Source organism: Phalangium opilio, unplaced genomic scaffold, assembly GCF_054372755.1.
Source record: "Phalangium opilio isolate 3A_F unplaced genomic scaffold, DU_Popi_V2 ptg000505l_1, whole genome shotgun sequence".
Taxonomy (NCBI): domain Eukaryota; kingdom Metazoa; phylum Arthropoda; class Arachnida; order Opiliones; family Phalangiidae; genus Phalangium; species Phalangium opilio.
In genome coordinates, this window is record NW_028324239.1 from 903,572 (window position 1) to 975,660 (window position 72,089).

The 72,089-nt window shown below is 45.3% G+C and overlaps 1 protein-coding gene, 1 long non-coding RNA gene and 2 other non-coding genes across 4 annotated transcripts; 2 read left to right on the plus strand and 2 right to left on the minus strand.

The window, feature by feature from the left end:
• Positions 1 to 590: 590 nt before the first annotated feature.
• On the minus strand, positions 591 to 663 carry TRNAN-GUU (transfer RNA asparagine (anticodon GUU)). Its single transcript has one exon. It is a non-coding gene; the product is annotated as a tRNA-Asn (tRNA).
• Positions 664 to 17,946: 17,283 nt separating this feature from the next.
• Positions 17,947 to 18,019, minus strand: TRNAY-GUA (transfer RNA tyrosine (anticodon GUA)). The gene has a single exon. It is a non-coding gene; the product is annotated as a tRNA-Tyr (tRNA).
• Positions 18,020 to 31,785: 13,766 nt separating this feature from the next.
• LOC149590187 (uncharacterized) lies at positions 31,786 to 38,402 on the plus strand. The gene is made up of 5 exons (XM_089861791.1): positions 31,786 to 31,805; positions 31,869 to 34,109; positions 37,134 to 37,422; positions 37,922 to 38,194; positions 38,392 to 38,402. Exons 2-5 carry the CDS (start codon positions 32,040 to 32,042, stop codon positions 38,400 to 38,402), a joined length of 2,643 nt encoding a protein of 880 aa, XP_089717917.1. The 5' UTR covers positions 31,786 to 31,805; positions 31,869 to 32,039.
• A 716-nt stretch (positions 38,403 to 39,118) lies between these two features.
• Positions 39,119 to 40,256, plus strand: LOC149590188 (uncharacterized). Its single transcript, XR_016379554.1, has 3 exons — positions 39,119 to 39,268; positions 39,333 to 39,482; positions 39,560 to 40,256. It is a non-coding gene; the product is annotated as an uncharacterized LOC149590188 (long non-coding RNA).
• The last annotated feature ends 31,833 nt before the right edge of the window (positions 40,257 to 72,089 follow it).

Below are 72,089 nucleotides of genomic sequence, written 5' to 3' on the forward strand. Positions count from 1 at the left end.
ACCTCTCCCGGGTGGGCTCGAACCACCAACCTATTGGTTAACAGCCGAACGCGCTAACCATTGAGCCACGGAAGCTCAGAAATTGAATGGTTGTCAGGTATTGTGGAAACGTTATGACTTTTCACGTTAAATTTAAGATCCCACAACACCACTCCCGGGTGGGCTCGAACCACCAACGTATTGGTTAACAGCCGAACGCGTTAACCATTGAGCCACGGAATCTCAGAAATTAAATGGTTGTCACGTATTGTGGAAAAGTTTTGAATTTTTACGCTACATCTGAGACTCCACAACACCTCTCCCGGGTGGGCTCGAACCACCAACCTTTCGGTTAACAGCTGAACGCGCTAACCATTGCGCCACGGAAGCCCAAAAATTAAATGTTCGTCAGGTATTGTGGAAAAACTCTGACTTTTTACGTTACATTTGAGATCCCATAACACCGCTCCCGGGTGGGCTCGAACCACCAACCTATTGGATAACAGCCGAACGCGCTAACCATTGAGCCACGGAAGCTCAGAAATTGAATGGTTGTCAGGTATTGTGGAAAAACTCTGACTTTTTACGTTACATTTGAGATCCCATAACACCGCTCCCGGGTGGGCTCGAACCACCAACCTTTCGGTTAACAGCCGAACGCGCTAACCATTGCGCCACGGAAGCCCAAAAAATAAATGTTCGTCAGGTATTGTGGAAAAACTTAGCCTTTTTACGTTACATTCGAGACTTCACAACACCGCTCCCGTGTGGACTCGAACCACCAACCTTTCAGTTAACAGCCGAACGCGCTAACCATTGCGCCACGGAAGCCCAAAAAATAAATGTTCGTCAGGTATTGTGGAAAAACTTAGCCTTTTTACGTTACATTCGAGACTTCACAACACCGCTCCCGGGTGGGCTCGAACCACCAACCTTTCGGTCAACAGCAGAACGCTCTAACCATTGCGCCACGGAAGCCCAAAAATTAAATGTTCGTCAGGTATTGTGGAGAAAACTTTGGCTTTTTACGTTACATCTGATACCTCACAACAACGCTCCTGGGTGTGCTCGAACTACCAACATTTCGGTTAACAGCCGAACGCGCTAACCATTGCGCAACGGAAGCCAAAAAATTAAATGGTCGTAGGTATTGTGGAAAAATTATGACTTTTTACGCTACATCTGAGACCCCAAAACACCGCTCCCGGGTGTGCTGGAACCACCAACCTTTTGATTGATAGCTAAACGCGCTAGCCATTGCGCAACGGAAGCCCATAAATTAAATGGTCGTCAGGTATTGTGGAAAAACTCTGACTTTTTTCCTTACATTTGAGATCCCATATCACCGCTCCCGGGTGTGCTCGAACCACCAACCTATTGGTTAAAAGCCGAACGCTCTAACCAATGAGCCACGGAAGCTCAGAAATTAAATGGTTGTCAGGTATTGTGGAAAAGTTATGACTTTTCACGCTACATCTGAGACTCCATAACACCTCTCCCGGGTGGGCTCGAACCACCAACCTTTTGGTTAACATCCGAACGCACTAACCATTGCGCTACGGAAGCCCAAAAAATAAATGGTCGTCAGGTATTGTGGAAAAACTCTGACTTTTTACGTTACATTTGAGATCCCATAACACCGCTCCCGTGTGGGCTCGAACCACCAACCTATTGGTTAACAGCCGAACGCTCTAACCATTGAGCCACGGAAGCTCAGAAATTAAATGGTCTTCAGCTATTGTGGAAAAACTCTGACTTTTTACCTTACATTTGAGATCCCATAACACCGCTCCCGGGTGGGCTCGAACCACCAACCTTTCGGTTAACAGCCGAACGCGCTAACCATTGCGCTACGGAAGCCCAAGAAATAAAAGGTCGTCAGGTATTGTGGAAAAACTTTGGCTTTTTAATTTACATTTGAGACTTCACAACACCGCTCCCGGGTGGGCTCGAACCACCAACCTTTCGGTTAACAGCCGAACGAGCTAACCATTGCGCTACGGAAGCCCAAAAAATAAATGGTTGTCAGGTATTGAGGAAAAATTATGACTTTTCACGCTACATCTGAGACCCCACAACACTTCTCCTGGGTGGGCTCCAACCACCAACCTTTTGGTTAACATCCGAACGCGCTAACCATGGAGCCAAAGAAGCTCAGAAATGAAATGGTCTTCAGCTATTGTGGAAAAATTCTGACTTTTACCTTACATTTGAGATCCCATAACACCGCTCCCGGGTGGGCTCGAACCACCAACATTTTGGTTAACAGCCAAACGCGCTAACCATTGCGCCACGGAAGCCCAAAAATTAAATGGTCGTCAGGTATTGTGGAAAAACTTTGGCTTTTTACGTTACATTTGAGATCCCACAACACCGCTCCCGGATGGGCTCGAACAACCAACCTATTGGTTAACAGCCGAACGCTCTAACCATTGAGCCACGGAAGCTCAGAAATTAAATGGTTGTCAGGTATTGTGGAAAAGTTATGACTTTTCACGCTACATCTGAGACTCCACAACACCTCTCCCGGGTGGGCTCGAACCACCAACCTTTTTTTGGAAAAGTTTTGACTTTTCACGCTACATCTGAGACCCCACAACACCTCTCCTGGGTGGGCTCGAACCACCAACCTTTCGGTTAACAGCTGAACGCGCTAACCATAGCGCCACGGAAGCCCAAAAATAAAATGTTCGTCAGGTATTGTGGAAAAACTTTGGCTTTTTACGTTACATTTGAGATCCCACTACACCGCTCCCGGTTGGGCTCGAACCACCAACCTATTGGTTAACAGCCGAACGCTCTAACCATTGAGCCACGGAAGCTCAGAAATTAAATGGTTGTCAGGTATTGTGGGAAAACTTTGGCTTTTTACGTTACATTTGAGATCTCACAACACCACTCCCGGGTGGGCTCGAACCACCAACCTATTGGTTAACAGCCGAACGCGATAACCATTGAGCCATGGGAGCTCAGAAATTAAATGGTTGTCACGTATTGTGGAAAAACTTTGGCTTTTTACGTTACATTTGAGACTTCACAACACCGCTCCCGGGTGGGCTCGAACCACCAACCTTTGGGTTAACAGCCGAACGCGCTAACCATTGCGCTACGGAAGCCCAAAAAATAAATGGTCGTCAGGTATTGTGGAAAAACTTTGGCTTTTTAAGTTACATTTGAGACTCCACAACACCTCTCCCGGGTGGGCTCGAACCACCAACCTTTCGGTTAACATCCGAACGCGCTAACCATGGAGCCAAAGAAGCTCAGAAATGAAATGGTCTTCAGCTATTGTGGAAAAACTCTGACTTTTACCTTACATTTGAGATCCCATAACACCGCTCCCGGGTGGGCTCGAACCACCAACATTTTGGTTAACAGCCAAACGCGCTAACCATTGCGCCACGGAAGCCCAAAAATTAAATGGTCGTCAGGTATTGTGGAAAAAGTTTGGCTTTTTACGTTACATTTGAGATCCCACAACACCGCTCCCGGATGGGCTCGAACAACCAACCTATTGGTTAACAGCCGAACGCTCTAACCATTGAGCCACGGAAGCTCAGAAATTAAATGGTTGTCAGGTATTGTGGAAAAGTTATGACTTTTCACGCTACATCTGAGACTCCACAACACCTCTCCCGGGTGGGCTCGAACCACCAACCTTTTTGTGGAAAAGTTTTGACTTTTCACGCTACATCTGAGACCCCACAACACCTCTCCCGGGTGGGCTCGAACCACCAACCTTTCGGTTAACAGCTGAACGCGCTAACCATAGCGCCACGGAAGCCCAAAAATAAAATGTTCGTCAGGTATTGTGGAAAAACTTTGGCTTTTTACGTTACATTTGAGATCCCACTACACCGCTCCCGGTTGGGCTCGAACCACCAACCTATTGGTTAACAGCCGAACGCTCTAACCATTGCGCCACGGAAGCTCAGAAATTAAATGGTTGTCAGGTATTGTGGGAAAACTTTGGCTTTTTACGTTACATTTGAGATCTCACAACACCACTCCCGGGTGGGCTCGAACCACCAACCTATTGGTTAACAGCCGAACGCGATAACCATTGAGCCATGGGAGCTCAGAAATTAAATGGTTGTCACGTATTGTGGAAAAACTTTGGCTTTTTACGTTACATTTGAGACTTCACAACACCGCTCCCGGGTGGGCTCGAACCACCAACCTTTGGGTTAACAGCCGAACGCGCTAACCATTGCGCTACGGAAGCCCAAAAAATAAATGGTCGTCAGGTATTGTGGAAAAACTTTGGCTTTTTAAGTTACATTTGAGACTCCACAACACCTCTCCCGGGTGGGCTCGAACCACCAACCTTTCGGTTAACATCCGAACGCGCTAACCATGGAGCCAAAGAAGCTCAGAAATGAAATGGTCTTCAGCTATTGTGGAAAAACTCTGACTTTTACCTTACATTTGAGATCCCATAACACCGCTCCCGGGTGGGCTCGAACCACCAACATTTTGGTTAACAGCCAAACGCGCTAACCATTGCGCCACGGAAGCCCAAAAATTAAATGGTCGTCAGGTATTGTGGAAAAACTTTGGCTTTTTACGTTACATTTGAGATCCCACAACACCGCTCCCGGATGGGCTCGAACAACCAACCTATTGGTTAACAGCCGAACGCTCTAACCATTGAGCCACGGAAGCTCAGAAATTAAATGGTTGTCAGGTATTGTGGAAAAGTTATGACTTTTCACGCTACATCTGAGACTCCACAACACCTCTCCCGGGTGGGCTCGAACCACCAACCTTTTTGTGGAAAAGTTTTGACTTTTCACGCTACATCTGAGACCCCACAACACCTCTCCCGGGTGGGCTCGAACCACCAACCTTTCGGTTAACAGCTGAACGCGCTAACCATAGCGCCACGGAAGCCCAAAAATAAAATGTTCGTCAGGTATTGTGGAAAAACTTTGGCTTTTTACGTTACATTTGAGATCCCACTACACCGCTCCCGGTTGGGCTCGAACCACCAACCTATTGGTTAACAGCCGAACGCTCTAACCATTGCGCCACGGAAGCTCAGAAATTAAATGGTTGTCAGGTATTGTGGGAAAACTTTGGCTTTTTACGTTACATTTGAGATCTCACAACACCACTCCCGGGTGGGCTCGAACCACCAACCTATTGGTTAACAGCCGAACGCGATAACCATTGAGCCATGGGAGCTCAGAAATTAAATGGTTGTCACGTATTGTGGAAAAACTTTGGCTTTTTACGTTACATTTGAGACTTCACAACACCGCTCCCGGGTGGGCTCGAACCACCAACCTTTGGGTTAACAGCCGAACGCGCTAACCATTGCGCTACGGAAGCCCAAAAAATAAATGGTCGTCAGGTATTGTGGAAAAACTTTGGCTTTTTAAGTTACATTTGAGACTCCACAACACCTCTCCCGGGTGGGCTCGAACCACCAACCTTTCGGTTAACATCCGAACGCGCTAACCATGGAGCCAAAGAAGCTCAGAAATGAAATGGTCTTCAGCTATTGTGGAAAAACTCTGACTTTTACCTTACATTTGAGATCCCATAACACCGCTCCCGGGTGGGCTCGAACCACCAACATTTTGGTTAACAGCCAAACGCGCTAACCATTGCGCCACGGAAGCCCAAAAATTAAATGGTCGTCAGGTATTGTGGAAAAACTTTGGCTTTTTACGTTACATTTGAGATCCCACAACACCGCTCCCGGATGGGCTCGAACAACCAACCTATTGGTTAACAGCCGAACGCTCTAACCATTGAGCCACGGAAGCTCAGAAATTAAATGGTTGTCAGGTATTGTGGAAAAGTTATGACTTTTCACGCTACATCTGAGACTCCACAACACCTCTCCCGGGTGGGCTCGAACCACCAACCTTTTTGTGGAAAAGTTTTGACTTTTCACGCTACATCTGAGACCCCACAACACCTCTCCCGGGTGGGCTCGACCACCAACCTTTCGGTTAACAGCTGAACGCGCTAACCATAGCGCCACGGAAGCCCAAAAATAAAATGTTCGTCAGGTATTGTGGAAAAACTTTGGCTTTTTACGTTACATTTGAGATCCCACTACACCGCCTTCGGTTGGACTCGAACCACCAACCTATTGGTTAACAGCCGAACGCTCTAACCATTGAGCCACGGAAGCTCAGAAATTAAATGGTTGTCAGGTATTGTGGGAAAACTTTGGCTTTTTACGTTACATTTGAGATCTCACAACACCACTCCCGGGTGGGCTCGAACCACCAACCTATTGGTTAACAGCCGAACGCGATAACCATTGAGCCATGGGAGCTCAGAAATTAAATGGTTGTCACGTATTGTGGAAAAACTTTGGCTTTTTACGTTACATTTGAGACTTCACAACACCGCTCCCGGGTGGGCTCGAACCACCAACCTTTGGGTTAACAGCCGAACGCGCAAACCATTGCGCTACGGAAGCCCAAAAAATAAATGGTCGTCAGGTATTGTGGAAAAACTTTGGCTTTTTAAGTTACATTTGAGACTCCACAACACCTCTCCCGGGTAGGCTCGAACCACCAACCTTTCGGTTAACATCCGAACGCGCTAACCATGGAGCCAAAGAAGCTCAGAAATGAAATAGTCTTCAGCTATTGTGGAAAAACTCTGACTTTTTACGTTTCATTTGAGATCCCATAACACCGCTCCCGTGTGGGCTCGAACCACCAACCTATTGGTTAACAGCCGAACGCGATAACCATTGAGCCACGGGAGCTCAGAAATTAAATGGTTGTCACGTATTGTGGAAAAGTTTTGACTTTTTACGCTACATCGGAGACTCCACAACACCTCTTCCGGGTGGGCTCGAACCACCAACCTTTCGGTTAACAGCCGAACGCGCTAACCATTGAGCCACGGAATCTCAGAAATTAAATGGTTGTCAGGTATTGTGGAAAAACTTTGGCTTTTTACGTTACATTTGAGATCCCACAACACCGCTCCCGGGTGGGCTCGAACCACCAACCTATTGGTTAACAGCCGAACGCGATAACCATTGAGCCACGGGAGCTCAGAAATTAAATGGTTGTCACGTATTGTGGAAAATGTTTCGCTTTTTACGTTACATTTGAGACTTCACAACACCGCTCCCGGGTGGGCTCGAACCACCAACCTTTCGGTTAACAGCCGAACGCGCTAACCATTGCGTTACGGAAGCCCAAAAAATAAATGGTCGTCAGGTATTGTGGAAAAGCTTTGGCTTTTTACGTTACATTTGAGATCCCATAACACCGCTCCCGGGTGGGCTTGAACCACCAACCTTTCGGTTAACAGCCGAACGTGCTAACCATTGAGCCACGGAATCTCAGAAATTAAATGGTTGTCAGGTATTGTGGAAAAACTTTGGCTTTTTACGTTACATTTGAGATCCCACAACACCGCTCCCGTGTGGGCTCGAACCACCAACCTATTGGTTAACAGCCGAACGCGATAACCATTGAGCCACGGAAGCTCAGAAATTAAATGGTTGTCAGGTATTGTGGAAAAGTTATGACTTTTCACGCTACATCTGAGACTCCACAACACCTCTCCCGGGTGGGCTCGAACCACCAACCTTTTGGTTAACAGCCGAACGCGCTTACCATTGCGCCACGGAAGCCCAAACATTAAATGTTCGTCAGGTGTTGTGGAAAAACTCTGACTTTTTACGTTACATTTGAGATCCCATAACACCTCTCCCGGCTGAGCTCGAACCACCAACCTTTCGGTTAACAGCCGAACGCACTAACCATTGCGCCACGGAAGCCCAAAAAAAAAATGTTCGTCAGGTATTGTGGAAAAAAATTGCCTTTTTACGTTACATTTGAGACTTCACAACACCGCTCCCGGGTGGGCTCGAACCACCAACCTATTGGTTAACAGCCGAACGCGCTAACCATTGAGCCACGGAAGCTCAGAAATTGAAAGGTTGTCAGGTATTGTGGAAAAGTTATGACTTTTCACGCTACATCTGAGACCCCACAAAACCTCTCCCGGGTGGGCTCGAACCACCAACCTTTTGGTTAACAGCCGAACGCGCTTACCATTGCGCCACGGAAGCCCAAACATTAAATGTTCGTCAGGTATTGTGGAAAAACTCTGACTTTTTACGTTACATTTGAGATCCCACAACACCGCTCCCGTGTGGGCTCGAACCACCAACCTATTGGTTAACAGCCGAACGCGATAACCATTGAGCCACGGAAGCTCAGAAATTAAATGGTTGTCAGGTATTGTGGAAAAGTTATGACTTTTCACGCTACATCTGAGACTCCACAACACCTCTCCCGGGTGGGCTCGAACCACCAACCTTTTGGTTAACAGCCGAACGCGCTTACCATTGCGCCACGGAAGCCCAAACATTAAATGTTCGTCAGGTGTTGTGGAAAAACTCTGACTTTTTACGTTACATTTGAGATCCCATAACACCGCTCCCGGCTGGGCTCGAACCACCAACCTTTCGGTTAACAGCCGAACGCGCTAACCATTGCGCCACGGAAGCCCAAAAAAAATGTTCGTCAGGTATTGTGGAAAAACTTTGCCTTTTTACGTTACATTTGAGACTTCACAACACCGCTCCCGGGTGGGCTCGAACCACCAACCTATTGGTTAACAGCCGAACGCGCTAACCATTGAGCCACGGAAGCTCAGAAATTGAAAGGTTGTCAGGTATTGTGGAAAAGTTATGACTTTTCACGCTACATCTGAGACCCCACAAAACCTCTCCCGGGTGGGCTCCAACCACCAACCTTTCGGTTAACAGCCGAACGCGCTAACCATTGCGCCACGGAAGCCCAAAAATTAATTGTTCGTCAGGTATTGTGGAAAAACTTTGCCTTTTCACGTTACATTTGAGACTTCACAACACCGCTCCTTGGTGGGCTCGAACCACCAACCTATTAGTTAACAGCCGAACGCGCTAACCATTGAGCCACGGAAGCTCAGAAATTGAATGGTTGTCAGGTATTGTGGAAAAGTTATGACTTTTCACGCTACATCTGAGACCCCACAACACCTCTCCTGGGTGGGCTCGAACCAACAACCTTTCGGTTAACAGCTGAACGCGCTAAAAGATGCGCCACGGAAGCCCAAAAATTAAATGTTCGTCAGGTATTGTGGAAAAACTATGACTTTTTACGTTACATTTGAGATCCCAAAACACCTCTCCCGGGTGGGATCGAACCACCAACCTTTCGGTTAACAGCTGAACGCGCTAAAAAATGCGCCACGGAAGCCCAAAAATTAAATGTTCGTCAGGTATTGTGGAAAAACTCTGACTTTTTACGTTAAATTTAAGAACCCATAACACCGCTTCCGGGTGGGCTCGAACCACCAACCTTTCGGATAAAAGCTGAACGCGCTAACCATTGCGCAACGGAAGCCCAAAAATTAAGTGTTCGTCAGGTATTGTGGAAAAACTCTGACTTTTTACGTTACATTTGAGACCCCACAACACCTCTCCCGGGTGGGCTCGAACCACCAACCTTTCGGTTAACAGCCGAACGCGCTAACCATTGTGCCACGGAAGCCCAAAAATTAAATGTTCGTCAGGTATTGTGGAAAAACTCTGACTTTTTACGTTACATTTGAGATCCCATAACACCGCTCCCGGCTGGGCTCGAACCACCAACCTTTCGGTTAACAGCCGAACGCGCTAACCATTGCGCCACGGAAGCCCAAAAAAAATGTTCGTCAGGTATTGTGGAAAAACTTTGCCTTTTTACGTTACATTTGAGACTTCACAACACCGCTCCCGGGTGGGCTCGAACCACCAACCTATTGGTTAACAGCCGAACGCGCTAACCATTGAGCCACGGAAGCTCAGAAATTGAAAGGTTGTCAGGTATTGTGGAAAAGTTATGACTTTTCACGCTACATCTGAGACCCCACAAAACCTCTCCCGGGTGGGCTCCAACCACCAACCTTTCGGTTAACAGCCGAACGCGCTAACCATTGCGCCACGGAAGCCCAAAAATTAATTGTTCGTCAGGTATTGTGGAAAAACTTTGCCTTTTCACGTTACATTTGAGACTTCACAACACCGCTCCTTGGTGGGCTCGAACCACCAACCTATTAGTTAACAGCCGAACGCGCTAACCATTGAGCCACGGAAGCTCAGAAATTGAATGGTTGTCAGGTATTGTGGAAAAGTTATGACTTTTCACGCTACATCTGAGACCCCACAACACCTCTCCTGGGTGGGCTCGAACCAACAACCTTTCGGTTAACAGCTGAACGCGCTAAAAAATGCGCCACGGAAGCCCAAAAATTAAATGTTCGTCAGGTATTGTGGAAAAACTCTGACTTTTTACGTTAAATTTAAGAACCCATAACACCGCTTCCGGGTGGGCTCGAACCACCAAACTTTCGGATAAAAGCTGAACGCGCTAACCATTGCGCAACGGAAGCCCAAAAATTAAATGTTCGTCAGGTATTGTGGAAAAACTTTGCCTTTTTACGTTACATTTGAGACCCCACAACACCTCTCCCGGGTGGGCTCGAACCACCAACCTTTCGGTTAACAGCCGAACGCGCTAACCATTGTGCCACGGAAGCCCAAAAATTAAATGTTCGTCAGGTATTGTGGAAAAACTCTGACTTTTTACGTTACATTTGAGATCCCATAACACCGCTCCTGGCTGGGCTCGAACCACCAACCTTTCGGTTAACAGCCGAACGCGCTAACCATTGCGCCACGGAAGCCCAAAAAAAATGTTCGTCAGGTATTGTGGAAAAACTTTGCCTTTTTACGTTACATTTGAGACTTCACAACACCGCTCCCGGGTGGGCTCGAACCACCAACCTATTGGTTAACAGCCGAACGCGCTAACCATTGAGCCACGGAAGCTCAGAAATTGAAAGGTTGTCAGGTATTGTGGAAAAGTTATGACTTTTCACGCTACATCTGAGACCCCACAACACCTCTCCCGGGTGGGCTCCAACCACCAACCTTTCGGTTAACAGCCGAACGCGCTAACCATTGCGCCACGGAAGCCCAAAAATTAAATGTTCGTCAGGTATTGTGGAAAAACTTTGCCTTTTTACGTTACATTTGAGACTTCACAACACCGCTCCCGGGTGGGCTCGAACCACCAACCTATTGGTTAACAGCCGAACGCGCTAACCATTGAGCCACGGAAGCTCAGAAATTGAATGGTTGTCAGGTATTGTGGAAAAGTTATGACTTTTCACGCTACATCTGAGACCCCACAACACCTCTCCCGGGTGGGCTCCAACCACCAACCTTTCGGTTAACAGCCGAACGCGCTAACCATTGCGCCACGGAAGCCCAAAAATTAAATGTTCGTCAGGTATTGTGGAAAAACTTTGCCTTTTTACGTTACATTTGAGACTTCACAACACCGCTCCCGGGTGGGCTCGAACCACCAACCTATTGGTTAACAGCCGAACGCGCTAACCATTGAGCCACGGAAGCTCAGAAATTGAATGGTTGTCAGGTATTGTGGAAAAGTTATGACTTTTCACGCTACATCTGAGACCCCACAACACCTCTCCCGGGTGGGCTCCAACCACCAACCTTTCGGTTAACAGCCGAACGCGCTAACCATTGCGCCACGGAAGCCCAAAAATTAAATGTTCGTCAGGTATTGTGGAAAAACTTTGCCTTTTTACGTTACATTTGAGACTTCACAACACCGCTCCCGGGTGGGCTCGAACCACCAACCTATTGGTTAACAGCCGAACGCGCTAACCATTGAGCCACGGAAGCTCAGAAATTGAATGGTTGTCAGGTATTGTGGAAAATTTATGACTTTTCACGCTACATCTGAGACCCCACAACACCTCTCCTGGGTGGGCTCGAACCAACAACCTTTCGGTTAACAGCTGAACGCGCTAAAAAATGCGCCACGGAAGCCCAAAAATTAAATGTTCGTCAGGTATTGTGGAAAAACTATGACTTTTTACGTTACATTTGAGATCCCAAAACACCTCTCCTGGGTGGGATCGAACCACCAACCTTTCGGTTAACAGCTGAACGCGCTAAAAAATGCGCCACGGAAGCCCAAAAATTAAATGTTCGTCAGGTATTGTGGAAAAACTCTGACTTTTTACGTTAAATTTAAGAACCCATAACACCGCTTCCGGGTGGGCTCGAACCACCAACCTTTCGGTTAAAAGCTGAACGCGCTAACCATTGCGCAACGGAAGCCCAAAAATTAAGTGTTCGTCAGGTATTGTGGAAAAACTCTGAATTTTTACGTTAAATTTAAGAACCCATAACACCGCTTCCGGGTGGGCTCGAACCACCAACCTTTCGGTTAAAAGCTGAACGCGCTAACCATTGCGCAACGAAAGCCCAAAAATTAAGTGTTCGTCAGGTATTGTGGAAAAACTATGACTTTTTACGTTACATTTGAGACCCCACAACACTTCTCCCGGGTGGGATCGAACCACCAACCTTTCGGTTAACAGCTGAACGCGCTAAAAAATGCGCCACGGAAGCCCAAAAATTAAATGTTCGTCAGGTATTGTGGAAAAACTATGACTTTTTACGTTACATTTGAGATCCCAAAACACCTCTCCAGGGTGGGATCGAACCACCAACCTTTCGGTTAACAGCTGAACGCGCTAAAAAATGCGCCACGGAAGCCCAAAAATTAAATGTTCGTCAGGTATTGTGGAAAAACTCTGACTTTTTACGTTAAATTTAAAAACCCATAACACCGCTTCCGGGTGGGCTCGAACCACCAACCTTTCGGTTAAAAGCTGAACGCGCTAACCATTGCGCAACGGAAGCCCAAAAATTAAGTGTTCGTCAGGTATTGTGGAAAAACTCTGACTTTTTACGTTACATTTGAGACCCCACAACACCTCTCCCGGGTGGGCTCGAACCACCAACCTTTCGGTTAACAGCCGAACGCGCTAACCATTGTGCCACGGAAGCCCAAAAATTAAATGTTCGTCAGGTATTGTGGAAAAACTCTGACTTTTTACGTTACATTTGAGATCCCATAACACCGCTCCCGGCTGGGCTCGAACCACCAACCTTTCGGTTAACAGTCGAACGCGCTAACCATTGCGCCACGGAAGCCCAAAAATTAAATGTTCGTCAGGTATTGTGGAAAAACTCTGACTTTTTACGTTACATTTGAGATCCCATAACACCGCTCCCGGCTGGGCTCGAACCACCAACCTTTCGGTTAACAGCCGAACGCGCTAACCATTGCGCCACGGAAGCCCAAAAAAAATGTTCGTCAGGTATTGTGGAAAAACTTTGCCTTTTTACGTTACATTTGAGATCCCATAACACCGCTCCCGGCTGGGCTCGAACCACCAACCTTTCGGTTAACAGCCGAACGCGCTAACCATTGCGCCACGGAAGCCCAAAAAAAATGTTCGTCAGGTATTGTGGAAAAACTTTGCCTTTTTACGTTACATTTGAGACTTCACAACACCGCTCCCGGGTGGGCTCGAACCACCAAACTATTGGTTAACAGCCGAACGCGCTAACCATTGAGCCACGGAAGCTCAGAAATTGAAAGGTTGTCAGGTATTGTGGAAAAGTTATGACTTTTCACGCTACATCTGAGACCCCACAACACCTCTCCCGGGTGGGCTCCAACCACCAACCTTTCGGTTAACAGCCGAACGCGCTAACCATTGCGCCACGGAAGCCCAAAAATTAAATGTTCGTCAGGTATTGTGGAAAAACTTTGCCTTTTTACGTTACATTTGAGACTTCACAACACCGCTCCCGGGTGGGCTCGAACCACCAACCTATTGGTTAACAGCCGAACGCGCTAACCATTGAGCCACGGAAGCTCAGAAATTGAATGGTTGTCAGGTATTGTGGAAGAGTTATGACTTTTCACGCTACATCTGAGACCCCACAACACCTCTCCCGGGTGGGCTCCAACCACCAACCTTTCGGTTAACAGCCGAACGCGCTAACCATTGCGCCACGGAAGCCCAAAAATTAAATGTTCGTCAGGTATTGTGGAAAAACTTTGCCTTTTTACGTTACATTTGAGACTTCACAACACCGCTCCCGGGTGGGCTCGAACCACCAACCTATTGGTTAACAGCCGAACGCGCTAACCATTGAGCCACGGAAGCTCAGAAATTGAATGGTTGTCAGGTATTGTGGAAAAGTTATGACTTTTCACGCTACATCTGAGACCCCACAACACCTCTCCTGGGTGGGCTCGAACCAACAACCTTTCGGTTAACAGCTGAACGCGCTAAAAAATGCGCCACGGAAGCCCAAAAATTAAATGTTCGTCAGGTATTGTGGAAAAACTATGACTTTTTACGTTACATTTGAGATCCCAAAACACCTCTCCCGGGTGGGATCGAACCACCAACCTTTCGGTTAACAGCTGAACGCGCTAAAAAATGCGCCACGGAAGCCCAAAAATTAAATGTTCGTCAGGTATTGTGGAAAAACTTTGCCTTTTTACGTTACATTTGAGACTTCACAACACCGCTCCCGGGTGGGCTCGAACCACCAACCTATTGGTTAACAGCCGAACGCGCTAACCATTGAGCCACGGAAGCTCAGAAATTGAATGGTTGTCAGGTATTGTGGAAAAGTTATGACTTTTCACGCTACATCTGAGACCCCACAACACCTCTCCTGGGTGGGCTCGAACCACCAACCTTTCGGTTAACAGCTGAACGCGCTAAAAAATGCGCCACGGAAGCCCAAAAATTAAATGTTCGTCAGGTATTGTGGAAAAACTATGACTTTTTACGTTACATTTGAGATCCCAAAACACCTCTCCCGGGTGGGATCGAACCACCAACCTTTCGGTTAACAGCTGAACGCGCTAAAAAATGCGCCACGGAAGCCCAAAAATTAAATGTTCGTCAGGTATTGTGGAAAAACTCTGACTTTTTACGTTAAATTTAAGAACCCATAACACCGCTTCCGGGTGGGCTCGAAACACCAACCTTTCGGTTAAAAGCTGAACGCGCTAACCATTGCGCAACGGAAGCCCAAAAATTAAGTGTTCGTCAGGTATTGTGGAAAAACTCTGACTTTTCACGTTAAATTTAAGAACCCATAACACCGCTTCCGGGTGGGCTCGAACCACCAACCTTTCGGTTAAAAGCTGAACGCGCTAACCATTGCGCAACGGAAGCCCAAAAATTAAGTGTTCGTCAGGTATTGTGGAAAAACTATGACTTTTTACGTTACATTTGAGACCCCACAACACCTCTCCCGGGCGGGATCGAACCACCAACCTTTCGGTTAACAGCTGAACGCGCTAAAAAATGCGCCACGGAAGCCCGAAAATTAAATGTTCGTCAGGTATTGTGGAAAAACTATGACTTTTTACGTTACATTTGAGATCCCAAAACACCTCTCCCGGCTGGGATCGAACCACCAACCTTTCGGTTAACAGCTGAACGCGCTAAAAAATGCGCCACGGAAGCCCAAAAATTAAATGTTCGTCAGGTATTGTGGAAAAACTCTGACTTTTTACGTTAAATTTAAAAACCCATAACACCGCTTCCGGGTGGGCTCGAACCACCAACCTTTCGGTTAAAAGCTGAGCGCGCTAACCATTGCGCAACGGAAGCCCAAAAATTAAGTGTTCGTCAGGTATTGTGGAAAAACTCTGACTTTTTACGTTACATTTGAGACCCCACAACACCTCTCCCGGGTGGGCTCGAACCACCAACCTTTCGGTTAACAGCCGAACGCGCTAACCATTGTGCCACGGAAGCCCAAAAATTAAATGTTCGTCAGGTATTGTGGAAAAACTCTGACTTTTTACGTTACATTTGAGATCCCATAACACCGCTCCCGGCTGGGCTCGAACCACCAACCTTTCGGTTAACAGCCGAACGCGCTAACCATTGCGCCACGGAAGCCCAAAAAAAATGTTCGTCAGGTATTGTGGAAAAACTTTGCCTTTTTACATTACATTTGAGACTTCACAACACCGCTCCCGGGTGGGCTCGAACCACCAACCTATTGGTTAACAGCCGAACGCGCTAACCATTGAGCCACGGAAGCTCAGAAATTGAAAGGTTGTCAGGTATTGTGGAAAAGTTATGACTTTTCACGCTACATCTGAGACCCCACAACACCTCTCCCGGGTGGGCTCCAACCACCAACCTTTCGGTTAACAGCCGAACGCGCTAACCATTGCGCCACGGAAGCCCAAAAGTTAAATGTTCGTCAGGTATTGTGGAAAAACTTTGCCTTTTTACGTTACATTTGAGACTTCACAACACCGCTCCCGGGTGGGCTCGAACCACCAACCTATTGGTTAACAGCCGAACGCGCTAACCATTGAGCCACGGAAGCTCAGAAATTGAATGGTTGTCAGGTATTGTGGAAAAGTTATGACTTTTCACGCTACATCTGAGACCCCACAACACCTCTCCCGGGTGGGCTCCAACCACCAACCTTTCGGTTAACAGCCGAACGCGCTAACCATTGCGCCACGGAAGCCCAAAAATTAAATGTTCGTCAGGTATTGTGGAAAAACTTTGCCTTTTTACGTTACATTTGAGACTTCACAACACCGCTCCCGGGTGGGCTCGAACCACCAACCTATTGGTTAACAGCCGAACGCGCTAACCATTGAGCCACGGAAGCTCAGAAATTGAATGTTTGTCAGGTATTGTGGAAAAGTTATGACTTTTCACGCTACATCTGAGACCCCACAACACCTCTCCTGGGTGGGCTCGAACCAACAACCTTTCGGTTAACAGCTGAACGCGCTAAAAAATGCGCCACGGAAGCCCAAAAATTAAATGTTCGTCAGGTATTGTGGAAAAACTATGACTTTTTACGTTACATTTGAGATCCCAAAACACCTCTCCCGGGTGGGATCGAACCACCAACCTTTCGGTTAACAGCTGAACGCGCTAAAAAATGCGCCACGGAAGCCCAAAAATTAAATGTTCGTCAGGTATTGTGGAAAAACTCTGACTTTTTACGTTAAATTTAAGAACCCATAACACCGCTTCCGGGTGGGCTCGAACCACCAACCTTTCGGTTAAAAGCTGAACGCGCTAACCATTGCGCAACGGAAGCCCAAAAATTAAGTGTTCGTCAGGTATTGTGGAAAAACTCTGACTTTTTACGTTACATTTGAGACCCCACAACACCTCTCCCGGGTGGGCTCGAACCACCAACCTTTCGGTTAACAGCCGAACGCGCTAACCATTGTGCCACGGAAGCCCAAAAATTAAATGTTCGTCAGGTATTGTGGAAAAACTCTGACTTTTTACGTTACATTTGAGATCCCATAACACCGCTCCCGGCTGGGCTCGAACCACCAACCTTTCGGTTAACAGCCGAACGCGCTAACCATTGCGCCACGGAAGCCCAAAAAAAAATGTTCGTCAGGTATTGTGGAAAAACTTTGCCTTTTTACGTTACATTTGAGACTTCACAACACCGCTCCCGGGTGGGCTCGAACCACCAACCTATTGGTTAACAGCCGAACGCGCTAACCATTGAGCCACGGAAGCTCAGAAATTGAAAGGTTGTCAGGTATTGTGGAAAAGTTATGACTTTTCACGCTACATCTGAGACCCCACAACACCTCTCCCGGGTGGGCTCCAACCACCAACCTTTCGGTTAACAGCCGAACGCGCTAACCATTGCGCCACGGAAGCCCAAAAATTAAATGTTCGTCAGGTATTGTGGAAAAACTTTGCCTTTTTACGTTACATTTGAGACTTCACAACACCGCTCCCGGGTGGGCTCGAACCACCAACCTATTGGTTAACAGCCGAACGCGCTAACCATTGTGCCACGGAAGCCCAAAAATTAAATGTTCGTCAGGTATTGTGGAAAAACTCTGACTTTTTACGTTACATTTGAGATCCCATAACACCGCTCCCGGCTGGGCTCGAACCACCAACCTTTCGGTTAACAGCCGAACGCGCTAACCATTGCGCCACGGAAGCCCAAAAAAAATGTTCGTCAGGTATTGTGGAAAAACTTTGCATTTTTACGTTACATTTGAGACTTCACAACACCGCTCCCGGGTGGGCTCGAACCACCAACCTATTGGTTTACAGCCGAACGCGCTAACCATTGAGCCACGGAAGCTCAGAAATTGAAAGGTTGTCAGGTATTGTGGAAAAGTTATGACTTTTCACGCTACATCTGAGACCCCACAACACCTCTCCCGGGTGGGCTCCAACCACCAACCTTTCGGTTAACAGCCGAACGCGCTAACCATTGCGCCACGGAAGCCCAAAAGTTAAATGTTCGTCAGGTATTGTGGAAAAACTTTGCCTTTTTACGTTACATTTGAGACTTCACAACACCGCTCCCGGGTGGGATCGAACCACCAACCTATTGGATAACAGCCGAACGCGCTAACCATTGAGCCACGGAAGCTCAGAAATTGAATGGTTGTCAGGTATTGTGGAAAAGTTATGACTTTTCACGCTACATCTGCGACCCCACAACACCTCTCCCGGGTGGGCTCCAACCACCAACCTTTCGGTTAACAGCCGAACGCGCTAACCATTGCGCCACGGAAGCCCAAAAATTAAATGTTCGTCAGGTATTGTGGAAAAACTTTGCCTTTTTACGTTACATTTGAGACTTCACAACACCGCTCCCGGGTGGGCTCGAACCACCAACCTATTGGTTAACAGCCGAACGCGCTAACCATTGAGCCACGGAAGCTCAGAAATTGAATGTTTGTCAGGTATTGTGGAAAAGTTATGACTTTTCACGCTACATCTGAGACCCCACAACACCTCTCCTGGGTGGGCTCGAACCAACAACCTTTCGGTTAACAGCTGAACGCGCTAAAAAATGCGCCACGGAAGCCCAAAAATTAAATGTTCGTCAGGTATTGTGGAAAAACTATGACTTTTTACGTTACATTTGAGATCCCAAAACACCTCTCCCGGGTGGGATCGAACCACCAACCTTTCGGTTAACAGCTGAACGCGCTAAAAAATGCGCCACGGAAGCCCAAAAATTAAATGTTCGTCAGGTATTGTGGAAAAACTCTGAATTTTTACGTTAAATTTAAGAACCCATAACACCGCTTCCGGGTGGGCTCGAACCACCAACCTTTCGGTTAAAAGCTGAACGCGCTAACCATTGCGCAACGGAAGCCCAAAAATTAAGTGTTCGTCAGGTATTGTGGAAAAACTCTGACTTTTTACGTTACATTTGAGACCCCACAACACCTCTCCCGGGTGGGCTCGAACCACCAACCTTTCGGTTAACAGCCGAACGCGCTAACCATTGTGCCACGGAAGCCCAAAAATTAAATGTTCGTCAGGTATTGTGGAAAAACTCTGACTTTTTACGTTACATTTGAGATCCCATAACACCGCTCCCGGCTGGGCTCGAACCACCAACCTTTCGGTTAACAGCCGAACGCGCTAACCATTGCGCCACGGAAGCCCAAAAAAAAATGTTCGTCAGGTATTGTGGAAAAACTTTGCCTTTTTACGTTACATTTGAGACTTCACAACACCGCTCCCGGGTGGGCTCGAACCACCAACCTATTGGTTAACAGCCGAACGCGCTAACCATTGAGCCACGGAAGCTCAGAAATTGAAAGGTTGTCAGGTATTGTGGAAAAGTTATGACTTTTCACGCTACATCTGAGACCCCACAACACCTCTCCCGGGTGGGCTCCAACAACCAACCTTTCGGTTAACAGCCGAACGCGCTAACCATTGCGCCACGGAAGCCCAAAAATTAAATGTTCGTCAGGTATTGTGGAAAAACTTTGCCTTTTTACGTTACATTTGAGACTTCACAACACCGCTCCCGGGTGGGCTCGAACCACCAACCTATTGGTTAACAGCCGAACGCGCTAACCATTGTGCCACGGAAGCCCAAAAATTAAATGTTCGTCAGGTATTGTGGAAAAACTCTGACTTTTTACGTTACATTTGAGATCCCATAACACCGCTCCCGGCTGGGCTCGAACCACCAACCTTTCGGTTAACAGCCGAACGCGCTAACCATTGCGCCACGGAAGCCCAAAAAAAATGTTCGTCAGGTATTGTGGAAAAACTTTGCATTTTTACGTTACATTTGAGACTTCACAACACCGCTCCCGGGTGGGCTCGAACCACCAACCTATTGGCTAACAGCCGAACGCGCTAACCATTGAGCCACGGAAGCTCAGAAATTGAAAGGTTGTCAGGTATTGTGGAAAAGTTATGACTTTTCACGCTACATCTGAGACCCCACAACACCTCTCCCGGGTGGGCTCCAACCACCAACCTTTCGGTTAACAGCCGAACGCGCTAACCATTGCGCCACGGAAGCCCAAAAGTTAAATGTTCGTCAGGTATTGTGGAAAAACTTTGCCTTTTTACGTTACATTTGAGACTTCACAACACCGCTCCCGGGTGGGATCGAACCACCAACCTATTGGATAACAGCCGAACGCGCTAACCATTGAGCCACGGAAGCTCAGAAATTGAATGGTTGTCAGGTATTGTGGAAAAGTTATGACTTTTCACGCTACATCTGAGACCCCACAACACCTCTCCCGGGTGGGCTCCAACCACCAACCTTTCGGTTAACAGCCGAACGCGCTAACCATTGCGCCACGGAAGCCCAAAAATTAAATGTTCGTCAGGTATTGTGGAAAAACTTTGCCTTTTTACGTTACATTTGAGACTTCACAACACCGCTCCCGGGTGGGCTCGAACCACCAACCTATTGGTTAACAGCCGAACGCGCTAACCATTGAGCCACGGAAGCTCAGAAATTGAATGTTTGTCAGGTATTGTGGAAAAGTTATGACTTTTCACGCTACATCTGAGACCCCACAACACCTCTCCTGGGTGGGCTCGAACCAACAACCTTTCGGTTAACAGCTGAACGCGCTAAAAAATGCGCCACGGAAGCCCAAAAATTAAATGTTCGTCAGGTATTGTGGAAAAACTATGACTTTTTACGTTACATTTGAGATCCCAAAACACCTCTCCCGGGTGGGATCGAACCACCAACCTTTCGGTTAACAGCTGAACGCGCTAAAAAATGCGCCACGGAAGCCCAAAAATTAAATGTTCGTCAGGTATTGTGGAAAAACTCTGACTTTTTACGTTAAATTTAAGAACCCATAACACCGCTTCCGGGTGGGCTCGAACCACCAACCTTTCGGTTAAAAGCTGAACGCGCTAACCATTGCGCAACGGAAGCCCAAAAATTAAGTGTTCGTCAGGTATTGTGGAAAAACTCTGACTTTTTACGTTACATTTGAGACCCCACAACACCTCTCCCGGATGGGCTCGAACCACCAACCTTTCGGTTAACAGCCGAACGCGCTAACCATTGTGCCACGGAAGCCCAAAAATTAAATGTTCGTCAGGTATTGTGGAAAAACTCTGACTTTTTACGTTACATTTGAGATCCCATAACACCGCTCCCGGCTTTGCTCGAACCACCAACCTTTCGGTTAACAGCCGAACGCGCTAACCATTGCGCCACGGAAGCCCAAAAAAAGTGTTCGTCAGGTATTGTGGAAAAACTTTGCCTTTTTACGTTACATTTGAGACTTCACAACACCGCTCCCGGGTGGGCTCGAACCACCATCCTATTGGTTAACAGCCGAACGCGCTAACCATTGAGCCACGGAAGCTCAGAAATTGAATAGTTGTCAGGTATTGTGGAAAAGTTATGACTTTTCACGCTACATCTGAGACCCCACAACACCTCTCCCGGGTGGGCTCCAACCACCAACCTTTCGGTTAACAGCCGAACGCGCTTACCATTGCGCCACGGAAGCCCAAAAATTAAATGTTCGTCAGGTATTGTGGAAAAACTTTGCCTTTTTACGTTACATTTGAGACTTCACAACACCGCTCCCGGGTGGGCTCGAACCACCATCCTATTGGTTAACAGCCGAACGCGCTAACCATTGAGCCACGGAAGCTCAGAAATTGAATAGTTGTCAGGTATTGTGGAAAAGTTATGACTTTTCACGCTACATCTGAGACCCCACAACACCTCTCCTGGGTGGGCTCGAACCAACAACCTTTCGGTTAACAGCCGAACGCGCTAACCATTGCGCTACGGAAGCCCAAAAAATAAATGGTTGTCAGGTATTGAGGAAAAATTATGACTTTTCACGCTACATCTGAGACCCCACAACACTTCTCCTGGGTGGGCTCCAACCACCAACCTTTTGGTTAACATCCGAACGCGCTAACTATGGAGCCAAAGAAGCTCAGAAATGAAATGGTCTTCAGCTATTATGGAAAAACTCTGACTTTTACCAGGAGCAGATGACAAAGGAGTCTCGGACGCTAGCTTCCATAATGTAGAGGGCAATGGGATCCGCGAACGTCACGGTTATTAACCAAAATCATTACGCCAGTGCCACCTCTCGTAGGAAATTTGAGCTTTATTTTCCAACCAATAGCGTGGCTGCAAAGTCTCGAAAGGAGATCTGGGAAATCGCGTCTGGATCCTCTCTTTAAAGTTACGTATCGTCTGCTTATAATTAGCCTAGGATTAACGGGTATTAGAGTTAAAATATGGATTTCAACGGCTTTTTAATCTTTTTTTTAGACTAAAATTGATAATGAAAAGCCCAGCGAGTAACGTATGTACATTATTAAAAACCTAAAATGTGTTTCAGTTATTTTTTTCTAAATTTCTTCTTGAATTAAATGATAGCTACAAGAGGTTGGGAAAAGTAATCACTCACGATCTTTTAAAGCCCAAAAAGTAAGAGACAGTGATTTCGTTTCCAACCTCTTGTAGCAGTCAATTAATTCAAAAGAAATACGGAATATTTTGGCCCTAAAACACATATATAACATTGTGTTTCGGCATCTTTTAAAACCTTGCTTTTATCTTTTGAAAACCCGACCCCAATCATTCCAGTGGGCACAAATTGTTAATTAAGCCTTACCTGGGTTTCTCTGCTAGTTTGGACTTAATTTGACTATTTAGTAGGTTTAAAGTCACAAAATGTAGTCTTATCTTTTATCTTAATACCAACGGTTACAGCTGTTTGAATAAAGTAATTATATTGTGTATATTTATGTCGCGATCGGATAAGACGAACCTGAGTAGCCACCTTTAGTCCGTTATTACAAAAACATTCCCAGCAGACTTTGGTGCCAGATATAATCCACCAAAAGCATCGTCTGCTATAATGTCTGATAGCGCCTCTATGGCAAACGATACCGCTACAGCTGTGACGTACGCGGGTGCCATTGCCCTCTATATTGTGTTAGCTAGCGTCCGAGACTCCTTTGTCATCTGCTCCTGCTTTTACCTTACATTTGAGATCCCATAACACCGCTCCCGGGTGGGCTCGAACCACCAACATTTTGGTTAACAGCCGAACGCGCTAACCATTGCGCCACGGAAGCCCAAAAATTAAATGGTCGTCAGGTATTGTGGAAAAACTTTGGCTTTTTACGTTACATTTGAGATCCCACAACACCGCTCCCGGATGGGCTCGAACAACAAACCTATTGGTTAACAGCCGAACGCTCTAACCATTGAGCCACGGGAGCGGTGTTATGGGATCTCAAATGTAACGTAAAAATCAGAGTTTTTCCACAATACCTGACGACTATTTATTTTTTGGGCTTCCGTAGCGCAATGGTTAGCGCGTTCGGCTGTTAACCAATAGGTTGGTGGTTCGAGCCCACCCGGGAGAGGTGTTGTGGGGTCTCAGATGTAGCGCAAAAAGTCAAAACTTTTCCACAATACGTGACAACCATTTAATTTCTGAGCTTACGTGGCTCAATGGTTAGCGCGTTTGGCTGTTAACCAATAGGTTGGTGCTTCGAGCCTACCCGGGAGCGGTGTTGTGGGATCTCAAATGTAACGTAAAAAGCCAAAGTTTTTCCACAATACCTGACAACCATTTAATTTCTGAGATTCCGTGGCTCAGTGGTTAGCGCGTTCGGCTGTTAACCGAAAGGTTGGTGGTTCGAGCCCACCCGGGAGCGGTGTTGTGCAGTCTCAAATGTAACGTAAAAAGCCAAAATTTTTCCACAATACCTGACGACCATTTATTTTTTGGTCTTCCGTAGCGCAATGGTTAGCGCGTTCGGCTGTTAACCGAAAGGTTGGTGGTTCGAGCCCACCCGGAAGAGGTGTTGTGGAGTCTCAGATGTAGCGTAAAAATTCAAAACTTTTCCACAATACGTGACAACCATTTAATTTCTGAGATTCCGTGGCTCAATGGTTAACGCGTTCGGCTGTTAACCAATACGTTGGTGGTTCGAGCCCACCCGGGAGTGGTGTTGTGGGATCTCAAATGTAACGTAAAAATCAGAGTTTTTCCACAATACCTGACGACCATTTATTTTTTGGGCTTCCGTAGCGCAATGGTTAGCGCGTTCGGCTGTTAACCAATAGGTTGGTGGTTCGAGCCCACCCGGGAGAGGTGTTGTGGGGTCTCAGATGTAGCGCAAAAAGTCAAAACTTTTCCACAATACGTGACAACCATTTAATTTCTGAGCTTACGTGGCTCAATGGTTAGCGCGTTTGGCTGTTAACCAATAGGTTGGTGCTTCGAGCCTACCCGGGAGCGGTGTTGTGGGATCTCAAATGTAACGTAAAAAGCCAAAGTTTTTCCACAATACCTGACAACCATTTAATTTCTGAGATTCCGTGGCTCAGTGGTTAGCGCGTTCGGCTGTTAACCGAAAGGTTGGTGGTTCGAGCCCACCCGGGAGCGGTGTTGTGCAGTCTCAAATGTAACGTAAAAAGCCAAAGTTTTTCCACAATACCTGACGACCATTTAATTTTTGGGCTTCCGTGGCGCAATGGTTAGCGCGTTCGGCTGTTAACCAATAGGTTGGTGGTTCGAGCCCACCCGGGAGTGGTGTTGTGGGATCTCAAATTTAACGTGAAAAGTCATAACTTTTCCACAATACTTGACGACCATTTAATTTCTGAGCTTCCGTGGCTCAATGGTTAGAGCGTTCGGCTGTTAACCAATAGATTGGTGGTTTGAGCCCACACGGGAGCGGTGTTGTGGGATCTCAAATGTAACGTAAAATGTCAGAGTTTTTCCACAATACCTGACGACCATTTATTTTTTGGGCTTCCGTAGCGCAATGGTTAGCGCGTTCTGCTGTTAACCGAAAGGTTGGTTGTTCGAGCCCACCCGGGAGAGGTGTTGTGGAGTCTCAGATGTAGCGTGAAAAGTTAAAACTTTTCCACAATACGTGACAACCATTTAATTTCTGAGCTTACGTGGCTCAATGGTTAGCGCGTTCGGCTGTTAACCAATAGGTTGGTGGTTCGAGCCCACCCGGGAGTGGTGTTGTGGGATCTCAAATGTAACGTGAAAAGTCATAACTTTCCCACAATACTTGACGACCATTTAATTTCTGAGCTTCCGTGGCTCAATGGTTAGAGCGTTCGGCTGTTTACCAATAGGTTGGTGGTTCGAGCCCACACGGGAGCGGTGTTATGGGATCTCAAATGTAATGTAAAAATCAGAGTTTTTCCACAATACCTGACGACCATTTATTTTTTGGGCTTCCGTAGCGCAATGGTTAGCGCGTTCTGCTGTTAACCAATAGGTTGGTGGTTCGAGCCCACACGGGAGCGGTGTTATGGGATCTCAAATGTAACGTAAAAAGTCAGAGTTTTTCCACAATACCTGACGACCATTTATTTTTTGGGCTTCCGTAGCGCAATGGTTAGCGCGTTCCGCTGTTAACCAATAGGTTGGTGGTTCGAGCCCACACGGGAGCGGTGTTATGGGATCTCAAATGTAACGTAAAAAGTCAGAGTTTTTCCACAATACCTGACGACCATTTATTTTTTGGGCTTCCGTAGCGCAATGGTTAGCGCGTTCGGCTGTTAACCTATAGGTTGGTGGTTCGAGCCCACCCGGGAGAGGTGTTGTGGGGTCTCAGATGTAGCGTAAAAAGTCAAAACTTTTCCACAATACGTGACAACCATTTAATTTCTGAGCTTACGTGGCTCAATGGTTAGCGCGTTCGGCTGTTAACCAATAGGTTGGTGGTTCGAGCCCACCCGGGAGTGGTGTTGTGGGATCTCAAATGTAAGGTAAAAAGTCATAACTTTTCCACAATACTTGACGACCATTTAATTTCTGAGCTTCCGTGGCTCAATGGTTAGAGCGTTCGGCTGTTAACCAATAGGTTGGTGGTTCGAGCCCACACGGGAGCGGTGTTATGGGATCTCAAATGTAACGTAAAAAGTCAGGGTTTTTCCACAATACCTGACGACCATTTACTTTTTGGGCTTCCTTAGCTTAATGGTTAGCGCGTTCGGCTGTTAATCGAAAGGTTGGTGGTTCGAGCCCACCCGGGAGAGGTGTTGTGGAGTCTCAGATGTAGCGTAAAAATTCAAAACTTTTCCACAATACGTGACAACTATTTAATTTCTGAGCTCCCGTGGCTCAATGGTTATCGCGTTCGGCTGTTAACCAATAGGTTGGTGGTTCGAGCCCACCCGGGAGCTATGTTGTGAAGTCTCAAATGTAACGTAAAAAGCCAAAGTTTTTCCACAGCCGAACGCGCTAACCATTGCGCTACGGAAGCCCAAAAAATAAATGGTCGTCAGGTATTGTGGAAAAACTCTGACTTTTTACGTTTCATTTGAGATCCCATAACACCGCTCCCGTGTGGGCTCGAACCACCAACCTATTGGTTAACAGCCGAACGCTCTAACCATTGAGCCACTGAAGCTCAGAAAGTAAATGGTTGTCAGGTATTGTGGAAAAGTTATGACTTTTCACGCTACATCTGAGACCCCACAACACCTCTCCTGGGTGGGCTCCAACCACCAACCTTTTGGTTAACATCCGAATGCGCTAACCATGGAGCCAAAGAAGCTCAGAAATGAAATGGTCTTCAGCTATTGTGGAAAAACTCTGATTTTTACCTTACATTTGAGATCCCATAACACCGCTCCCGGGCGGGCTCGAACCACCAACATTTTGGTTAACAGCCGAACGCGCTAACCATTGCGCCACGGAAGCCCAAAAATTAAATGGTCGTCAGGTATTGTGGAAAAACTTTGGCTTTTTACGTTACATTTGAGATCCCACAACACCGCTCCCGGGTGGGCTCGAACCACCAACCTATTGGTTAACAGCCGAACGCTCTAACCATTGAGCCACGGAAGCTCAGAAATTAAATGGTTGTCAGGTATTGTGGAAAAGTTATGACTTTTCACGCTACATCTGAGACCCCACAACACCTCTCCTGGGTGGGCCGAACCACCAACCTTTTGGTTAACATCCGAATGCGTTTACCACGGAGCCAAAGAAGCTCAGAAATGAAATGGTCTTCAGCTATTGTGGAAAAACTCTGACTTTTTACCTTACATTTGAGATCCCATAACACCGCTCCCGGGCGGGCTCGAACCACCAACATTTTGGTTAACAGCCGAACGCGCTAACCATTGCGCCACGGAAGCCCAAAAATTAAATGGTCGTCAGGTATTGTGGAAAAACTTTGGCTTTTTACGTTACATTAGAGATCCCACAACACCGCTCCCGGGTGGGCTCGAACCACCAACCTATTGGTTAACAGCCGAACGCTCTAACCATTGAGCCACGGAAGCTCAGAAACTGAATGGTTGTCAGGTATTGTGGAAAAGTTATGACTTTTCACGCTACATCTGAGACTCCACAACACCTCTCCCGGGTGGGCCGAACCACCAACCTTTTGGTTAACATCCGAACGCGCTAACCATGGAGCCAAAGAAGCTCAGAAATGAAATGGTCTTCAGCTATTGTGGAAAAACTCTGACTTTTTACCTCTCCGAGTGACGTATGTCACGGAGAGGTATTACACCGGCCGTGTCTGTGTGTCTGTGTGTCTGTGTGTCTGTCAGACCCCACGTGAACGCGTTCGCAGTTTGCGTATTGGAGCAAACAAATACCCGATTTCCGGAACGCGTTCACGGTTCACGGAAATTTGGCCATTCATCTACCAACACAAGTCTTTACTAACTGGCTTCTAAGGACCACAATCTGCTAGTCTTTGTCCATCCCACATGGACACTAGTCTGTACTTGCTAGCTTCTAAGCACCACCATCTTCTGTTCTTCGTCAATTTCACCTTGACACCAGCTTCTATGCACCACCATCTTCTGTTCTTCGTCAATTCCACATTGACACCAGGTTCTATGCACCACCATCTTCTGTTCTTCGTCAATTCCACATTGACACCAGCTTCAATGCACCACCATCTTTAGGTCTTTTGTCCATTCCACATGGACGCCAGTCAGTACATTCTGGCTTCTTTTCCTCCGTCATCGTTTGGTTCCAAGATATACGCGGCGATCGGCTAGGGTTACGAGAAACGTCTAGCCTCCCAATGGCAGGGCTTCCACCATCGGTTCACGCAAATGCGTTTTTATCTATTATTTGGTTTTAAGGTATACGCGGCGATCGGCTAGGGTTACGAGAAACGTCTTGCCTCCCAATGGCAGGGCTTCCACCAAAGGTTCACGCGAATGCGTTTTTATCTATTATTATAATGGAAACGAAACGTATATATACCCCAAAATTTGAAAAAAGCGGGCAAGAGGGGTACCCTTCACTTTAAACGTCAATATTAGCAAAGTTTCGAAAGATAATAGGAACAACTTTATTTTAAACGATTTAACTATTTTTAAAGTTATTTACTGGCGATTAAAATAATTAAAAATAATTATATTTATTTAAATATTAAAGATAAACCCAAGTACCGAAGTCGTTAAATCATTGCCTCCTATATCTATCAAGGCCCGTGCATTGCGTTATATTTCGTACATTGTCTCTTATATCTTTTTAGGCCCGTGCATTGCGTTATATTTCCTACATTGCCTCCTGTATCCATAATAATTTATTTTCTTTGTTATATGAAATGCAAATATGGATAATATTTTCGGCAATTCGATTTGAATGGCTCTTTCTGATGTATCATTCTCTCAGCACTGTTCATAATGGACAGGAACGTAGAGATTCGAGACACTTGGAATTACAATAGTGTTTCAAATCCTCTGTAATGAGGGCTTAACGACTTGGAGTGACTGGAAAGATAGATACACATCCTATTTTTTAGTTGTACCATGCGTACCACAATGTTGCCAGGCGTTTATTGAAGGATGCTTGGGTACTTGGTACAGACTGTTACGTCTACCAAGTTTCCTAGCATCCAAGAATATATAGGATTCATAGAAGCCAGTGTTATGGGCATGTCATGGGTCAAGTCGTTAAATATATCGACGCAGTTAAATAGCTGATGGCATTATTTTATCCACTTTCTCATTGCGTTTCGAGTGGAAGTTCAACTTTGGCACGGACGACAGATGGCGCTCTTAACCTTCTACCCCCAAAAATCGCTGTTGTCTGCTCGTTTTCCCCTTCCGCGTTTTTTCGTTATAAACTTATGATTTAACGAACTGTTAAGATAAAATTTCATATTTCCTAAGACAGATAAGCTTCTACTCCTTTCATCTTACTCCCAGTTAGATTTAACCTTGTTAAAACATAATCAGATGAATTTGAGTTATAATGTCGTAAAATCCTGTGCATACAGTTACCTAGGAGTGATAGAGACATTTATACCGATGTCTAGAGATGTTAAGCTTAAGCGAAATTGTTTTACGTTTGAATAAAAATACCGCTTCCAGTAGTGGGTTTATAGTACTCCTTGTTTGTGTAAGATTAGTGTAGCTGTAGAGCGTTGTTGCTGTTTAGTTTATACGCCCCCTAGGCCTATTTGTGAAAGACCTTTTTTACGCACTTTTTACCTCTCCGAGTGACGTATGTCACGGAGAGGTTCTAATTTCGACGTGTCTGTGTGTGTGTGTGTGTGTGTGTGTGTGGGTGGGGGTGTGTGTGTGTGTCTGTCTGTTGTTACACCCACGTGACCGCGTTCGCAGTTTGCAAATCGGAGCAAACGTGTTCTCAATTTCCGGAAATTTCGAAAATTGTATTACACTTACAGGCTATTACTCCATTGCCTGTCTAACACCACCAGCCTCTGGTCTTTGTCCATCCCACATGGACACCAGTCTGTACACACTGGCTTCTAATCACAATCATCTGCTGCTCTTTGTCCATCCCACATGGACACCAGTCTGTACACACTGGCTTCTAATCCCCACCCTCTTGTGGTCTTTGTCCATCCCACATGGACACCAGTCTGTCCACACTGGCTTCTAATCACCACCATCATCTGCTCTTTGTCCATCCCACATGGACACCAGTCTGTACACCTGGCTTCTAACACCACCATCTTCTGGTCTTTGTTTTTGTCCATCCCACATGGACACCAGTCTGTACACACTGGTTTCTACACACCATCATCTTCTGGTCATTGTTTTTGTCCATCCCACATGGACACCAGTCTGCACACCTGGCTTCTACTCCATCATCATCGTTAAGGTTAAGACATAAGCGGCGATCGGCCAGGGTTACGAGAAACGTCCGGCCTCCCTAAGGTGGGGCTTCCACCAAAGGTTCACGCAATTGCGCTGTTCTTATCCATGGCTGCGATTCGAAACCCTTATATACTACCTATTTTAGTAAGGCGAAGCAACCGGCGTATGCTTCATTTCAAACGCCAATATTAGTCAAGTCTCTCAAGAATGTTTAATTGTTCTTTTTTAAAACGATGTAACGTTCAATAAGGCGAATAACTAACGAAGAAAATATTAAATATTAATTATATTTATTTTAATATTTAAGATAATCTTGTTTCTCAATTCAAAATTAATACGGAAAGAGTTAAAAGCAGTCTATGTTTTTGTCTGTATGTGTCCGTCCGTTGTTACAGTAGTGCACTGCGTTTGAAGTTCGTTTTGTTTTGATGTGTAAAGAAATCCAACACAACCATAATATTCCCTTTATCCTTAATATAAACTGAATATGTGGAAATATTTTTCGAAATTATGATGCATTTAGTACTTTTGTAGCTTTAAAGCTCTATTTCATTTTGATATTCCAAAGATTTTTTCAATATTATTATTTAAAATGGATGTTTATATATTACTTAAGCTATACTACATCTGTTTATAGCATAATCCTTTCTAAAATCATAGTGAATACAAGCACAACGCTGCTATGTTGGTCAAATGAACTCTTATTTGTCAATAGGCCTAGTGAACCAAAAAGTAAAAGTTTGGGTTTGGTTTTCGTTTCTGTATGCAGAGACATTAACGGTTCAGAGTGAGCCGAAAGTTAAATACACTTTTAAATAATTAGGCTTAGATTTATAATCATGGTGGAAATCTGGGTCGCGTTCAGCAGAGCCTCGCGTTGCTGAACGCGGCCCAGGGATTTTGTTTTTGAATTTTGACGTCACGGTGCTTAGCGCTGAGCTAGCGCGGTCTTCAAAGAAAATAGTCTGCTTTTTTGATAACTTGACGTAAAACGCGTAGTTCTCAGCTTGGCGAAAAAACCATGGAGGTATTAATACAAATAGCTCTATGGGACTATAGCTATTTAATTGGCGTGAAACCAGTTGATCACGCGAGAATTTTAAGAGATATGTTAGTTTCTAATTTTAATTATAAAAGTTGTTATCTATCTCTATAAATATGTTATCCTACAATTTTTGTTAAGCCTTGGTACCTTGCACGCTTTATTGCGCTAGCGTCATTTATAAAACGCCGATGACCCGTTTTTCCCCCATCGAATGATTTTAATGTGTACAAGTATATCATTATTGGATGTAAAATGTCGTCTGATTTACAGTAAATTTGCTATGCTTTGTATACTGCTTTAATATTTCATAAATTTTAACTTAAGAAACATTTCCATATCTGGGTAAATAAGTTTGTAAGTAGTCGTCTGGACTCGGAGAGGTAATATTTTGGTTTTCCCAACTTGTATCATTCTTTATTTGAAAAAAGTGTTGGCAATGTATATTTTTTAAATATGACGGAATTGCTGTTGGTATGATAGCGCCCAATTTGCGAAAAAAACCTTTTTTTAAACAGTTGATTCATTCTTTGATAGAATTTCGAAGGCAGAAGTTAAGTGTTAGATTTGCTCGATTAATTTTGTTCGGCAAATAATATAATTAAGCCTTACGTATTACTGAAGGAGATTGATTTTGCCAACCTGTGTGAGTATTTAAGGAGATTGATTTTGCCAACGTTTGTGAGTATTTAACTGATTAATAAGTAAATGGAGGAAGATAATAATTTAAGTAAAGAGGAAATCAGAAAACGAAAGGCAAGGGAAAGAATGAGGGCAAAAAGGTCAGATCCTGAATATAGGAAACGAGAAAATGAAAGGAGAAGAGTGTTAGCAGCTGAAAAAAAGGCTGTTTCGGGAACAGGTTCTAGCACACCCAATGTTGGTCCTACCGCGAGGCCAGTTGGCCATGATTCTGCGAAAGATGACGCATTAAATAAAAGCTCTATTGAAAGTACCGTAAGCGTAGGCATATCTATTAATGAGGAACCCAATAATGTACAAAATGATAATGCTAATATTAGTGAAATAATCGAAGGCTATGAACAAGTACCTTGTACGTCCCATGGTAATGTCTATCCCTTAGAAAGATTAAGAATCTTGAGACAAAATGAAGAATGCAGTAAGAGGGAGTCGCTAGGTAAGGGGAAAAAGCGAGAGAATGAGTCAAATTGTGAAATTGAAAATCAGGGTGGAATATTTACCAAGAAATTAAAAAGGGTTGATGAATGGTATAAAGCAAGCGAACGTGTAAGAAATCAGATAAGTAAGGCTACTGAACGCCAAGATCCAAATTATAGGGAAAGAGAACGTGTCAGAAACCAATTGTATAAGTCGGCTAAACGCCAAGATACCGAGTTTAGAGATGTTGAACGTGCTAGAAACCAGGCGGGTATGGCTGCTAAACGCCAAGATCCCGAGTATAGAGATGTTGAACGTGATAGAAACCAAGCTTGTAAGGCTGCTAAACGCCAAGATCCCGAGTTTAGAGATGTTGAACGTGCTAGAAACCAGACAGGTATGGCGGCTAAACGCCAAGATCCCGAGTATAGAGATGTTGAACGTGCTAGAAACCAGACGGGTAAGGCGGCTAAACGCCAAGATCCCGAGTTTAGAGATGTTGAACGTGCTAGAAACCAGACAGGTATGGCGGCTAAACGCCAAGATCCCGAGTATAGAGATGTTGAACGTGCTAGACAAAGATCTTCGGCCGCAGATAGGCGAGCAAACCCCTCGCTTATAGAGCAGACCTATTTTGATAGCATAAAAGATGGCCCAACGTGGCCGTGTGAAGGATGTTCAAATCTTTTTTTTAAGTCATCTGGCACCATTGTAAAGTCCATAGATTTTTTGTCAGTCCCTGGTATTGAACAAAGAGAGTTGAATGATGAAATATTTTTGTGTAGTACTTGTAATAAAAGCGTTAAGAGAAAGCAAATTCCAAAATTTTCAAGGGAAAATGGATTTGTGTTTCCTGAAATACCTGCGCAATTAAGTAACATAAGTAATTTAGAGGAAAGAATGATATCACCACGAATACCATTCATGCAAATACGAAGGTTAGGGTGTGACCAACAACGTGGTATTAAAGGAAATGTGGTTAACGTCCCTATAAATGTAGAGTCCACCGCCTCGGTTTTACCCAGGTTACCTCGAGACACGGATACTATTCAAATTGAGTTTATGAGAAGAATGCAGTATAACACACCCTATTTGTACGAAACTGTGAGACCCAAAGTCATTTTAGAGGCCCTTAACGTTCTGGTAAAAACGCCTTTGTATGTTAAACATGGAATTACCGTTAAGAGTGACATATTAGACCCCATTCCTGAAGAACTTGAATTTATTGTTGACGAAAATGACCGTCAGGTAAATCAAGTTGATGTATCAGGAGATAATCCAGTAGCGCCAATAAACGCAGAGAATGATAGCGATGATATGTGGAATGAACCCAACGAAAGTAGTTCGTTAACAGTTGGGAATCAAGACACATTATTAGTTTCTTTAAGTAATTTCTTGCCAAGTAATACCATGCATGTTAAGTTTGCTCCCGGTGAAGGTCAAACCCCAATGTCTTTACTCTTTGACGAGGATGCGGAAGAATTGTCATTCCCGAGCATTTACGTAGGTCAAAAAATGAATCTTAAGGTTAAGGGAAGTTTTGGTGATATTTTTAAATGGGAGCTTCGTAATATTGATAGGCGCTGTGCTAAAAATCCTTCGAAATTGTTTTGCTCTTTTGTCAAATTAGAAACCTTGAAAGTTAGTCAATCTATACAGGTTTGCATGAGGAAAACTAAAAGAACAGATGGGTCCAATTATACTGCTGGACGTTTAGCTTCTGCAGGTTCTCTTGATGCTTTAATTAAGCAGGATGATGGTTTTAGGGTTTTAGAAAGACTACAGAGCTCGCCTTCTTATTGGCAACACAGACAAAAGGAATTGATGGGTATGATTAGACAGCTTGGTACGGCTACCTTTTTCATAACGTTTTCGGCTGCCGAAAGTAAATGGCCTGAGCTACTGAATATTTTGAGACTAACCTCTGGGCAGGAGAGTTTACCTAACGATGATATTAATAATTTAAGTTTTTCGCAAAGGGCAAAACTGATTCAGGATGATCCTGTTACTTGCGCTAGATATTTTGACCACCGTTTTCGGGCTTTGCTTAAGGCTTTACAGAAATTAGGTCCTCTTGGCGTTATAGAAGACTATTATTTTAGAGTTGAAATACAGCAAAGAGGTTCGCCCCACCAACATGGTTTGATTTGGATAAAAGATGCTCCAAAACTTAAAAATGATCTCTCAAATGTTAAGGAAGTAGAGGAATTTATTGATAATGTTATTTCTTGTGCTGCTGAGCACAATGACGAACATTTAGATTTGTTAACACGATTACAAATTCACAAACACACAACGACTTGTAGAAAGAAGGTCGATAATAATTCCGTTTGTCGTTTTGGAATCCCGTTTCCACCTATGCCCTGAACCATAATTTACGACCCTAGTTTAAGAGAGCCTGGTAGCGTACAGGAAGAACTCAGATCTAAGGAAAGGTCAAAGAAATTGTATGAGATGTTGCAATCGAAAGAAAAAGAGTTTTGGGTAGATAGTTTTGAGGAGTTGCTAGCTAAGTTGCGTATAATTGAAGACGAGTATATTTCTGCCGTTACTTATGACCTCAAAAGGAAAACAGTTTTGTTGAAAAGACACCCCAAAGATACTAGAGTTAATCCTTACAATCCGTGCGCTTTGCGTCTTTGGCAGGCGAATATGGACATTCAATTCGTTCTTGATGCTTACGCACTGGTTATGTATATTGTATCATATATAGGAAAGTCTCAAAGAGGGATGTCTTTGCTTCTGCGCGAAGCTTCTAAACAGGCAAAAAATGATAAATGTTCAGTAAAACAGAAGTTGAAACTAATTGCTAATCAGTTCTTGAATGCCCACGAGGTAAGCGCTCAGGAAGCGGCTTACTGTGGTTTACAAATTCCTGTGTCCAGGTGCAGTCGCGCCTGTGTTTTTATAAACACCAATGCCCCTGAAAATCGTGTACACATTCTTAAGAGTCAATCTGAACTTGAAGAACTACCAGCAGACAGTAATGACGTTTTTGCCTCTGGGATGCTAGAACATTATGTTCAAAGGCCAGAGGAACTAGAGGCAATAACGTTAGCTCAATTTGGTGCCTGGTACGAATATTCCAAAGCCCGTAGAGTGACTAAAGCCGCCCACGATCATGTTGATGAGGGAGAGAGCAATGAAGTTGAAACTTGTGGTAAATGGCTGAAACTTAAAGATGAATCAGGGTTTATTAGGAAACGTGGCCGTGCTAAAATTATTAGGTACAGAAGATTCAAATTAGAAAAAGATCCCGATAACTTTTATCGTGAACAATTAATGTTGTTTAAGCCTTGGCGCGATGAAAGTAATGATATTTTGACAAAGGATATGAAATCAGAATATGAGCTTTGTCGCGAAACTATTAATGAAGTTAGGAAAGAATTTCACAATGAAATTGACGAAGAAGCCGTAGAACAGGCTGTAGCTGATTTTGAAAATGGAGAAATTCAAGTGGATGTTACTAATATCCAGCCTGAATTAGAACATAGAAATGAAGTTGATAGATCTTTAGCTATGGATGATTCCGATTTTTTAATTAATACGGTTCAAGAACCTGTAGGAAATATTAATAGAGATATTATTGATGGCAATGCCGAAAATACTGTTGCTCCGTCAATTACCTTAATTAATGACTCTGAGTACAACGCCCTTCTTAGAAAATTGAATTCCAAACAAAGAGAGATATATTACCATGTTTTGTATCATGTAAAAAGCAAAGAAACTCCGTTGCGTCTCTTTGTTACAGGGGGCGCTGGTGTGGGGAAAAGTCTTTTGATTAGTGCTATATTTGAATCTGTGTCAAGGTTTTACAACAAACAACCTGGGAGTAATCCATCGGAAGCGAAAGTAATCCGTTGCGCACCTACTGGCAAGGCTGCCTTTAACATAGGTGGGGCAACTTTGCACAGTACTTTTAGTTTACCCGTTAGCCAATTTGGTGGAAATATATCGAGATTGGAAAGTGAAACACTTCATAAATGCAGGTTACTCTATGGTCAAGTAAAACTAGTAATAATTGACGAAATTTCAATGGTTGGAGCGAAGGTGTTTAATCGGGTAAACGCTAGGTTACAAGAGATTATGGGTTGTCCTGATTATTTTGGTGGTGTGTCTGTCGTTCTAGTTGGAGACTTTAACCAATTGAGACCAGTTTGCGATTATTTCGCATTTCAAGGTCAAAGTGAGAAAGATAATCCTTACGCGTCGTTAATTGGTAACCCAATATGGGAGCAATTTGAATTTGCCGAACTTGAGGAAATTATGAGACAGAGGGATGATAAAATATTTGCTGAAGCTTTAAATAGAATGGCTGTGGGAAGTATGACTCAAAATGATATTGATTTCTTTAGTAGTCTGGAGGTAACGCCTGAACGTGTACCCCCAAAAGAAGCGATACATCTTTTCGCCACTAACGCGGAAGTAAACCAATTTAATCAAAATAAGCTTTTAAACATGAATACGGAAAAGGCTGTTTCGGTTTCAGTAGATGTTGTCAATGGTGATCTTAGTAGTGAAGTTAAAAATAACATACTTTCCCAAGTTGAAAAGTTAGCAACGTCTGATACGTATGGTCTGCCCAAACAATTGACTCTTGCGTGTGGCGCGAGATATATGATGACCAACAATGTTGACACCTCTGACGGACTAACTAATGGCGCGACAGGTTGGTTAAGAAAGATAGAGTACGGCACAAATAGGGTCGGGGATAAAATCCCGTTCAGGGTATGGATGGAGTTTGACGATCCCAAAGTTGGGAAAATGTTGAGGCAAAAATTTCATGGTTTATATTTGAATAGTGATATTAACGCTTCGTGGACGCCTGTTGAAAAGGTCATCAAGTCGTTTAATAGAAAATGGAGACAAAATAATGCCTCAGTTTCTAGGAAACAATTGCCTTTGGTTGTTTCTGAGGCCATTACGATACATAAAAGTCAGGGTGATACTTACTCCTCGGTAGTGGTTCATTGTAAGGCTACAAAAAAAAATTGAAAGAGCGCATTTATATGTGGCTTGTAGTAGAGCGAAAACCGCTTCCGGTTTATATATTGATGGAAAATTTAAAGTTCCTAATTCACCCAAAAACAACCTAGTAGAATTGGAACTTAAGAGGTTGCGAGACACAAAAAGCATCGAACTACCTTTCTTTCATGATCCCCTTTACATTTATGTACATAACGTGCAGTCTTTAAATGCTCATTTAGAAGATGTTTTAGCAGACAATGTAATAATGAAAAGTCAAATGTTATGTTTTGTTGAAACGTGGAAAAAAGAGACGGACGATTTTAGAGTGCCATCTTTTAAGGAAGTAGGTGGTATTTACTTGCCAAGTACGGCACGCAGAGTTGCTTTTGGTTCGTCCATATATTTAAGAGACACGCCTAAAAACGAAGTTAAAGAGATGGATACTAGAGTTTTACGAAGCGACATTCCTGTTAGAAATTCTCACGTGGAACGTTGCTGGTTAGATGTTTACATAGAAGGAGAACTTATATCTGTGGTATTGTTGTACAAATCTCCCTTAGGAAGTTTGAGAACTGTGTTTGAGGACTTTAACCCTTTGTTTGACATGAAATATGATTCGTCTATTCCAACAGTTGTGGTTGGAGATTTCAATATTAACTTTTTAAAGAGCCAAACGGCACTGAGAATGTTCTTTGATTCACATGGAATATCTCTTTTGCCGGGTCTAGAACAAAAGTATTCGACTGACTATCATTGTCAATTAGATTTGGCGTTTGGTAACAAACTTTTTCGAGACCGATACGATGCATGTTATAGAGAGTCTTATTATTCTTACCACAAGGGTATTTGCATTTTTAAAAGAACATAGTTTGAAATGGAAAAATTTATTTAAAGCAAGGTGGAGCTCCAGTGCGCCCCTTATTGACGACCTTTCTATTGTACATTGGGTTTAACTTGTTAGGATAATTTTCAGATCCTCCCTAATGCATTAAGTTTCATTGTTACCTACCTACGGCAAGGTAAAATTATTATGTATATACAAGGTTAGGCATCACGGTAGGGGCGCCAATGGAGCCGCATGTTGCTTTAAGGGTCTAAACTACGAGAAATAGGCTTGGGATCCTTGGCTAAGAAACCCACATATGGCTTGGGATCCTGTACTAAGAAACCTAAAATTAGGCTTGGGATCCTGTACTAAGAAACCTAAAATTAGGCTTGGGATCCTGTACTAAGAAACCTAAAATTAGGCTTGGGATCCTGTACTAAGAAACCTAAAATTAGGCTTGGGATCCTGTACTAAGAGACCCACTTAAGGCTTGGGATCCTTGACTAAGAGACCCACTTAAGGCTTGGGATCCTTGACTAAGAGACCCACTTAAGGCTTGGGATCCTTGACTAAGAGACCCACTTAAGGCTTGGGATCCTTGACTAAGAGACCCACACAAGGCTTGGGATCCTTGACTAAAGAACCCACATCTGACTTCAAGATTTGAAAAAAAAAATGGTAAGTATCATTATTGGAATTGACGGTCATATAAGTTTGGTATTAATCCATTTAAAAATATGGTATATTTTATGAGTAACCTGGAGGATTGGCGTAGTTCATGAGTAGCCTACAGGATTTGCGTAGTTCATGAATAACCTAGAGGTTATGCGTAGTTCATGAATAACCTAGAGGTTATGCGTAGTTCATGAATACCCTAGAGGTTATGCGTATTTCATGAATACCCTAGAGGTTATGCGTAGTTCATGAATACCCTATAGGATATGCGTAGTTCATGAATACCCTACAGCATTGGTTTAGTTCATGGGTAACCATGGAGGACAAGGCCAACGAAATTGTAAACAAGGTATGTAATAGTGATAATTAGTTAATGGGGATAATCGTTGAGGTGATTTATTGTAGTTCTTCAGAAAATACGTCGGGAAATATATCTCAAGGCTTATCCTTAGGCTTAATAAAGGTGAAATACAACTCTCAAAACGTTAAAATGGTTGCGTCAGATGACTGAGATCTGGAGCGGCAACTGTGGGTTCATGTAAAGGCGAACCACTGAACAAAGTGTAAGTGTTGCACCAAGTTTCATAGGTTTGGTGAAGAATGGAGCAATTTTGTATAGCGTACTTTAAAAATGTTTTAGGTATGGCGAAGCGGAAATGGCTGAATAATCGGCGACAATTCAATAGTCCTAGTCGAAAATCCCCTTTTTTCGGCAAAACGCGGCCGAGGTGATTTTGAAAATGTTCCTGGCTGCGTTTTCTGCCGTTGGTAACACTGCAGCGTCCTCAAAAGTTGGCCAACGCTCAAAGCGGAAGTTGGACTTCGCCGCAATTGATCGACTAGAACTATAGTTCTAGCACGTTCAATGTTATGGGAGCAGCAAGTAGAGCAATACAAGGGCGGGCTGCATAGCGGTCTAGCAGTGGAAATACAGAAAGGAGAAAAACTTAACGCCAAGAGGCAGAGTTTTCCTATTTTGTGGAACTGGAGTCGTCTTGGTCTTTGTTATCTGAAACGTACAGCGCCAATACACCTATGTAATAGTTTCGAAAAAACGAAACTTTATGAACTACGCCTCATCTACTGGGTTATTGCTTTCTTTCGGACGCTATCCACCAAACATTCATCCTTAAACAGTCTGAAGAAGTTTTTAATATTAATAGTCCTAATTTGATTGTGGTTTTTTCCCAAATGGGTTTTCCCAGAGCCTTTTTTCCCACATGCGCTGTGGGTTTTTATGGTTCGAATTAGCTTGTATTATGACATGAATATTTGACATCCATTGCATCGTTTGTTAATGCTATTAATCAATTTATTCGTGGATAGCTCAGACGTCAGAGTGGAAAATCAATCATTTAAAAATAAGTGTTTTAATATTAATAATTCAACTGTGATTATGGTTTTTTCCCAAATGGGTTTTCCCAGAGCCTTTTTTCCCACATGCGCTGTGGGTTTTTATGGTTCGAATTAGCTTGTATTATGACATGAATATTTGACATCCATTGCATCGTTTGTTAATGCTATTAATCAATTTATTCGTGGATAGCTCAGACGTCAGAGTGGAAAATCAATAATTTAAAAATAAGTGTTTCAATATTAATAATTCAACTATGATTATGGTTTTTTCCCAAATGGGTTTTCCCAGAACCTTTTTTCCCATATGCGCTGTGGGTTTTTATGGTTCGAATTTGCTTAATGTTAAATTATACTGAAGGTTCCAATATATAATGTTAAATAACTATTCATTGTTGTATATAGATAGAAACGTTGAAGTATTATAAATACTGTTCTGTTAATGGTTTTTCAAGAACCTTTTGTTCCCATATGTATTGTGGGTTTTATGGTTTTAATTAGGTTATATTTAACTTTTACTGTACAGTTTAATATTATGTTATTTATTTCTTTGTATATATTGAAGTATTGTTGAAGTGTTATAAATACTGTCTTCTGAGACTAATGTAATATTATAAATACTGTCTTCTGAGCCTAATATACTTTCAGAATGTTATGGTCTTGAATTAAATGAAAAGTAAATAAAGTGAACGTTAAAATATATGACATCGTCCCTACATTATGTAAGATGAACCTCGTTCGGCCGTCGAAGGTAATTTAAGACAAGTAATGATGATAATATACAAGTATGAAGTCGATAAGTTTTATAATATAGGGGTAATTAAGTGACTATTTTAAAATTCAATTCCTGCACTTGCAAAGAATTAAAAAAAGCGATAGATGCATATATTTAGGTTGTTTAAGGGGTAGTGATAGTCATCTCCACTCGGAGAGGTAATATTTTGGCTTTCCCAACTTGTTACCTTACATTTGAGATCCCATAACACCGCTCCCGGGTGGGCTCGAACCACCAACCTTTTCGTTAACAGCCGAACGCGCTAACCATTGCGCCACGGAAGCCCAAAAATTAAATGGTCGTCAGGTATTGTGGAAAAACTTTGGCTTTTTACGTTACATTTGAGATCCCACAACACCGCTCCCGGGTGGGCTCGAACCACCAACCTATTGGTTAACAGCCGAACGCGATAACCATTGAGCCACGGGAGCTCAGAAATTAAATGGTTGTCACGTATTGTGGAAAAGTTTTGACTTTTTACGCTACATCTGAGACTCTACAACACCTCTCCCGGGTGGGCTCGAACCACTTACCTTTCGGTTAACAGCCGAACGCGCTAACTATTGCGCCACGGAAGCCCAAAAAATAAATGGTCGTCAGGTATTGAGGAAAAACTTTCGCTTTTCACGCTACATCTGAGACCCCACAACACCTCTCCCGGGTGGGCTCGAACCACCAACCTTTCGGTTAACAGCTGAACGCGCTAACCATTGCGCCACGGAAGCCCGAAAATTAAATGTTCGTCAGGTATTGTGGAAAAACTTTGGCTTTTTTCGTTCCATTTGATATCCCACAACACCGCTCCCGGGTGGGCTCGAACCACTAACCTATTGGTTAACAGCCGAACGCGATAACCATTGCGCCACGGATGCCCAAAAATTAAAAGGTCGTCAGGTATCGTGGAAAAACTTTGGCTTTTTACGTTACATTTGAGACTTCACAACACCGCTCCCGGGTGGGCTCGAACCACCAATCTTTTGGTTAACAGCCGAACGCGCTAACCATGGAGCCAAAGAAGCTCGGAAATGAAATGGTCTTCAGCTATTGTGGAAAAACTCTGACTTTTTTCCTTACATTTGAGATCCCATAACACCGCTCCCGGGTGTGCTCGAACCACCAACCTTTTGGTTAACAGCCGAACGCGCTAACCATTGCGCCACGGAAGCCCAAAAAATAAATGGTCGTCAGGTATTGTGGAAAAACTTTGGCTTTTTACGCTACATTTGAGACTTCACAACACCGCTCCCGGGTGGGCTCGAACCACCAACCTTTCGGTTAACAGCCGAACGCACTAACCATTGCGCTACGGAAGCCCAAAAAATAAATGGTCGTCAGGTATTGTGGAAAAACTCTGACTTTTTACGTTACATTTGAGATCCCATAACACCGCTCCCGTGTGGGCTCGAACCACCAACCTATTGGTTAACAGCCGAACGCGATAACCATTGAGCCATGGGAGCTCAGAAATTAAATGGTTGTCACGTATTGTGGAAAAACTTTGGCTTTTTACGTTACATTTGAGACTTCACAACACCGCTCCCGGGTGGGCTCGAACCACCAACCTTTGGGTTAACAGCCGAACGCGCTAACCATTGCGCTACGGAAGCCCAAAAAATAAATGGTCGGCAGGTATTGTGGAAAAACTTTGGCTTTTTAAGTTACATTTGAGACTCCACAACACCTCTCCCGGGTGGGCTCGAACCACCAACCTTTCGGTTAACATCCGAACGCGCTAACCATGGAGCCAAAGAAGCTCAGAAATGAAATGGTCTTCAGCTATTGTGGAAAAACTCTGACTTTTACCTTACATTTGAGATCCCATAACACCGCTCCCGGGTGGGCTCGAACCACCAACATTTTGGTTAACAGCCAAACGCGCTAACCATTGCGCCACGGAAGCCCAAAAATTAAATGGTCGTCAGGTATTGTGGAAAAAGTTTGGCTTTTTACGTTACATTTGAGATCCCACAACACCGCTCCCGGATGGGCTCGAACAACCAACCTATTGGTTAACAGCCGAACGCTCTAACCATTGAGCCACGGAAGCTCAGAAATTAAATGGTTGTCAGGTATTGTGGAAAAGTTATGACTTTTCACGCTACATCTGAGACTCCACAACACCTCTCCCGGGTGGCCTCGAACCACCAACCTTTTTGTGGAAAAGTTTTGACTTTTCACGCTACATCTGAGACCCCACAACACCTCTCCCGGGTGGGCTCGAACCACCAACCTTTCGGTTAACAGCTGAACGCGCTAACCATAGCGCCACGGAAGCCCAAAAATAAAATGTTCGTCAGGTATTGTGGAAAAACTTTGGCTTTTTACGTTACATTTGAGATCCCACTACACCGCTCCCGGTTGGGCTCGAACCACCAACCTATTGGTTAACAGCCGAACGCTCTAACCATTGCGCCACGGAAGCTCAGAAATTAAATGGTTGTCAGGTATTGTGGGAAAACTTTGGCTTTTTACGTTACATTTGAGATCTCACAACACCACTCCCGGGTGGGCTCGAACCACCAACCTATTGGTTAACAGCCGAACGCGATAACCATTGAGCCATGGGAGCTCAGAAATTAAATGGTTGTCACGTATTGTGGAAAAACTTTGGCTTTTTACGTTACATTTGAGACTTCACAACACCGCTCCCGGGTGGGCTCGAACCACCAACCTTTGGGTTAACAGCCGAACGCGCTAACCATTGCGCTACGGAAGCCCAAAAAATAAATGGTCGTCAGGTATTGTGGAAAAACTTTGGCTTTTTAAGTTACATTTGAGACTCCACAACACCTCTCCCGGGTGGGCTCGAACCACCAACCTTTCGGTTAACATCCGAACGCGCTAACCATGGAGCCAAAGAAGCTCAGAAATGAAATGGTCTTCAGCTATTGTGGAAAAACTCTGACTTTTACCTTACATTTGAGATCCCATAACACCGCTCCCGGGTGGGCTCGAACCACCAACATTTTGGTTAACAGCCAAACGCGCTAACCATTGCGCCACGGAAGCCCAAAAATTAAATGGTCGTCAGGTATTGTGGAAAAACTTTGGCTTTTTACGTTACATTTGAGATCCCACAACACCGCTCCCGGATGGGCTCGAACAACCAACCTATTGGTTAACAGCCGAACGCTCTAACCATTGAGCCACGGAAGCTCAGAAATTAAATGGTTGTCAGGTATTGTGGAAAAGTTATGACTTTTCACGCTACATCTGAGACTCCACAACACCTCTCCCGGGTGGGCTCGAACCACCAACCTTTTTGTGGAAAAGTTTTGACTTTTCACGCTACATCTGAGACCCCACAACACCTCTCCCGGGTGGGCTCGACCACCAACCTTTCGGTTAACAGCTGAACGCGCTAACCATAGCGCCACGGAAGCCCAAAAATAAAATGTTCGTCAGGTATTGTGGAAAAACTTTGGCTTTTTACGTTACATTTGAGATCCCACTACACCGCTCCCGGTTGGACTCGAACCACCAACCTATTGGTTAACAGCCGAACGCTCTAACCATTGAGCCACGGAAGCTCAGAAATTAAATGGTTGTCAGGTATTGTGGGAAAACTTTGGCTTTTTACGTTACATTTGAGATCTCACAACACCACTCCCGGGTGGGCTCGAACCACCAACCTATTGGTTAACAGCCGAACGCGATAACCATTGAGCCATGGGAGCTCAGAAATTAAATGGTTGTCACGTATTGTGGAAAAACTTTGGCTTTTTACGTTACATTTGAGACTTCACAACACCGCTCCCGGGTGGGCTCGAACCACCAACCTTTGGGTTAACAGCCGAACGCGCTAACCATTGCGCTACGGAAGCCCAAAAAATAAATGGTCGTCAGGTATTGTGGAAAAACTTTGGCTTTTTAAGTTACATTTGAGACTCCACAACACCTCTCCCGGGTGGGCTCGAACCACCAACCTTTCGGTTAACATCCGAACGCGCTAACCATGGAGCCAAAGAAGCTCAGAAATGAAATGGTCTTCAGCTATTGTGGAAAAACTCTGACTTTTACCTTACATTTGAGATCCCATAACACCGCTCCCGGGTGGGCTCGAACCACCAACATTTTGGTTAACAGCCAAACGCGCTAACCATTGCGCCACGGAAGCCCAAAAATTAAATGGTCGTCAGGTATTGTGGAAAAACTTTGGCTTTTTACGTTACATTTGAGATCCCACAACACCGCTCCCGGATGGGCTCGAACAACCAACCTATTGGTTAACAGCCGAACAATCTAACCATTGAGCCACGGAAGCTCAGAAATTAAATGGTTGTCAGGTATTGTGGAAAAGTTATGACTTTTCACGCTACATCTGAGACTCCACAACACCTCTCCCGGGTGGGCTCGAACCACCAACCTTTTTGTGGAAAAGTTTTGACTTTTCACGCTACATCTGAGACCCCACAACACCTCTCCCGGGTGGGCTCGACCACCAACCTTTCGGTTAACAGCTGAACGCGCTAACCATAGCGCCACGGAAGCCCAAAAATAAAATGTTCGTCAGGTATTGTGGAAAAACTTTGGCTTTTTACGTTACATTTGAGATCCCACTACACCGCTCCCTGTTGGACTCGAACCACCAACCTATTGGTTAACAGCCGAACGCTCTAACCATTGAGCCACGGAAGCTCAGAAATTAAATGGTTGTCAGGTATTGTGGGAAAACTTTGGCTTTTTACGTTACATTTGAGATCTCACAACACCACTCCCGGGTGGGCTCGAACCACCAACCTATTGGTTAACAGCCGAACGCGATAACCATTGAGCCATGGGAGCTCAGAAATTAAATGGTTGTCACGTATTGTGGAAAAACTTTGGCTTTTTACGTTACATTTGAGACTTCACAACACCGCTCCCGGGTGGGCTCGAACCACCAACCTTTGGGTTAACAGCCGAACGCGCTAACCATTGCGCTACGGAAGCCCAAAAAATAAATGGTCGTCAGGTATTGTGGAAAAACTTTGGCTTTTTAAGTTACATTTGAGACTCCACAACACCTCTCCCGGGTAGGCTCGAACCACCAACCTTTCGGTTAACATCCGAACGCGCTAACCATGGAGCCAAAGAAGCTCAGAAAAGAAATAGTCTTCAGCTATTGTGGAAAAACTCTGACTTTTTACGTTTCATTTGAGATCCCATAACACCGCTCCCGTGTGGGCTCGAACCACCAACCTATTGGTTAACAGCCGAACGCGATAACCATTGAGCCACGGGAGCTCAGAAATTAAATGGTTGTCACGTATTGTGGAAAAGTTTTGACTTTTTACGCTACATCGGAGACTCCACAACACCTCTTCCGGGTGGGCTCGAACCACCAACCTTTCGGTTAACAGCCGAACGCGCTAACCATTGAGCCACGGAATCTCAGAAATTAAATGGTTGTCAGGTATTGTGGAAAAACTTTGGCTTTTTACGTTACATTTGAGATCCCACAACACCGCTCCCGGGTGGGCTCGAACCACCAACCTATTGGTTAACAGCCGAACGCGATAACCATTGAGCCACGGGAGCTCAGAAATTAAATGGTTGTCACGTATTGTGGAAAATGTTTGGCTTTTTACGTTACATTTGAGACTTCACAACACCGCTCCCGGGTGGGCTCGAACCACCAACCTTTCGGTTAACAGCCGAACGCGCTAACCATTGCGTTACGGAAGCCCAAAAAATAAATGGTCGTCAGGTATTGTGGAAAAGCTTTGGCTTTTTACGTTACATTTGAGATCCCATAACACCGCTCCCGGGTGGGCTTGAACCACCAACCTTTCGGTTAACAGCCGAACGTGCTAACCATTGAGCCACGGAATCTCAGAAATTAAATGGTTGTCAGGTATTGTGGAAAAACTTTGGCTTTTTACGTTACATTTGAGATCCCACAACACCGCTCCCGTGTGGGCTCGAACCACCAACCTATTGGTTAACAGCCGAACGCGATAACCATTGAGCCACGGAAGCTCAGAAATTAAATGGTTGTCAGGTATTGTGGAAAAGTTATGACTTTTCACGCTACATCTGAGACTCCACAACACCTCTCCCGGGTGGGCTCGAACCACCAACCTTTTGGTTAACAGCCGAACGCGCTTACCATTGCGCCACGGAAGCCCAAACATTAAATGTTCGTCAGGTGTTGTGGAAAAACTCTGACTTTTTACGTTACATTTGAGATCCCATAACACCTCTCCCGGCTGAGCTCGAACCACCAACCTTTCGGTTAACAGCCGAACGCACTAACCATTGCGCCACGGAAGCCCAAAAAAAAATGTTCGTCAGGTATTGTGGAAAAAAATTGCCTTTTTACGTTACATTTGAGACTTCACAACACCGCTCCCGGGTGGGCTCGAACCACCAACCTATTGGTTAACAGCCGAACGCGCTAACCATTGAGCCACGGAAGCTCAGAAATTGAAAGGTTGTCAGGTATTGTGGAAAAGTTATGACTTTTCACGCTACATCTGAGACCCCACAAAACCTCTCCCGGGTGGGCTCGAACCACCAACCTTTTGGTTAACAGCCGAACGCGCTTACCATTGCGCCACGGAAGCCCAAACATTAAATGTTCGTCAGGTATTGTGGAAAAACTCTGACTTTTTACGTTACATTTGAGATCCCATAACACCTCTCCCGGCTGAGCTCGAACCACCAACCTTTCGGTTAACAGCCGAACGCACTAACCATTGCGCCACGGAAGCCCAAAAAAAAAATGTTCGTCAGGTATTGTGGAAAAACTTTGCCTTTTTACGTTACATTTGAGACTTCACAACACCGCTCCCGGGTGGGCTCGAACCACCAACCTATTGGTTAACAGCCGAACGCGCTAACCATTGCGCCACGGAAGCCCAAAAATTAATTGTTCGTCAGGTATTGTGGAAAAACTTCGCCTTTTCACGTTACATTTGAGACTTCACAACACCGCTCCTTGGTGGGCTCGAACCACCAACCTATTAGTTAACAGCCGAACGCGCTAACCATTGAGCCACGGAAGCTCAGAAATTGAATGGTTGTCAGGTATTGTGGAAAAGTTATGACTTTTCACGCTACATCTGAGACCCCACAACACCTCTCCTGGGTGGGCTCGAACCAACAACCTTTCGGTTAACAGCTGAACGCGCTAAAAAATGCGCCACGGAAGCCCAAAAATTAAATGTTCGTCAGGTATTGTGGAAAAACTATGACTTTTTACGTTACATTTGAGATCCCAAAACACCTCTCCCGGGTGGGATCGAACCACCAACCTTTCGGTTAACAGCTGAACGCGCTAAAAAATGCGCCACGGAAGCCCAAAAATTAAATGTTCGTCAGGTATTGTGGAAAAACTCTGACTTTTTACGTTACATTTGAGATCCCATAACACCGCTCCCGGCTGGGCTCGAACCACCAACCTTTCGGTTAACAGCCGAACGCGCTAACCATTGCGCCACGGAAGCCCAAAAAAAATGTTCGTCAGGTATTGTGGAAAAACTTTGCCTTTTTACGTTACATTTGAGACCCCACAACACCTCTCCCGGGTGGGCTCGAACCACCAACCTTTCGGTTAACAGCCGAACGCGCTAACCATTGTGCCACGGAAGCCCAAAAATTAAATGTTCGTCAGGTATTGTGGAAAAACTCTGACTTTTTACGTTACATTTGAGATCCCATAACACCGCTCCCGGCTGGGCTCGAACCACCAACCTTTCGGTTAACAGCCGAACGCGCTAACCATTGCGCCACGGAAGCCCAAAAAAAATGTTCGTCAGGTATTGTGGAAAAACTTTGCCTTTTTACGTTACATTTGAGACTTCACAACACCGCTCCCGGGTGGGCTCGAACCACCAACCTATTGGTTAACAGCCGAACGCGCTAACCATTGAGCCACGGAAGCTCAGAAATTGAAAGGTTGTCAGGTATTGTGGAAAAGTTATGACTTTTCACGCTACATCTGAGACCCCACAAAACCTCTCCCGGGTGGGCTCCAACCACCAACCTTTCGGTTAACAGCCGAACGCGCTAACCATTGCGCCACGGAAGCCCAAAAATTAATTGTTCGTCAGGTATTGTGGAAAAACTTTGCCTTTTCACGTTACATTTGAGACTTCACAACACCGCTCCTTGGTGGGCTCGAACCACCAACCTATTAGTTAACAGCCGAACGCGCTAACCATTGAGCCACGGAAGCTCAGAAATTGAATGGTTGTCAGGTATTGTGGAAAAGTTATGACTTTTCACGCTACATCTGAGACCCCACAACACCTCTCCTGGGTGGGCTCGAACCAACAACCTTTCGGTTAACAGCTGAACGCGCTAAAAAATGCGCCACGGAAGCCCAAAAATTAAATGTTCGTCAGGTATTGTGGAAAAACTATGACTTTTTACGTTACATCTGAGACCCCACAACACCTCTCCCGGGTGGGCTCCAACCACCAACCTTTCGGTTAACAGCCGAACGCGCTAACCATTGCGCCACGGAAGCCCAAAAATTAAATGTTCGTCAGGTATTGTGGAAAAACTTTGCCTTTTTACGTTACATTTGAGACTTCACAACACCGCTCCCGGGTGGGCTCGAACCACCAACCAATTGGTTAACAGCCGAACGCGCTAACCATTGAGCCACGGAAGCTCAGAAATTGAATGGTTGTCAGGTATTGTGGAAAAGTTATGACTTTTCACGCTACATCTGAGACCCCACAACACCTCTCCCGGGTGGGCTCCAACCACCAACCTTTCGGTTAACAGCCGAACGCGCTAACCATTGCGCCACGGAAGCCCAAAAATTAAATGTTCGTCAGGTATTGTGGAAAAACTTTGCCTTTTTACGTTACATTTGAGACTTCACAACACCGCTCCCGGGTGGGCTCGAACCACCAACCTATTGGTTAACAGCCGAACGCGCTAACCATTGAGCCACGGAAGCTCAGAAATTGAATGGTTGTCAGGTATTGTGGAAAAGTTATGACTTTTCACGCTACATCTGAGACCCCACAACACCTCTCCTGGGTGGGCTCGAACCAACAACCTTTCGGTTAACAGCTGAACGCGCTAAAAAATGCGCCACGGAAGCCCAAAAATTAAATGTTCGTCAGGTATTGTGGAAAAACTCTGACTTTTTACGTTAAATTTAAGAACCCATAACACCGCTTCCGGGTGGGCTCGAACCACCAACCTTTCGGATAAAAGCTGAACGCGCTAACCATTGCGCAACGGAAGCCCAAAAATTAAGTGTTCGTCAGGTATTGTGGAAAAACTCTGACTTTTTACGTTACATTTGAGACCCCACAACACCTCTCCCGGGTGGGCTCGAACCACCAACCTTTCGGTTAACAGCCGAACGCGCTAACCATTGCGCCACGGAAGCCCAAAAAAAATGTTCGTCAGGTATTGTGGAAAAACTTTGCCTTTTTACGTTACATTTGAGACTTCACAACACCGCTCCCGGGTGGGCTCGAACCACCAACCTATTGGTTAACAGCCGAACGCGCTAACCATTGAGCCACGGAAGCTCAGAAATTGAAAGGTTGTCAGGTATTGTGGAAAAGTTATGACTTTTCACGCTACATCTGAGACCCCACAAAACCTCTCCCGGGTGGGCTCCAACCACCAACCTTTCGGTTAACAGCCGAACGCGCTAACCATTGCGCCACGGAAGCCCAAAAATTAATTGTTCGTCAGGTATTGTGGAAAAACTTTGCCTTTTCACGTTACATTTGAGACTTCACAACACCGCTCCTTGGTGGGCTCGAACCACCAACCTATTAGTTAACAGCCGAACGCGCTAACCATTGAGCCACGGAAGCTCAGAAATTGAATGGTTGTCAGGTATTGTGGAAAAGTTATGACTTTTCACGCTACATCTGAGACCCCACAACACCTCTCCTGGGTGGGCTCGAACCAACAACCTTTCGGTTAACAGCTGAACGCGCTAAAAAATGCGCCACGGAAGCCCAAAAATTAAATGTTCGTCAGGTATTGTGGAAAAACTATGACTTTTTACGTTACATCTGAGACCCCACAACACCTCTCCCGGGTGGGCTCCAACCACCAACCTTTCGGTTAACAGCCGAACGCGCTAACCATTGCGCCACGGAAGCCCAAAAATTAAATGTTCGTCAGGTATTGTGGAAAAACTTTGCCTTTTTACGTTACATTTGAGACTTCACAACACCGCTCCCGGGTGGGCTCGAACCACCAACCTATTGGTTAACAGCCGAACGCGCTAACCATTGAGCCACGGAAGCTCAGAAATTGAATGGTTGTCAGGTATTGTGGAAAAGTTATGACTTTTCACGCTACATCTGAGACCCCACAACACCTCTCCCGGGTGGGCTCCAACCACCAACCTTTCGGTTAACAGCCGAACGCGCTAACCATTGCGCCACGGAAGCCCAAAAATTAAATGTTCGTCAGGTATTGTGGAAAAACTTTGCCTTTTTACGTTACATTTGAGACTTCACAACACCGCTCCCGGGTGGGCTCGAACCACCAACCTATTGGTTAACAGCCGAACGCGCTAACCATTGAGCCACGGAAGCTCAGAAATTGAATGGTTGTCAGGTATTGTGGAAAAGTTATGACTTTTCACGCTACATCTGAGACCCCACAACACCTCTCCTGGGTGGGCTCGAACCAACAACCTTTCGGTTAACAGCTGAACGCGCTAAAAAATGCGCCACGGAAGCCCAAAAATTAAATGTTCGTCAGGTATTGTGGAAAAACTCTGACTTTTTACGTTAAATTTAAGAACCCATAACACCGCTTCCGGGTGGGCTCGAACCACCAACCTTTCGGATAAAAGCTGAACGCGCTAACCATTGCGCAACGGAAGCCCAAAAATTAAGTGTTCGTCAGGTATTGTGGAAAAACTCTGACTTTTTACGTTACATTTGAGACCCCACAACACCTCTCCCGGGTGGGCTCGAACCACCAACCTTTCGGTTAACAGCCGAACGCGCTAACCATTGTGCCACGGAAGCCCAAAAATTAAATGTTCGTCAGGTATTGTGGAAAAACTCTGACTTTTTACGTTACATTTGAGATCCCATAACACCGCTCCCGGCTGGGCTCGAACCACCAACCTTTCGGTTAACAGCCGAACGCGCTAACCATTGCGCCACGGAAGCCCAAAAAAAATGTTCGTCAGGTATTGTGGAAAAACTTTGCCTTTTTACGTTACATTTGAGACTTCACAACACCGCTCCCGGGTGGGCTCGAACCACCAACCTATTGGTTAACAGCCGAACGCGCTAACCATTGAGCCACGGAAGCTCAGAAATTGAAAGGTTGTCAGGTATTGTGGAAAAGTTATGACTTTTCACGCTACATCTGAGACCCCACAACACCTCTCCCGGGTGGGCTCCAACCACCAACCTTTCGGTTAACAGCCGAACGCGCTAACCATTGCGCCACGGAAGCCCAAAAATTAAATGTTCGTCAGGTATTGTGGAAAAACTTTGCCTTTTTACGTTACATTTGAGACTTCACAACACCGCTCCCGGGTGGGCTCGAACCACCAACCTATTGGTTAACAGCCGAACGCGCTAACCATTGAGCCACGGAAGCTCAGAAATTGAATGGTTGTCAGGTATTGTGGAAAAGTTATGACTTTTCACGCTACATCTGAGACCCCACAACACCTCTCCCGGGTGGGCTCCAACCACCAACCTTTCGGTTAACAGCCGAACGCGCTAACCATTGCGCCACGGAAGCCCAAAAATTAAATGTTCGTCAGGTATTGTGGAAAAACTTTGCCTTTTTACGTTACATTTGAGACTTCACAACACCGCTCCCGGGTGGGCTCGAACCACCAACCTATTGGTTAACAGCCGAACGCGCTAACCATTGAGCCACGGAAGCTCAGAAATTGAATGGTTGTCAGGTATTGTGGAAAAGTTATGACTTTTCACGCTACATCTGAGACCCCACAACACCTCTCCCGGGTGGGCTCCAACCACCAACCTTTCGGTTAACAGCCGAACGCGCTAACCATTGCGCCACGGAAGCCCAAAAATTAAATGTTCGTCAGGTATTGTGGAAAAACTTTGCCTTTTTACGTTACATTTGAGACTTCACAACACCGCTCCCGGGTGGGCTCGAACCACCAACCTATTGGTTAACAGCCGAACGCGCTAACCATTGAGCCACGGAAGCTCAGAAATTGAATGGTTGTCAGGTATTGTGGAAAAGTTGTGACTTTTCACGCTACATCTGAGACCCCACAACACCTCTCCTGGGTGGGCTCGAACCAACAACCTTTCGGTTAACAGCTGAACGCGCTAAAAAATGCGCCACGGAAGCCCAAAAATTAAATGTTCGTCAGGTATTGTGGAAAAACTATGACTTTTTACGTTACATTTGAGATCCCAAAACACCTCTCCTGGGTGGGATCGAACCACCAACCTTTCGGTTAACAGCTGAACGCGCTAAAAAATGCGCCACGGAAGCCCAAAAATTAAATGTTCGTCAGGTATTGTGGAAAAACTCTGACTTTTTACGTTAAATTTAAGAACCCATAACACCGCTTCCGGGTGGGCTCGAACCACCAACCTTTCGGTTAAAAGCTGAACGCGCTAACCATTGCGCAACGGAAGCCCAAAAATTAAGTGTTCGTCAGGTATTGTGGAAAAACTCTGAATTTTTACGTTAAATTTAAGAACCCATAACACCGCTTCCGGGTGGGCTCGAACCACCAACCTTTCGGTTAAAAGCTGAACGCGCTAACCATTGCGCAACGAAAGCCCAAAAATTAAGTGTTCGTCAGGTATTGTGGAAAAACTATGACTTTTTACGTTACATTTGAGACCCCACAACACCTCTCCCGGGTGGGATCGAACCACCAACCTTTCGGTTAACAGCTGAACGCGCTAAAAAATGCGCCACGGAAGCCCAAAAATTAAATGTTCGTCAGGTATTGTGGAAAAACTATGACTTTTTACGTTACATTTGAGATCCCAAAACACCTCTCCCGGGTGGGATCGAACCACCAACCTTTCGGTTAACAGCTGAACGCGCTAAAAAATGCGCCACGGAAGCCCAAAAATTAAATGTTCGTCAGGTATTGTGGAAAAACTCTGACTTTTTACGTTAAATTTAAAAACCCATAACACCGCTTCCGGGTGGGCTCGAACCACCAACCTTTCGGTTAAAAGCTGAACGCGCTAACCATTGCGCAACGGAAGCCCAAAAATTAAGTGTTCGTCAGGTATTGTGGAAAAACTCTGACTTTTTACGTTACATTTGAGACCCCACAACACCTCTCCCGGGTGGGCTCGAACCACCAACCTTTCGGTTAACAGCCGAACGCGCTAACCATTGTGCCACGGAAGCCCAAAAATTAAATGTTCGTCAGGTATTGTGGAAAAACTCTGACTTTTTACGTTACATTTGAGATCCCATAACACCGCTCCCGGCTGGGCTCGAACCACCAACCTTTCGGTTAACAGTCGAACGCGCTAACCATTGCGCCACGGAAGCCCAAAAATTAAATGTTCGTCAGGTATTGTGGAAAAACTCTGACTTTTTACGTTACATTTGAGATCCCATAACACCGCTCCCGGCTGGGCTCGAACCACCAACCTTTCGGTTAACAGCCGAACGCGCTAACCATTGCGCCACGGAAGCCCAAAAAAAAATGTTCGTCAGGTATTGTGGAAAAACTTTGCCTTTTTACGTTACATTTGAGATCCCATAACACCGCTCCCGGCTGGGCTCGAACCACCAACCTTTCGGTTAACAGCCGAACGCGCTAACCATTGCGCCACGGAAGCCCAAAAAAAATGTTCGTCAGGTATTGTGGAAAAACTTTGCCTTTTTACGTTACATTTGAGACTTCACAACACCGCTCCCGGGTGGGCTCGAACCACCAACCTATTGGTTAACAGCCGAACGCGCTAACCATTGAGCCACGGAAGCTCAGAAATTGAATGGTTGTCAGGTATTGTGGAAGAGTTATGACTTTTCACGCTACATCTGAGACCCCACAACACCTCTCCCGGGTGGGCTCCAACCACCAACCTTTCGGTTAACAGCCGAACGCGCTAACCATTGCGCCACGGAAGCCCAAAAATTAAATGTTCGTCAGGTATTGTGGAAAAACTTTGCCTTTTTACGTTACATTTGAGACTTCACAACACCGCTCCCGGGTGGGCTCGAACCACCAACCTATTGGTTAACAGCCGAACGCGCTAACCATTGAGCCACGGAAGCTCAGAAATTGAATGGTTGTCAGGTATTGTGGAAGAGTTATGACTTTTCACGCTACATCTGAGACCCCACAACACCTCTCCCGGGTGGGCTCCAACCACCAACCTTTCGGTTAACAGCCGAACGCGCTAACCATTGCGCCACGGAAGCCCAAAAATTAAATGTTCGTCAGGTATTGTGGAAAAACTTTGCCTTTTTACGTTACATTTGAGACTTCACAACACCGCTCCCGGGTGGGCTCGAACCACCAACCTATTGGTTAACAGCCGAACGCGCTAACCATTGAGCCACGGAAGCTCAGAAATTGAATGGTTGTCAGGTATTGTGGAAAAGTTATGACTTTTCACGCTACATCTGAGACCCCACAACACCTCTCCTGGGTGGGCTCGAACCAACAACCTTTCGGTTAACAGCTGAACGCGCTAAAAAATGCGCCACGGAAGCCCAAAAATTAAATGTTCGTCAGGTATTGTGGAAAAACTATGACTTTTTACGTTACATTTGAGATCCCAAAACACCTCTCCCGGGTGGGATCGAACCACCAACCTTTCGGTTAACAGCTGAACGCGCTAAAAAATGCGCCACGGAAGCCCAAAAATTAAATGTTCGTCAGGTATTGTGGAAAAACTTTGCCTTTTTACGTTACATTTGAGACTTCACAACACCGCTCCCGGGTGGGCTCGAACCACCAACCTATTGGTTAACAGCTGAACGCGCTAAAAAATGCGCCACGGAAGCCCAAAAATTAAATGTTCGTCAGGTATTGTGGAAAAACTATGACTTTTTACGTTACATTTGAGATCCCAAAACACCTCTCCCGGGTGGGATCGAACCACCAACCTTTCGGTTAACAGCTGAACGCGCTAAAAAATGCGCCACGGAAGCCCAAAAATTAAATGTTCGTCAGGTATTGTGGAAAAACTATGACTTTTTACGTTACATTTGAGATCCCAAAACACCTCTCCCGGGTGGGATCGAACCACCAACCTTTCGGTTAACAGCTGAACGCGCTAAAAAATGCGCCACGGAAGCCCAAAAATTAAATGTTCGTCAGGTATTGTGGAAAAACTCTGACTTTTTACGTTAAATTTAAGAACCCATAACACCGCTTCCGGGTGGGCTCGAAACACCAACCTTTCGGTTAAAAGCTGAACGCGCTAACCATTGCGCAACGGAAGCCCAAAAATTAAGTGTTCGTCAGGTATTGTGGAAAAACTCTGACTTTTTACGTTAAATTTAAGAACCCATAACACCGCTTCCGGGTGGGCTCGAACCACCAACCTTTCGGTTAAAAGCTGAACGCGCTAACCATTGCGCAACGGAAGCCCAAAAATTAAGTGTTCGTCAGGTATTGTGGAAAAACTATGACTTTTTACGTTACATTTGAGACCCCACAACACCTCTCCCGGGCGGGATCGAACCACCAACCTTTCGGTTAACAGCTGAACGCGCTAAAAAATGCGCCACGGAAGCCCGAAAATTAAATGTTCGTCAGGTATTGTGGAAAAACTATGACTTTTTACGTTACATTTGAGATCCCAAAACACCTCTCCCGGCTGGGATCGAACCACCAACCTTTCGGTTAACAGCTGAACGCGCTAAAAAATGCGCCACGGAAGCCCAAAAATTAAATGTTCGTCAGGTATTGTGGAAAAACTCTGACTTTTTACGTTAAATTTAAAAACCCATAACACCGCTTCCGGGTGGGCTCGAACCACCAACCTTTCGGTTAAAAGCTGAGCGCGCTAACCATTGCGCAACGGAAGCCCAAAAATTAAATGTTCGTCAGGTATTGTGGAAAAACTCTGACTTTTTACGTTACATTTGAGATCCCATAACACCGCTCCCGGCTGGGCTCGAACCACCAACCTTTCGGTTAACAGCCGAACGCGCTAACCATTGCGCCACGGAAGCCCAAAAAAAAATGTTCGTCAGGTATTGTGGAAAAACTTTGCCTTTTTACGTTACATTTGAGATCCCATAACACCGCTCCCGGCTGGGCTCGAACCACCAACCTTTCGGTTAACAGCCGAACGCGCTAACCATTGCGCCACGGAAGCCCAAAAAAAATGTTCGTCAGGTATTGTGGAAAAACTTTGCCTTTTTACGTTACATTTGAGACTTCACAACACCGCTCCCGGGTGGGCTCGAACCACCAACCTATTGGTTAACAGCCGAACGCGCTAACCATTGAGCCACGGAAGCTCAGAAATTGAATGGTTGTCAGGTATTGTGGAAGAGTTATGACTTTTCACGCTACATCTGAGACCCCACAACACCTCTCCCGGGTGGGCTCCAACCACCAACCTTTCGGTTAACAGCCGAACGCGCTAACCATTGCGCCACGGAAGCCCAAAAATTAAATGTTCGTCAGGTATTGTGGAAAAACTTTGCCTTTTTACGTTACATTTGAGACTTCACAACACCGCTCCCGGGTGGGCTCGAACCACCAACCTATTGGTTAACAGCCGAACGCGCTAACCATTGAGCCACGGAAGCTCAGAAATTGAATGGTTGTCAGGTATTGTGGAAGAGTTATGACTTTTCACGCTACATCTGAGACCCCACAACACCTCTCCCGGGTGGGCTCCAACCACCAACCTTTCGGTTAACAGCCGAACGCGCTAACCATTGCGCCACGGAAGCCCAAAAATTAAATGTTCGTCAGGTATTGTGGAAAAACTTTGCCTTTTTACGTTACATTTGAGACTTCACAACACCGCTCCCGGGTGGGCTCGAACCACCAACCTATTGGTTAACAGCCGAACGCGCTAACCATTGAGCCACGGAAGCTCAGAAATTGAATGGTTGTCAGGTATTGTGGAAAAGTTATGACTTTTCACGCTACATCTGAGACCCCACAACACCTCTCCTGGGTGGGCTCGAACCAACAACCTTTCGGTTAACAGCTGAACGCGCTAAAAAATGCGCCACGGAAGCCCAAAAATTAAATGTTCGTCAGGTATTGTGGAAAAACTATGACTTTTTACGTTACATTTGAGATCCCAAAACACCTCTCCCGGGTGGGATCGAACCACCAACCTTTCGGTTAACAGCTGAACGCGCTAAAAAATGCGCCACGGAAGCCCAAAAATTAAATGTTCGTCAGGTATTGTGGAAAAACTTTGCCTTTTTACGTTACATTTGAGACTTCACAACACCGCTCCCGGGTGGGCTCGAACCACCAACCTATTGGTTAACAGCTGAACGCGCTAAAAAATGCGCCACGGAAGCCCAAAAATTAAATGTTCGTCAGGTATTGTGGAAAAACTATGACTTTTTACGTTACATTTGAGATCCCAAAACACCTCTCCCGGGTGGGATCGAACCACCAACCTTTCGGTTAACAGCTGAACGCGCTAAAAAATGCGCCACGGAAGCCCAAAAATTAAATGTTCGTCAGGTATTGTGGAAAAACTATGACTTTTTACGTTACATTTGAGATCCCAAAACACCTCTCCCGGGTGGGATCGAACCACCAACCTTTCGGTTAACAGCTGAACGCGCTAAAAAATGCGCCACGGAAGCCCAAAAATTAAATGTTCGTCAGGTATTGTGGAAAAACTCTGACTTTTTACGTTAAATTTAAGAACCCATAACACCGCTTCCGGGTGGGCTCGAAACACCAACCTTTCGGTTAAAAGCTGAACGCGCTAACCATTGCGCAACGGAAGCCCAAAAATTAAGTGTTCGTCAGGTATTGTGGAAAAACTCTGACTTTTTACGTTAAATTTAAGAACCCATAACACCGCTTCCGGGTGGGCTCGAACCACCAACCTTTCGGTTAAAAGCTGAACGCGCTAACCATTGCGCAACGGAAGCCCAAAAATTAAGTGTTCGTCAGGTATTGTGGAAAAACTATGACTTTTTACGTTACATTTGAGACCCCACAACACCTCTCCCGGGCGGGATCGAACCACCAACCTTTCGGTTAACAGCTGAACGCGCTAAAAAATGCGCCACGGAAGCCCGAAAATTAAATGTTCGTCAGGTATTGTGGAAAAACTATGACTTTTTACGTTACATTTGAGATCCCAAAACACCTCTCCCGGCTGGGATCGAACCACCAACCATTCGGTTAACAGCTGAACGCGCTAAAAAATGCGCCACGGAAGCCCAAAAATTAAATGTTCGTCAGGTATTGTGGAAAAACTCTGACTTTTTACGTTAAATTTAAAAACCCATAACACCGCTTCCGGGTGGGCTCGAACCACCAACCTTTCGGTTAAAAGCTGAGCGCGCTAACCATTGCGCAACGGAAGCCCAAAAATTAAGTGTTCGTCAGGTATTGTGGAAAAACTTTGCCTTTTTACGTTACATTTGAGACTTCACAACACCGCTCCCGGGTGGGCTCGAACCACCAACCTATTGGTTAACAGCCGAACGCGCTAACCATTGAGCCACGGAAGCTCAGAAATTGAATGGTTGTCAGGTATTGTGGAAAAGTTATGACTTTTCACGCTACATCTGAGACCCCACAACACCTCTCCTGGGTGGGCTCGAACCAACAACCTTTCGGTTAACAGCTGAACGCGCTAAAAAATGCGCCACGGAAGCCCAAAAATTAAATGTTCGTCAGGTATTGTGGAAAAACTATGACTTTTTACGTTACATTTGAGATCCCAAAACACCTCTCCCGGGTGGGATCGAACCACCAACCTTTCGGTTAACAGCTGAACGCGCTAAAAAATGCGCCACGGAAGCCCAAAAATTAAATGTTCGTCAGGTATTGTGGAAAAACTTTGCCTTTTTACGTTACATTTGAGACTTCACAACACCGCTCCCGGGTGGGCTCGAACCACCAACCTATTGGTTAACAGCCGAACGCGCTAACCATTGAGCCACGGAAGCTCAGAAATTGAATGGTTGTCAGGTATTGTGGAAGAGTTATGACTTTTCACGCTACATCTGAGACCCCACAACACCTCTCCCGGGTGGGCTCCAACCACCAACCTTTCGGTTAACAGCCGAACGCGCTAACCATTGCGCCACGGAAGCCCAAAAATTAAATGTTCGTCAGGTATTGTGGAAAAACTTTGCCTTTTTACGCTACATTTGAGACTTCACAACACCGCTCCCGGGTGGGCTCGAACCACCAACCTATTGGTTAACAGCCGAACGCGCTAACCATTGAGCCACGGAAGCTCAGAAATTGAATGGTTGTCAGGTATTGTGGAAAAGTTATGACTTTTCACGCTACATCTGAGACCCCACAACACCTCTCCTGGGTGGGCTCGAACCAACAACCTTTCGGTTAACAGCTGAACGCGCTAAAAAATGCGCCACGGAAGCCCAAAAATTAAATGTTCGTCAGGTATTGTGGAAAAACTATGACTTTTTACGTTACATTTGAGATCCCAAAACACCTCTCCCGGGTGGGATCGAACCACCAACCTTTCGGTTAACAGCTGAACGCGCTAAAAAATGCGCCACGGAAGCCCAAAAATTAAATGTTCGTCAGGTATTGTGGAAAAACTTTGCCTTTTTACGTTACATTTGAGACTTCACAACACCGCTCCCGGGTGGGCTCGAACCACCAACCTATTGGTTAACAGCTGAACGCGCTAAAAAATGCGCCACGGAAGCCCAAAAATTAAATGTTCGTCAGGTATTGTGGAAAAACTATGACTTTTTACGTTACATTTGAGATCCCAAAACACCTCTCCCGGGTGGGATCGAACCACCAACCTTTCGGTTAACAGCTGAACGCGCTAAAAAATGCGCCACGGAAGCCCAAAAATTAAATGTTCGTCAGGTATTGTGGAAAAACTATGACTTTTTACGTTACATTTGAGATCCCAAAACACCTCTCCCGGGTGGGATCGAACCACCAACCTTTCGGTTAACAGCTGAACGCGCTAAAAAATGCGCCACGGAAGCCCAAAAATTAAATGTTCGTCAGGTATTGTGGAAAAACTCTGACTTTTTACGTTAAATTTAAGAACCCATAACACCGCTTCCGGGTGGGCTCGAAACACCAACCTTTCGGTTAAAAGCTGAACGCGCTAACCATTGCGCAACGGAAGCCCAAAAATTAAGTGTTCGTCAGGTATTGTGGAAAAACTCTGACTTTTTACGTTAAATTTAAGAACCCATAACACCGCTTCCGGGTGGGCTCGAACCACCAACCTTTCGGTTAAAAGCTGAACGCGCTAACCATTGCGCAACGGAAGCCCAAAAATTAAGTGTTCGTCAGGTATTGTGGAAAAACTATGACTTTTTACGTTACATTTGAGACCCCACAACACCTCTCCCGGGCGGGATCGAACCACCAACCTTTCGGTTAACAGCTGAACGCGCTAAAAAATGCGCCACGGAAGCCCGAAAATTAAATGTTCGTCAGGTATTGTGGAAAAACTATGACTTTTTACGTTACATTTGAGATCCCAAAACACCTCTCCCGGCTGGGATCGAACCACCAACCTTTCGGTTAACAGCTGAACGCGCTAAAAAATGCGCCACGGAAGCCCAAAAATTAAATGTTCGTCAGGTATTGTGGAAAAACTCTGACTTTTTACGTTAAATTTAAAAACCCATAACACCGCTTCCGGGTGGGCTCGAACCACCAACCTTTCGGTTAAAAGCTGAGCGCGCTAACCATTGCGCAACGGAAGCCCAAAAATTAAGTGTTCGTCAGGTATTGTGGAAAAACTCTGACTTTTTACGTTACATTTGAGACCCCACAACACCTCTCCCGGGTGGGCTCGAACCACCAACCTTTCGGTTAACAGCCGAACGCGCTAACCATTGTGCCACGGAAGCCCAAAAATTAAATGTTCGTCAGGTATTGTGGAAAAACTCTGACTTTTTACGTTACATTTGAGATCCCATAACACCGCTCCCGGCTGGGCTCGAACCACCAACCTTTCGGTTAACAGCCGAACGCGCTAACCATTGCGCCACGGAAGCCCAAAAAAAATGTTCGTCAGGTATTGTGGAAAAACTTTGCCTTTTTACATTACATTTGAGACTTCACAACACCGCTCCCGGGTGGGCTCGAACCACCAACCTATTGGTTAACAGCCGAACGCGCTAACCATTGAGCCACGGAAGCTCAGAAATTGAAAGGTTGTCAGGTATTGTGGAAAAGTTATGACTTTTCACGCTACATCTGAGACCCCACAACACCTCTCCCGGGTGGGCTCCAACCACCAACCTTTCGGTTAACAGCCGAACGCGCTAACCATTGCGCCACGGAAGCCCAAAAGTTAAATGTTCGTCAGGTATTGTGGAAAAACTTTGCCTTTTTACGTTACATTTGAGACTTCACAACACCGCTCCCGGGTGGGCTCGAACCACCAACCTATTGGTTAACAGCCGAACGCGCTAACCATTGAGCCACGGAAGCTCAGAAATTGAATGTTTGTCAGGTATTGTGGAAAAGTTATGACTTTTCACGCTACATCTGAGACCCCACAACACCTCTCCTGGGTGGGCTCGAACCAACAACCTTTCGGTTAACAGCTGAACGCGCTAAAAAATGCGCCACGGAAGCCCAAAAATTAAATGTTCGTCAGGTATTGTGGAAAAACTATGACTTTTTACGTTACATTTGAGATCCCAAAACACCTCTCCCGGGTGGGATCGAACCACCAACCTTTCGGTTAACAGCTGAAAGCGCTAAAAAATGCGCCACGGAAGCCCAAAAATTAAATGTTCGTCAGGTATTGTGGAAAAACTCTGACTTTTTACGTTAAATTTAAGAACCCATAACACCGCTTCCGGGTGGGCTCGAACCACCAACCTTTCGGTTAAAAGCTGAACGCGCTAACCATTGCGCAACGGAAGCCCAAAAATTAAGTGTTCGTCAGGTATTGTGGAAAAACTCTGACTTTTTACGTTACATTTGAGACCCCACAACACCTCTCCCGGGTGGGCTCGAACCACCAACCTTTCGGTTAACAGCCGAACGCGCTAACCATTGTGCCACGGAAGCCCAAAAATTAAATGTTCGTCAGGTATTGTGGAAAAACTCTGACTTTTTACGTTACATTTGAGATCCCATAACACCGCTCCCGGCTGGGCTCGAACCACCAACCTTTCGGTTAACAGCCGAACGCGCTAACCATTGCGCCACGGAAGCCCAAAAAAAAATGTTCGTCAGGTATTGTGGAAAAACTTTGCCTTTTTACGTTACATTTGAGACTTCACAACACCGCTCCCGGGTGGGCTCGAACCACCAACCTATTGGTTAACAGCCGAACGCGCTAACCATTGAGCCACGGAAGCTCAGAAATTGAAAGGTTGTCAGGTATTGTGGAAAAGTTATGACTTTTCACGCTACATCTGAGACCCCACAACACCTCTCCCGGGTGGGCTCCAACCACCAACCTTTCGGTTAACAGCCGAACGCGCTAACCATTGCGCCACGGAAGCCCAAAAATTAAATGTTCGTCAGGTATTGTGGAAAAACTTTGCCTTTTTACGTTACATTTGAGACTTCACAACACCGCTCCCGGGTGGGCTCGAACCACCAACCTATTGGTTAACAGCCGAACGCGCTAACCATTGTGCCACGGAAGCCCAAAAATTAAATGTTCGTCAGGTATTGTGGAAAAACTCTGACTTTTTACGTTACATTTGAGATCCCATAACACCGCTCCCGGCTGGGCTCGAACCACCAACCTTTCGGTTAACAGCCGAACGCGCTAACCATTGCGCCACGGAAGCCCAAAAAAAATGTTCGTCAGGTATTGTGGAAAAACTTTGCCTTTTTACGTTACATTTGAGACTTCACAACACCGCTCCCGGGTGGGCTCGAACCACCAACCTATTGGTTAACAGCCGAACGCGCTAACCATTGAGCCACGGAAGCTCAGAAATTGAAAGGTTGTCAGGTATTGTGGAAAAGTTATGACTTTTCACGCTACATCTGAGACCCCACAACACCTCTCCCGGGTGGGCTCCAACCACCAACCTTTCGGTTAACAGCCGAACGCGCTAACCATTGCGCCACGGAAGCCCAAAAGTTAAATGTTCGTCAGGTATTGTGGAAAAACTTTGCCTTTTTACGTTACATTTGAGACTTCACAACACCGCTCCCGGGTGGGATCGAACCACCAACCTATTGGTTAACAGCCGAACGCGCTAACCATTGAGCCACGGAAGCTCAGAAATTGAATGGTTGTCAGGTATTGTGGAAAAGTTATGACTTTTCACGCTACATCTGAGACCCCACAACACCTCTCCCGGGTGGGCTCCAACCACCAACCTTTCGGTTAACAGCCGAACGCGCTAACCATTGCGCCACGGAAGCCCAAAAATTAAATGTTCGTCAGGTATTGTGGAAAAACTACGACTTTTTACGTTACATTTGAGATCCCAAAACACCTCTCCCGGGTGGGATCGAACCACCAACCTTTCGGTTAACAGCTGAACGCGCTAAAAAATGCGCCACGGAAGCCCAAAAATTAAATGTTCGTCAGGTATTGTGGAAAAACTATGACTTTTTACGTTACATTTGAGACTTCACAACACCGCTCCCGGGTGGGCTCGAACCACCAACCTATTGGTTAACAGCCGAACGCGCTAACCATTGAGCCACGGAAGCTCAGAAATTGAATGTTTGTCAGGTATTGTGGAAAAGTTATGACTTTTCACGCTACATCTGAGACCCCACAACACCTCTCCTGGGTGGGCTCGAACCAACAACCTTTCGGTTAACAGCTGAACGCGCTAAAAAATGCGCCACGGAAGCCCAAAAATTAAATGTTCGTCAGGTATTGTGGAAAAACTATGACTTTTTACGTTACATTTGAGATCCCAAAACACCTCTCCCGGGTGGGATCGAACCACCAACCTTTCGGTTAACAGCTGAACGCGCTAAAATATGCGCCACGGAAGCCCAAAAATTAAATGTTCGTCAGGTATTGTGGAAAAACTCTGACTTTTTACGTTAAATTTAAGAACCCATAACACCGCTTCCGGGTGGGCTCGAACCACCAACCTTTCGGTTAAAAGCTGAACGCGCTAACCATTGCGCAACGGAAGCCCAAAAATTAAGTGTTCGTCAGGTATTGTGGAAAAACTCTGACTTTTTACGTTACATTTGAGACCCCACAACACCTCTCCCGGGTGGGCTCGAACCACCAACCTTTCGGTTAACAGCCGAACGCGCTAACCATTGTGCCACGGAAGCCCAAAAATTAAATGTTCGTCAGGTATTGTGGAAAAACTCTGACTTTTTACGTTACATTTGAGATCCCATAACACCGCTCCCGGCTGGGCTCGAACCACCAACCTTTCGGTTAACAGCCGAACGCGCTAACCATTGCGCCACGGAAGCCCAAAAAAAAATGTTCGTCAGGTATTGTGGAAAAACTTTGCCTTTTTACGTTACATTTGAGACTTCACAACACCGCTCCCGGGTGGGCTCGAACCACCATCCTATTGGTTAACAGCCGAACGCGCTAACCATTGAGCCACGGAAGCTCAGAAATTGAATAGTTGTCAGGTATTGTGGAAAAGTTATGACTTTTCACGCTACATCTCAGACCCCACAACACCTCTCCCGGGTGGGCTCCAACCACCAACCTTTCGGTTAACAGCCGAACGCGCTAACCATTGCGCCACGGAAGCCCAAAAATTAAATGTTCGTCAGGTATTGTGGAAAAACTTTGCCTTTTTACGTTACATTTGAGACTTCACAACACCGCTCCCGGGTGGGCTCGAACCACCATCCTATTGGTTAACAGCCGAACGCGCTAACCATTGAGCCACGGAAGCTCAGAAATTGAATAGTTGTCAGGTATTGTGGAAAAGTTATGACTTTTCACGCTACATCTGAGACCCCACAACACCTCTCCTGGGTGGGCTCGAACCAACAACCTTTCGGTTAACAGCCGAACGCGCTAACCATTGCGCTACGGAAGCCCAAAAAATAAATGGTTGTCAGGTATTGAGGAAAAATTATGACTTTTCACGCTACATCTGAGACCCCACAGCACTTCTCCTGGGTGGGCTCCAACCACCAACCTTTTGGTTAACATCCGAACGCGCTAACTATGGAGCCAAAGAAGCTCAGAAATGAAATGGTCTTCAGCTATTGTGGAAAAACTCTGACTTTTACCAGGAGCAGATGACAAAGGAGTCTCGGACGCTAGCTTCCATAATGTAGAGGGCAATGGGATCCGCGAACGTCACGGTTATTAACCAAAATCATTACGCCAGTGCCACCTCTCGTAGGAAATTTGAGCTTTATTTTCCAACCAATAGCGTGGCTGCAAAGTCTCGAAAGGAGATCTGGGAAATCGCGTCTGGATCCTCTCTTTAAAGTTACGTATCGTCTGCTTATAATTAGCCTAGGATTAACGGGTATTAGAGTTAAAATATGGATTTCAACGGCTTTTTAATCTTTTTTTTAGACTAAAATTGATAATGAAAAGCCCAGCGAGTAACGTATGTACATTATTAAAAACCTAAAATGTGTTTCAGTTATTTTTTTCTAAATTTCTTCTTGAATTAAATGATAGCTACAAGAGGTTGGGAAAAGTAATCACTCACGATCTTTTAAAGCCCAAAAAGTAAGAGACAGTGATTTCGTTTCCAACCTCTTGTAGCAGTCAATTAATTCAAAAGAAATACGGAATATTTTGGCCCTAAAACACATATATAACATTGTGTTTCGGCATCTTTTAAAACCTTGCTTTTATCTTTTGAAAACCCGACCCCAATCATTCCAGTGGGCACAAATTGTTAATTAAGCCTTACCTGGGTTTCTCTGCTAGTTTGGACTTAATTTGACTATTTAGTAGGTTTAAAGTCACAAAATGTAGTCTTATCTTTTATCTTAATACCAACGGTTACAGCTGTTTGAATAAAGTAATTATATTGTGTATATTTATGTCGCGATCGGATAAGACGAACCTGAGTAGCCACCTTTAGTCCGTTATTACAAAAACATTCCCAGCAGACTTTGGTGCCAGATATAATCCACCAAAAGCATCGTCTGCTATAATGTCTGATAGCGCCTCTATGGCAAACGATACCGCTACAGCTGTGACGTACGCGGGTGCCATTGCCCTCTATATTGTGTTAGCTAGCGTCCGAGACTCCTTTGTCATCTGCTCCTGCTTTTACCTTACATTTGAGATCCCATAACACCGCTCCCGGGTGGGCTCGAACCACCAACATTTTGGTTAACAGCCGAACGCGCTAACCATTGCGCCACGGAAGCCCAAAAATTAAATGGTCGTCAGGTATTGTGGAAAAACTTTGGCTTTTTACGTTACATTTGAGATCCCACAACACCGCTCCCGGATGGGCTCGAACAACCAACCTATTGGTTAACAGCCGAACGCTCTAACCATTGAGCCACGGGAGCGGTGTTATGGGATCTCAAATGTAACGTAAAAATCAGAGTTTTTCCACAATACCTGACGACCATTTATTTTTTGGGCTTCCGTAGCGCAATGGTTAGCGCGTTCGGCTGTTAACCAATAGGTTGGTGGTTCGAGCCCACCCGGGAGAGGTGTTGTGGGGTCTCAGATGTAGCGCAAAAAGTCAAAACTTTTCCACAATACGTGACAACCATTTAATTTCTGAGCTTACGTGGCTCAATGGTTAGCGCGTTTGGCTGTTAACCAATAGGTTGGTGCTTCGAGCCTACCCGGGAGCGGTGTTGTGGGATCTCAAATGTAACGTAAAAAGCCAAAGTTTTTCCACAATACCTGACAACCATTTTATTTCTGAGATTCCGTGGCTCAGTGGTTAGCGCGTTCGGCTGTTAACCGAAAGGTTGGTGGTTCGAGCCCACCCGGGAGCGGTGTTGTGCAGTCTCAAATGTAACGTAAAAAGCCAAAGTTTTTCCACAATACCTGACGACCATTTATTTTTTGGGCTTCCGTAGCGCAATGGTTAGCGCGTTCGGCTGTTAACCGAAAGGTTGGTGGTTCGAGCCCACCCGGTAGAGGTGTTGTGGAGTCTCAGATGTAGCGTAAAAATTCAAAACTTTTCCACAATACGTGACAACCATTTAATTTCTGAGATTCCGTGGCTCAATGGTTAACGCGTTCGGCTGTTAACCAATACGTTGGTGGTTCGAGCCCACCCGGGAGTGGTGTTGTGGGATCTCAAATGTAACGTAAAAATCAGAGTTTTTCCACAATACCTGACGACCATTTATTTTTTGGGCTTCCGTAGCGCAATGGTTAGCGCGTTCGGCTGTTAACCAATAGGTTGGTGGTTCGAGCCCACCCGGGAGAGGTGTTGTGGGGTCTCAGATGTAGCGCAAAAAGTCAAAACTTTTCCACAATACGTGACAACCATTTAATTTCTGAGCTTACGTGGCTCAATGGTTAGCGCGTTTGGCTGTTAACCAATAGGTTGGTGCTTCGAGCCTACCCGGGAGCGGTGTTGTGGGATCTCAAATGTAACGTAAAAAGCCAAAGTTTTTCCACAATACCTGACAACCATTTAATTTCTGAGATTCCGTGGCTCAGTGGTTAGCGCGTTCGGCTGTTAACCGAAAGGTTGGTGGTTCGAGCCCACCCGGGAGCGGTGTTGTGCAGTCTCAAATGTAACGTAAAAAGCCAAAGTTTTTCCACAATACCTGACGACCATTTATTTTTTGGGCTTCCGTAGCGCAATGGTTAGCGCGTTCGGCTGTTAACCGAAAGGTTGGTGGTTCGAGCCCACCCGGGAGAGGTGTTGTGGAGTCTCAGATGTAGCGTAAAAATTCAAAACTTTTCCACAATACGTGACAACCATTTAATTTCTGAGATTCCGTGGCTCAATGGTTAACGCGTTCGGCTGTTAACCAATACGTTGGTGGTTCGAGCCCACCCGGTAGTGGTGTTGTGGGATCTCAAATGTAACGTAAAAAGCCTAAGTTTTTCTACAATACCTGACGACCATTTAATTTTTGGGCTTCCGTGGCGCAATGGTTAGCGCGTTCGGCTGTTAACCAATAGGTTGGTGGTTCGAGCCCACCCGGGAGTGGTGTTGTGGGATCTCAAATTTAACGTGAAAAGTCATAACTTTTCCACAATACTTGACGACCATTTAATTTCTGAGCTTCCGTGGCTCAATGGTTAGAGCGTTCGGCTGTTAACCAATAGATTGGTGGTTTGAGCCCACACGGGAGCGGTGTTGTGGGATCTCAAATGTAACGTAAAATGTCAGAGTTTTTCCACAATACCTGACGACCATTTATTTTTTGGGCTTCCGTAGCGCAATGGTTAGCGCGTTCTGCTGTTAACCGAAAGGTTGGTTGTTCGAGCCCACCCGGGAGAGGTGTTGTGGAGTCTCAGATGTAGCGTGAAAAGTTAAAACTTTTCCACAATACGTGACAACCATTTAATTTCTGAGCTTACGTGGCTCAATGGTTAGCGCGTTCGGCTGTTAACCAATAGGTTGGTGGTTCGAGCCCACCCGGGAGTGGTGTTGTGGGATCTCAAATGTAACGTGAAAAGTCATAACTTTTCCACAATACTTGACGACCATTTAATTTCTGAGCTTCCGTGGCTCAATGGTTAGAGCGTTCGGCTGTTTACCAATAGGTTGGTGGTTCGAGCCCACACGGGAGCGGTGTTATGGGATCTCAAATGTAATGTAAAAATCAGAGTTTTTCCACAATACCTGACGACCATTTATTTTTTGGGCTTCCGTAGCGCAATGGTTAGCGCGTTCTGCTGTTAACCAATAGGTTGGTGGTTCGAGCCCACACGGGAGCGGTGTTATGGGATCTCAAATGTAACGTAAAAAGTCAGAGTTTTTCCACAATACCTGACGACCATTTATTTTTTGGGCTTCCGTAGCGCAATGGTTAGCGCGTTCCGCTGTTAACCAATAGGTTGGTGGTTCGAGCCCACACGGGAGCGGTGTTATGGGATCTCAAATGTAACGTAAAAAGTCAGAGTTTTTCCACAATACCTGACGACCATTTATTTTTTGGGCTTCCGTAGCGCAATGGTTAGCGCGTTCGGCTGTTAACCAATAGGTTGGTGGTTCGAGCCCACCCGGGAGAGGTGTTGTGGGGTCTCAGATGTAGCGTAAAAAGTCAAAACTTTTCCACAATACGTGACAACCATTTAATTTCTGAGCTTACGTGGCTCAATGGTTAGCGCGTTCGGCTGTTAACCAATAGGTTGGTGGTTCGAGCCCACCCGGGAGTGGTGTTGTGGGATCTCAAATGTAAGGTAAAAAGTCATAACTTTTCCACAATACTTGACGACCATTTAATTTCTGAGCTTCCGTGGCTCAATGGTTAGAGCGTTCGGCTGTTAACCAATAGGTTGGTGGTTCGAGCCCACACGGGAGCGGTGTTATGGGATCTCAAATGTAACGTAAAAAGTCAGGGTTTTTCCACAATACCTGACGACCATTTACTTTTTGGGCTTCCTTAGCTTAATGGTTAGCGCGTTCGGCTGTTAATCGAAAGGTTGGTGGTTCGAGCCCACCCGGGAGAGGTGTTGTGGAGTCTCAGATGTAGCGTAAAAATTCAAAACTTTTCCACAATACGTGACAACTATTTAATTTCTGAGCTCCCGTGGCTCAATGGTTATCGCGTTCGGCTGTTAACCAATAGGTTGGTGGTTCGAGCCCACCCGGGAGCTATGTTGTGAAGTCTCAAATGTAACGTAAAAAGCCAAAGTTTTTCCACAGCCGAACGCGCTAACCATTGCGCTACGGAAGCCCAAAAAATAAATGGTCGTCAGGTATTGTGGAAAAACTCTGACTTTTTACGTTTCATTTGAGATCCCATAACACCGCTCCCGTGTGGGCTCGAACCACCAACCTATTGGTTAACAGCCGAACGCTCTAACCATTGAGCCACTGAAGCTCAGAAAGTAAATGGTTGTCAGGTATTGTGGAAAAGTTATGACTTTTCACGCTACATCTGAGACCCCACAACACCTCTCCTGGGTGGGCTCCAACCACCAACCTTTTGGTTAACATCCGAATGCGCTAACCATGGAGCCAAAGAAGCTCAGAAATGAAATGGTCTTCAGCTATTGTGGAAAAACTCTGATTTTTACCTTACATTTGAGATCCCATAACACCGCTCCCGGGCGGGCTCGAACCACCAACATTTTGGTTAACAGCCGAACGCGCTAACCATTGCGCCACGGAAGCCCAAAAATTAAATGGTCGTCAGGTATTGTGGAAAAACTTTGGCTTTTTACGTTACATTTGAGATCCCACAACACCGCTCCCGGGTGGGCTCGAACCACCAACCTATTGGTTAACAGCCGAACGCTCTAACCATTGAGCCACGGAAGCTCAGAAATTAAATGGTTGTCAGGTATTGTGGAAAAGTTATGACTTTTCACGCTACATCTGAGACCCCACAACACCTCTCCTGGGTGGGCACCAACCAACAACCTTTTGGTTAACATCCGAATGCGCTAACCATGGAGCCAAAGAAGCTCAGAAATGAAATGGTCTTCAGCTATTGTGGAAAAACTCTGACTTTTTACCTTACATTTGAGATCCCATAACACCGCTCCCGGGCGGGCTCGAACCACCAACATTTTGGTTAACAGCCGAACGCGCTAACCATTGCGCCACGGAAGCCCAAAAATTAAATGGTCGTCAGGTATTGTGGAAAAACTTTGGCTTTTTACGTTACATTTGAGATCCCACAACACCGCTCCCGGGTGGGCTCGAACCACCAACCTATTGGTTAACAGCCGAACGCTCTAACCATTGAGCCACGGAAGCTCAGAAATTAAATGGTTGTCAGGTATTGTGGAAAAGTTATGACTTTTCACGCTACATCTGAGACTCCACAACACCTCTCCCGGGTGGGCCGAACCACCAACCTTTTGGTTAACATCCGAATGCGCTAACCATGGAGCCAAAGAAGCTCAGAAATGAAATGGTCTTCAGCTATTGTGGAAAAACTCTGACTTTTTACCTTACA

Excerpts from the sequence above, each read along its gene's own strand:
- LOC149590187 (XM_089861791.1), top strand. The coding sequence starts at position 32,040 with ATGGAGGAAGATAATAATTTAAGTAAAGAGGAAATCAGAAAACGAAAG. Across the intron at positions 34,110-37,133 it reads AAGTTAGTCAATCTATACAG|ATAGAGTACGGCACAAATAG; the intron begins GTTTGCATGAGG and ends TGGTTAAGAAAG. Across the intron at positions 37,423-37,921 it reads CTCCTCGGTAGTGGTTCATT|ATGTTTACATAGAAGGAGAA; the intron begins GTAAGGCTACAA and ends GTTGCTGGTTAG.